This window comes from Cornus florida, unplaced genomic scaffold, assembly GCF_030987335.1.
Source record: "Cornus florida cultivar Cherokee Brave unplaced genomic scaffold, ASM3098733v1 CherokeeBrave_3.0.0_Hap2_Chr06, whole genome shotgun sequence".
NCBI classification, from domain to species: domain Eukaryota; kingdom Viridiplantae; phylum Streptophyta; class Magnoliopsida; order Cornales; family Cornaceae; genus Cornus; species Cornus florida.
Window position 1 is genome coordinate 77,805,866 of NW_026775576.1, and position 67,980 is coordinate 77,873,845.

General features: G+C 36.7%; 4 protein-coding genes across 7 annotated transcripts; 2 read left to right on the plus strand and 2 right to left on the minus strand.

Moving 5' to 3' along the window:
* Positions 1 to 333: 333 nt before the first annotated feature.
* LOC132312203 (uncharacterized) lies at positions 334 to 18,196 on the minus strand. 4 transcript variants are annotated; one of them, XM_059810474.1, is made up of 8 exons: positions 18,068 to 18,196; positions 17,381 to 17,917; positions 16,700 to 17,087; positions 14,835 to 16,171; positions 14,237 to 14,350; positions 13,643 to 13,797; positions 7,425 to 7,497; positions 334 to 920 (listed from the first exon to the last, which is right to left on the minus strand). In XM_059810474.1, exons 2-7 carry the CDS (start codon positions 17,807 to 17,809, stop codon positions 7,449 to 7,451), a joined length of 2,472 nt encoding a protein of 823 aa, XP_059666457.1. In that variant the 5' UTR covers positions 17,810 to 17,917; positions 18,068 to 18,196; the 3' UTR covers positions 334 to 920; positions 7,425 to 7,448. The 4 variants fall into 4 exon arrangements, with proteins under 4 accessions (XP_059666457.1, XP_059666460.1, XP_059666458.1 ...); XM_059810477.1 differs by having other exon boundaries at positions 16,700 to 17,036; positions 18,068 to 18,195; XM_059810476.1 differs by lacking the exon at positions 334 to 920 and adding an exon at positions 945 to 1,067.
* A 16,649-nt stretch (positions 18,197 to 34,845) lies between these two features.
* LOC132314386 (uncharacterized) lies at positions 34,846 to 36,308 on the plus strand. The gene is made up of 3 exons (XM_059813260.1): positions 34,846 to 35,451; positions 35,539 to 35,767; positions 35,854 to 36,308. Exons 1-3 carry the CDS (start codon positions 34,846 to 34,848, stop codon positions 36,306 to 36,308), a joined length of 1,290 nt encoding a protein of 429 aa, XP_059669243.1.
* Positions 36,309 to 38,526: 2,218 nt separating this feature from the next.
* LOC132312205 (eukaryotic translation initiation factor 1A) lies at positions 38,527 to 39,245 on the plus strand. Its single transcript, XM_059810478.1, has one exon. The coding sequence runs from the start codon at positions 38,713 to 38,715 to the stop codon at positions 39,148 to 39,150; it is 438 nt and encodes a 145-aa protein (XP_059666461.1). The 5' UTR covers positions 38,527 to 38,712; the 3' UTR covers positions 39,151 to 39,245.
* Positions 39,246 to 42,540: 3,295 nt separating this feature from the next.
* LOC132312206 (serine/threonine-protein phosphatase PP-X isozyme 2) lies at positions 42,541 to 52,516 on the minus strand. The gene is made up of 8 exons (XM_059810479.1): positions 52,133 to 52,516; positions 49,715 to 49,867; positions 45,290 to 45,352; positions 45,124 to 45,209; positions 44,122 to 44,197; positions 43,779 to 44,047; positions 43,620 to 43,698; positions 42,541 to 43,174 (listed from the first exon to the last, which is right to left on the minus strand). The coding sequence occupies exons 1-8, from the start codon at positions 52,274 to 52,276 to the stop codon at positions 43,124 to 43,126; spliced, it is 921 nt and encodes a 306-aa protein (XP_059666462.1). The 5' UTR covers positions 52,277 to 52,516; the 3' UTR covers positions 42,541 to 43,123.
* Positions 52,517 to 67,980: the final 15,464 nt, after the last annotated feature.

Genomic DNA, 67,980 nt, shown 5'->3' on the forward strand with positions numbered 1-67,980 from the left:
GTGTACAAAATTTTGATGGATTTATCTTCAAATGACAACCAACCACTGAATTGCCATAGTATAATAATAAATGCATATGCTATTATGAAAGTGCGGATAAATTCTATTGCTCACCCTTGAGCAAGAGATGAGGACCCTATCTGTATATATTATATGTAATATCAACGCATGTATTTACATGGAATGGAGTAGATTGATCATGGATGGACGGAGGATTAACAAGCGCAGTGTAATCTTCTGGCATATGATACAAGATTTAATAAAATAAAGTGTGCCATCCCCAAGTTTTTGGTAATTAAAATTTAATGGATAAAAATCATCACTTAAAAGGAATTTGAAAAACTTTAGCAAATAATCTTTTTAATATATATACATATATATATATGAAGTACAACTTATTACATTGATGTTACTGTCTTCTAGTCTAAAATCACCCAACTAACAGTTTCCAACAGCGCTTTCACACACTCCACAGTCATCAATGAAACTTCTACAACTCACTTTTGAGAAACCAAATGGGCGTAAGAAAGAGTACAAAAGTAAAATAGGACTATCTCATCCACTTTTAAATCTGTATGGAGGACCCTTGAGACTTCCATGACCCATAAGACTGCATTTACTGTTCTCTATTCATTCCATGAAGCAGGAGAGCACACAATAACACACAATGATGTACAGATTGAACCTTTTTTTCTTCTTTTAATTTCAACAATATCTGACCAGAAGACATGCCTTCATATTTTACTGGGCGGCACAATAATGCAACAAGCCCTAGGAGCAAAAAAGGGTATGATAAGATTCATTGTGAGCTACTCTACTAGGTAGATGATACAGACACGGCTAAAGCTATATAATGTACACGAAATGAGCATTTGGAAATCCTTTGATCAGCTGTCCAAGGTTCCCCCACAATTAGCAACCTGTTTGCAAACAAATAACCCAGTTATTATCCTTAACATATACTCCGACAAAAGATATAAGAATGTAACGAGTATGTTAAAATATTGTCATAGAACAGTGCATAGGTATCTGCAGATGTGAGACGGAGTAGGTGGTTCCAAGGCAAACTGTTAGTCAAACAGAAAAAGAAGAGAATAATCGTAAATTTGTGAGGGGAAAATTGACTATTTCACCATCCATATAACTTAAATTCTAGTTTCATCCGATCTTTCTTGTGTGATAAATCTGTATTTTTTGGCATTGCAAGCACACACGTGCTAGCTACACTTCCTAACCTGCATGATTTCAAGCCATCACATGCCACCAATAGGTTTTAGGACATAGAAAGGGACTTGATCCCACTTGTGAGCAACTGCAAATCTGTACAACTCATTCACGGATTTAAGGCAAATATGCCACCCTTTCCGACAGAATAGGTACCAGTTTAAATCTTAAATTTGAACAAACTGCTTTTGAATGATAACAACATTTAAAAGGGAAGATGATCAACCATTTGGCTCCTAACATCCTATGAATTATTCTTTTTATATATCTTATTCGTAAAATTACATAAAAATCCTGCAAAGACCATTGTCTAGTTTTAGTCTCATCAACACAAGATCCTGAAAGGAATGGTTTGAGTACAGACCTAACCTTCGACTATATTTTCATAAAGCGGTTGTCCTCGTACTCACGACGGCATTCCCATGCTTAAATGAGTTTAATATATAATAAATCGCAAACAGAAAATTTTCAGAATATTGAGGTAAGGAATTAAGTATGTTATCCAGTTGATGTTAAGGAATTAAGTATGTTATCCAGTTGATGTTTTAAACACAGTATAACACACATCTGAATAAATCTTTTCCTTACACTAACTGAAAATGTAAGTGTTATAATACAAACTGCAACAAAAGCTTTAGTCTTAGAGAATGGAGCCAACAGTGCATATCAAGCTCCAAAACCCCCTCTCAACGCAACCCGGATTTGTACATGGTGAGCCAAACAAGCCAACTCAAACCAAAACAAAGTGCAAACTTGCACACCAAACTGGAAAAAAAAAAAAAATGTATGTATGGAGACTTTTTTAACGAGAAGCTAGGAAGCATGGACACACATAAAAGGGCAAAGAATCTGTCCGACACCGTCACACCTCGAAACGTGTCGGACACGCCAAAAAAACATGTCTGGACTTTTTTTTTATTTAGTATTCATGGACACGTAGTGGACAAGCGTCCGACACGCATGTCCCATTCTTGGGATTTTTTTTTTTTTTTTCCCTTTTTGATAAGGCATTCCTGGGAATTTTTAAGAAAGATCTAGAAAGAAAGCCGGGTTGAAGTGTAAATATGAGGTGTTATTTAATAACACTTATCAAAAAAAGACTTGAGGAATTGTTTAATAACTTTCAGTAATATGATGGTCATTACATAATTACTTATAAGTTGTTTCGTAAAAAAATTTTATATTAAAACAATCATATATTTATGCTTATATTTTGTTCAAATGTTCAAACTCTTGCATGAATCTTTGACTCACTCTTGTTCTCCCACCAACGAAGCTTCACTGCCGGTGGATGGTCTCTCTCTCTCTCTCCTCTTTTCTCTCGATCCTCCTTTCTCTATATCCTCCTCTTTTCTTTCTTTTTCTTCTTCTTTTTCACAAACCCCAGATACTTCTTTTTTTCCTTTCACAACAAAATTCTCTCTCTCTTTTTCCTTTTTCCTCTTGTTACCTTTATTTTTAACTAAACCCTAATTCGTTTTCTAACAAAACCCTAATCCTTTTTTTTTTTTCTCTCTCTTTTAACCCTTTTTCTATCATTCTTTCTTTTTCCCAGCAAAACACAAAAAAAATTCTCATTATTTGGACGATAAAAAATAATATTACTCTTAATTTCTTAAAGTACAGCACTACAACATCATATATATATATGTATAAAATATTTATTATTCGCGTGTCCCTACCGTGTCCGTGTTGTGTCGTATCCGTGTCCCATATCAGTTTCTGTGCTTCTTAGATGAAAATTTATCAAAGTTTTGTTTTAAGCAACGAACAAAGGATTTTTATAAGAGCACAAAAAATATCCAGATTTTATGAAACCTAGTGTTTGCATTACTTTAGAGACTAAAATAAGTTACTGTAGTCATCTTTAAGAAAATCGTGAATTAAACCAAGATTTTGGAAGTCTCGTTTTATGAAACAAACAAAAAGACTCCTTCAAGAAACTACTAGAAACCTTACTTTTTTTGAAAAGTTGTTTTAAAATGATTTTTAAACAAATCAAATTTCAAGAGACTTATAATTCTAAAGAGAAACTTAATTTTGAATGTATTTTAGATGGCTTTCACGAAACATAGAATTTAAGAATTCTATAAATTTTAGTATTTTAAGAGATGTCACAGAGGTGCATTTTAATGGTTTTAAGATACCTAGACTTTTTTTTTTTTTTTGATAAGTAAGAATTTTATAAAAAAGTGCTCAAAGGGGAGCGAAACCCAAAGAAACAAGATGAAAAAACCATAAAGAGCCTCAAGCCTTCAAAGAGGCCATAAAAATAACAATCTCCTCAATAAAACGATAATCTCTCCCTAAGACCCAACAAAAGAGAGTAGAAATAATAGAAAACTTAAGCATAAAAATGGGGTTCTCCTTGCCATCGAAATATCTTCGATTCCTCTCGAGCCAAATGCACCACCAAACACAAAGAGGGATAGCCCTCCAAGCATCCCGGATGAGCACCCCAACAGAGACACCTCTCCAAGCCTCAATCAACCCTCTAGAGGAACAGGGCATAACCCAGGGAACCCCAAATAACCCAATCATCAAATCCCAACAATCTCTGGCCATACTGCAATGCAACAGAAGGTGATCCACTGTCTCCTCATCGCAACGACACAAGTAACAGCGATTGATAACCACCTGCATTCTCCTCCTCAAATTATCCTGGGTTAAAATCCTACCCAAGACAGACGTCCAAGCAAAAAAGGCCACCTTAAGGGGAGCCTTGGAACGCCAAATAGCCTTCCAAGGGAAAGGCACCTGAAAAAGGATCTCACCTCGAAACGACCCTGAGAGTGTGGACTCCAAAGTCAACAATCAGCCTCCTCATGAGAGATCACCTGACGATACAGTAACTCCAAAAAACGAGCGACCTCCTCAATTTCCCAATCCTGAAAATACCTCATAAACTGAACGTCCCAAGTTAGTCTTCCGTTATCAAGGTGATAACAGTCAACCACCAAGGCCTGTCTGTCAGAAACAATCCTGTAAATCCGAGGGAAAGAAAGAGCAAAGGGAAGATCCCCACACCAAAGGTCCTCCCAAAATCTGATCCTCCTACCATCCCTGATCCTAAAGCGAACATGATTACGAAAAACGTCCCATCCCTTTCGAATGCAAGTCCAAACCCCCACACCCCTAGGACCACGCCCCTCAAGAGAACACCACCCACCACTAATTTCCCCAAACTTGCTGGCAATAACTTTCCTCCAAAGCCAAAGTCTCTCAACCCCAAATCTCCAAAACCACTTCCCAAGAAGAGCCCTATTGAAAGGCAACAACCTTCGAATCCCTAATCCTCTACTCTGAAGGAGACGACACACTTGCTCCCATCGAACCAGATGATATTTGAACTCCTCTCCTCTCCCTCCCCAAAGAAAATTCCGCTGCAAACTCTCAATTCTCTCCGCCACCGAAGAAGGAATCTGAAAAAGGGAGATAAAATAGGTGGGAAGGCAAGAGAGAGTGCTCTTGATCAGAGTGACCAGCCCCCCTTTGGAAAGGTACTGCTTCTTCCAACCTGCCAGCCTCTTCTCAAATCTATCCACCACCGGATTCCAACTCCCCACATATCTCGAAAGAGCACCCAGAGGCAAACCTAAATAAGAAATAGGAAACGAGCCAGTGCCACATCCGAGGATCTGAGCAAACATCTCAATATCGGGAACATCCCCGACCGGCACTAAAACACTCTTTCCAACATTCACTTTAAGCCAAGAGACAACTTGGAACCAAATCAAAACACATCTCAAATGTCTCAGTTGGGACGCATCAGCATCACAAAGTATACTACACACCAGTTAAGAGTAAACTACCGAGGGTTCCCAAAACATCCAAATCCTACTGCAACTTGGTCACAACAATATTTTTGCTCGAGTACTTTTAGCTCTTTCTGGCTCTTTTCATGAAATGGTAATGTAAGCATGATCATGGCATAACAACGACGTGTGCATACCACGACGACCCTAAAACTACTAAATAACAACAGAGGTGTAGAGGGTTTCAATAAGAGATGGAGGAGTCTTGCTAGCACTCAAGCATTTAAAATCATCCAAACTGTGCTTAAAAGCAAACCAGGGTGCTATATTTTTGAAGTGTAAAAGTTGTGGATAACAAGAAAAAGTACCGAAAAGAAAATTCTGGGGACTGGTTGCATCTACAAAAGAGAGAGTTCACTTGTGCCTCTGTCACATCCACGAATGTGACACAATGCAACTTGGCTTGTGTTGCCTCTATAGATGAAAGATACCCAATGTTTTAGGTCAAAATTGATGCAACAGACGTGGTTTCGAACTTCAAAAGTGTGCACGATTTCAAGCCTGATTCTCTAGGATTTTTTTATGACGCCTTACATTCGAAGTCTGTTCTAGACAATTCTTAGCCTTCAAACTTAACTGTTTTGAACCTTCTATGGGAAAGTTGATCAAAGTTTCGAGTTGACCATCACATGCGATAATCAAAACCATGATCTAGGATACCTAAGGTGTCCCTATGTTATTTGATTTTAGATTGACCACTGGATCACCCTATATAAGATCAAGCCTCATCTTGAGAACTGGAAGGCTGAATATGTGCACTTGACCATCTCCTTATGAGAGACTATATGGTTATTGAAGTCTGTGTGATGTCTAACAACAGTGGTGTGGTTGGTCAAGTCATAGCACTCCGATCGTGGTCCCAATGAATATTACTCAATGCTACAAAAGGCCATGAGTATTGTTTTACACGTATTGAAGTACGTAAATTACTAAACTACCCCTATATCGAGGGTATAAAATTACCCATAAATCCCTATGTTAAGGAAGGGGCAAAATGGGTTGCCTACACGCGATAAACTGTCTAAAGATGGTTTGGCTATATGCAATATAAATCAACAAAAACAACTTCTGTCAAATCATTGCTGATATAATCAGAAGGAGCTAAAAGCTAAAATTTCATAATTTTAGACCCAATTTCTATGAACATTGACTTTGGGCTAGCTCAGCACCAAATATTAGATATATCTCTTGCTAGAAGTACCCCTTATCCCATTGATAATAAAAAGGCCCAAATAATTTGATTAGGATAGTTGCTCAATTATACCATAGTTTCAACAACAAAAGCATTTGATCCAAGTTGAAATGCTAAAAGTGCAAGAGGAAGGCCAAAAAGAAAAAATTATATCAGTTGAGATCATAAGCAAGGACATGGTAATGTAAAATTTAATAAATATATAACTTTTTTCATAATTTTAAGATACTGCTTTCCATAAGAGAACATCGGTGAAGACAGCGGTTCATACTGGACCAGCTAGTTCCCTAGTGAACCCATTAGTGCACTAATTCGGTTGAGATAGTTGAAATGGAATTCCATACTATGGCAAAAAATAGTAAAGGGGCATCCATTGTGCAGTTTAAATATTTGAGATGGGCTTCCTTACTCTTTGGGGCAACAGTATAGGGACACAGAGATAAAGGAAATTGAAACGTCAACCTCAAGATGAGACCATTAGACACTAACCACTATGCTATCATTGCCATTTTAACATTTAATATTTTTACAAACTGGATGGGTCACAATATTTTTTTATACATGCCAAAGTAATGGAAAACAAAAAAATATCCTTTACGTATCCACCCAGTTTGTCAACCTTTTGGGAAATGATACAAAAAAATATATCCTTGTACACAATAGAAAAACTCCACTTTGATGAACTATACAATAATTGGATTTATACCATCGAAGAAAAAAGTAAGAACATAAGCAACGAATTTATAAACAGAATCGAGGCTCTAGACGGAGTATCCCTTTCTTTCGATATACTTGAAAAAAAAAACTAGATTGTGTAATGATGAAACGAAATCGACAATTTTATTTATAGATCATGTTTTGTTTATACTACTGAAATTATGTCGAATAAATATTCCGTTAAGAATATCCGTGTCTAAAGATAAACAATAATTTTCTTAAAATTGTTTATGATAAGCACGTGTCTTATCACATATGGTAGTATCCCGGTGTTAGTTGTATCTTATATTGGTATGTCTCTACAGTATTATATTATATCATATTCATATCAGTATTTTGTCTACGTGCATTAGATAAAAACCAAATCCCCTAATCCAAATGAGTTGCAATAAACAGCAAAAAGAATTGTCAGTGTATATAATCAAAGAGCGAGCCAGAAACTTGCAGCAACGAGAGCCTGGATAAAATTATTTTACCTTAAAATATACGTCTAATAGCAACTAACTTGAAGTGTCTCGAAATAGCCCTTTTGATTCATCATAAAACCATCTGCAAAGCAATTTCTTTCTCAGATTATATAAAATCCATGATAAGGCAATTCTTCTACACAATAAATAAGAAAACAATGAACATATACTCGTATCATAAAGATTTAATCCCTTAATTTAACTCAAGGGCATATTAGTTTTGCCAAAAAGATGAGGCAATTAATCTAAGCTGGTGTATTGGGTCCTCGTGAATGTCATTACCAAGGGTTCCATCAATATTTTAGCCACGTCTCAAATATGCCTTCCAATAGTTGTTATCTCATCTTTGTATAGGTAGTAACAAACTTAGAATAATGACTTTTGAACACAAAAACTTCCTAAAAAACAATGAATGTAAACTTCTGACTAGAATTGAAAAAAGAAAAAATAACTCAAAATTATTTATTTAATTCATAACTTAATATTTCAAATAAAAGAGACTTATCAAAATAAATAAATAAATAAAAGAGATAACTCAACTCAACAAAGCATTTTGTCATATAAAAGAGATAAAGAAGAAAAAAAACAATTCACAACCAAAACAACAATTTTTTATCAAAAAAACAAATATTATAACACAATTCCTAATGGATGCAATTTAAATCTTTGAAGTGAGTAATCTACGACAGCATTCAAAACACAAGACAACTTGTGCTTCTAAGGCGTACAAATAAGGAGATATATTAGGGTGTATAGATTGTGCGGTATTAGAGTACTATGGTTTAAAGACAATCAGTCGCTATTGATGGTATAAGAGTATACCATGGTTTGAAGAACTCGACAATGCAATATTCTATTTGTGCCCAACATCATTTGCCATGCGCCAAATCAAGATTGGTAGAAAGTTTTTTATTTTATCCAAAAGAAGGGTGGACAAGATACAATAATGTGTCTGCTTAAAGGGTAAGGAAGAAAATTAAGGGAAAAAATAAAAATAACCCAACATACCATTTCCGAAATAAATGTCCAAGGTGGTGTGTCATATTAAGCACTATACTGCATTTCCTGTTTACTGTTTGTTTAACACTATGCCAGACGGGCATGCACATATCTACTGCTCGTCATTTCTCCTCCGGAGTGGAACAGCACAATCATTTGAGAACCACTTTTCAAATATGTTCGAAGACTCGAAGAGAATGTTAAAATGGTCTCCTTTACTATGGCAAGTCATGGTTTCGAATGATTCCCTTATCCCTCTATGGTCACTCATCAACTCAATATTTTCATTTATGTTCATGTTCCACATTACCATCCAGAGCAGTTCTACAAAACTAGTTTCTTGGGAGTTCATCTTCACTCTTCACATTATGGTTACATTACTTTATAGAGTTACTATTACAGAGAATTTAAAACTAATAATACACCACATTATTATACATGAAGCATAATTAAACAGTCCTGCCATGTGTCTGGAGCACTGACAGGATCAAGCTCAAGCTTTTTGACATTCTTGAAACAAGGAGAATTCATTGAAAATCATGAGAAGAAACTAATATTTCCAATAGTCATACTTAAACATGAGGTTACTTTTCCACAGTCAAAATAACATTTTTACATATTTTAGTAGTATGGATCTTGGAAAGAACATCCATATCCACAGTTGAGGCTCTAGTGTTTGTGTACAAAACCATATATTTCTAGAGAAAAAATTACACACTCTGAAATGGTACGATACATAAAAAGTTATGCCAAAATGCCAGGCATTACACCTCTACTCAACTCATTCTCAAATCTCAAGCCCAACAAATGTTTCATCTATAGACCACAGAATTGTCGGATTCTGATAGTGATTCTGACCGATAAAGTGGTCAAAATGAAATTCTCATAAGAACCAGCCAGTTCACTGAGAACTTGCCAAATCAAGAGGGAATCGGCCATTTCGATGAGCAACGCGTCCTATTCGGGTGTGCGCTTTTAGTTCGACCAAAAACCGTGCAAGAACCACCCGTTTACAGGATAATCGGTCAGTTCCTAACAGTATCATCAGGTTCAGGACCAGGATAATGTCGGGCCTTTAAAACACAAATCTGGCCCATTTTTTCCCCTAATTTTAGTCTCAAAACAACTCAATTTGAGCCTCGCTTGCTTTGAAACCTCTAATCTCAAGATCTAAGATAAAGTCACAATTTTTGAACTTCCAAAGTTCGAAATAATCAGTGAGTTCCGTAGCTTTTTTTTTTTTTTCACTTGCATCTAACTTAAAAATGCTGTTTCATGGTAGATCTATAACATTTGTACATTGATGGCGTTTCATAGCTCCGTATCTACACTTTGATTTTCTTTTTTTTTTTTCATTTTTTGGTACATTTTTCCAAAGCAAAAACTTTTCTTGCATGAAAACTTATAAATGATTTTTTTTTTTTCAGATTTTTTTTTTTTTTTTTCCGTGTTTTAACTTTCATTTTGGAAACTGTGATGCATTTATTAAATTGTTATGATTCATAATTTTCATTAAAATTTTTATTTGTATTTCATTTTTTACAATTTTTAAAATTTTCAGAATTATTTGTGGATTTTTTACTTTCTTTTTTTCCGTAAATTATCATACATGTGAATTGTGATAAATATGTAATATGTTGTATCGTGCAATTGAGTGTTACAAAATTTTGATAAAAGATTTGTGATTTATTGCAAAATTCGAAGATGTCATGATCAGGAGTTGGAGAGGTGGTAATGGTAGTGTCAAGCCTTCTGACGAGCGGGACAGTGGTGGGTGGGAGTGAGACTAGGGGTGGCATGAGTGATGATATTGGGTGAAAGTATGGTTCCCCAGTAGATAATGACAGGCATGAAGTGAGATGTAACTTTTGCAGGTAAAGTTGTTAATGGCTGTGTTGCACGTAGTAAAGAGCATTTGGCTTCATACGAAAAGACATATGGCAGGATGTGGGAAAGTGGAGATGCGAGAAATAGATGATGAAACATTTTTTTTTTTTTTTGATAAATAAAGAGAATATTGAGAGCGTTCAATTGGGAAACACATCCCAAAAACAGTACAGAGAAGGTTGTAGGGACCCAAGGAACCCAAAAAATCCATGATTTTATCTAAAGATGTACAATTTCTCCCCATCACCCAACTAAAAATAGAAATAATAATAGTAAATTTCAGCACCCCAATGGAAGATTCCTCCCACTCAAAAGATCTTCCATTCTGCTCCTTCCAAAATGTTTCATTTTTGAAGGGGAGGAATCTTCAATCATCAGTTTAGTCGATTAGGCTAGATGACTGGGAGAAACAAAACAAAATCAAGAGTTGGCCAAAATAAGTTGAATTAGTAGTCATTGCTTCAATCGATTTCTGATTGAAAGGTGCCTTGCAGTGACTGAAATCTGTTTGGAAGAAAATGATATTGAGAAGGCAATTCAAACAGTTCCAAACTTCCATAGCAAGCTCACTCTTGAGTCTTTATGAAGAGGTGTTCAATACTTTATATATCATGCTCCGACAGCACAAGCATTTGCTCGCTAATACTAATCCCTTTCCTTTGATTTTATTACCAAATTAACTCTTTTGTACCGTCATATCAAGCATACTATCTTCAAATTAATAATAATTGATAGGAAAATGAGTCAAGTATTCGCAATTTCTTTCTCAAAACTTGGCTTGTAATGTATGCCAATGTTGTGAGTCGTTTGTCTACAACCTCAAAAGATGACGAAGATGGAGCTCAGTGAAGAACAAGCCCGAAATCTCTCAAGACTCAATCATATGGCTAGGTATGACCTAGCCACCTAGGTATGATCCCTAATAGGCTCAAAATATTTTTTTAATCTTGTTTATCAAAATTAGGTATTTGATAATATGATTTTCAAATTATTAATAATTATTAGGAATATGAGTCATGTGTTCGCAATTTCTTTCTCAAAACTTGCCTTGTAATGTATGCCAATGTTGTGAGTTCTACAACCTCAAAAGATGATGAAGATGGAGCTCAGCAAAGAACAAGCCTGAAATCTCTCAAGACTTAATCATATGGATGGGTATGAGACTGTATGACCTAGCCACCTCGGTATGATCCCTAATAGGCTCAAAATATTTTTAAATCTTGTTTGTCAAAATTAGGTATTTGATAATATGATTTTTAAAGTGAGCATCGAAAAAATGGTCCATCGATCAAAATTTTGCAGTAAAAATATTTTGAAATTCAGAATGCCTCAATCGACATGTTGACAATAGATGCTTCTTTAGTGATGCTCAGTTAATCAAACATGTGAACATGCTTTTATGGAAACTCTTTCAAATCAGAATTCTAAAAAGATTTTACTTACCATGCTACATGGGTATCTCTCTCACGGAACCTTTAAACTCTTTACATAATATTGAGGGAATTTGTATTTTCTGAGAGAGATTTGAGAATCAATTTAGGGCTCTTTATAGATTACCATACTATGTGTGACTGAGAGAATCAAAGCAAGCAGCAGAATTGAAATTATCCATCAGTTGAGTGGTTTGGAAAGAATAAGTTGAACAGACATTACTAGTTGTGGAGATCAGAAGTTAGTGGAGGAGCAAATTGAGTGTGGGGTCAGTCAGTAGATGGATCAAGGGCTGAGGATCTGGGGAGAGCTTGCGTAAGTCTGAGTCAGAAGGGACTAGGTGAGTCTTGATTTAGAATCTGGTAGCGTCTATAACCTCTTTCTCACAGGGAATTTTAAACATGTCTGGACTAGATCCCATGGATTTTCTTTCTAGGAATTTCTATATAAAAAATAGTGAAACTCTGCTTCATTTTATTTATTACTTTATGTGATTGAAACAAAGACATGCAGTAAACAAATTAAGAATTTTAAATAAGGACTAACAGTAATTCAAAAGTTAGTTACAACTTACAAATTCATATCCATAAGACCTATTCACCCCTTCTCCACATCTAATTCTATCACGACCAGCCCCATCCCCTGTAAATATTGCCCGCTTTGCACACTCTCCTTTCTGTGCTCATGGTTTTCAAAACATGTCTACACAGTTAAGGGGTGTCCACACATATAAGTCTCAGCAAAGTCTCTCCCAAGGAGATGTGGGACATCACAGTCACCCCCTCTTGGGACTAAAGTGTCCTCGCTAGCCTAACCCTCATGGGCTTGTGCATGCTTCCCACATTTCCGGCTAGAGATTGGCTCTGATACCATTTGTCACAGCCCACCCCAACCTGTGTAGATAGCACAATCTCCTCTTAGAGCTCACGGTTTTCCTCAAAATGCATCTACACAATTTTAAGGGGTGTCCACATATAAGTCTCAGCAAGTTCTCCCCACCACCAGGCGTTGTGGGACGTCACAAATCCACTGCTCGCACTCTGACATATCAGAGCCTTGGGTAACAGTCATTACAATCTTCCATTAGTAGTAGTAATAATAATAAAAAAAATTCTTAGCAGAACTACCACAAACTTTATTAGACTATAGCTGCAATGATGAAGTTCAAAACAAAATGTTGGTCCCAACCACAAGGGGTGTTGGAGGCTTGGTTCAAAAACAAACATAACATTTGACATTCTTTTGCAGAAAGTTATTAGAACTTTGTGTTCTCACACTTGCAAACCCAAACTTTCACCATTGAAACAAACGACGAACCCCCAAAACTCAAAGCACAAATTCTCCTTTTAAATATTATAATCCTACCAAAGCAATTTGGGAGGGTAAGCCACTTCAAACACCTTAAGTTTTTTACTTATGTTCTCCTCCTTGGTTGCATATATGGAGTGGGAGGAAGAAAATAAATAGCATGCGAAGTTTAACAACTTGTGTATTAAAACATATGCTTATATATTCAGCCAAATCATTACAACATCTGATTTAGAAAGTTCTAGGAATCTATAAAGGCTACTAATGCTTTATATACAGTTTTTAAATTTTTTTTTATGAGTTATATACAAATATTTTCAAAATACTATGTAGAACCGTGAAGGGAAAAAAGGCTAGGACTAATCCAACAATTCCCATCATCGCTATCCATTACCCACAATCCTGACACCCCATTAAGGACGACGTAGCGTTAACTTTTACTAAAAATATAAAAATTTAAGATCACCAAATAAAGCCAAACCATACAAGCACAAACCCAAAACATGCACAAACATTTTTCAATGGCATACACCTTTCGTGGAAAAGCAATTGTAAGTGGAAGTGGAAATACTGGAAATAAATGCAACAAAAAAGAGACGCACTTGCATAAGAAAAGTGGTCGTAAACCATCATTTGGCCCCGTCCTAAATCGAGTTCGCCTCTCATTTTCTTTGACAAACTTGCGTAGTGGAAGAACTTCACATTGGCCTTGAATCAAGTCCGCCATTATGGTGCAAGGATGATTAGACTCGTAGACCTACAGGACAGCAACAAGAAGTTCATATGAACTCTTTTTTTATGTATAACATGAACTTTCAGCTATAATGCAAATAAGGAAGGGGGTCAGAGCAGTTATGGAATCAACAGTGTGCATTCAATTATGTGTGCTTGGGTGAGTAATCTACTTAAATTATAAAAAATTAAAATAAAAAACTTCCCGTGAACCAATTTGGCCAGAGACCCGAGAGGTCTATTTTACGAGCCAGTTCGAATAATATCCTTGAACAAAATTGACCAATTTAATTATACTCCTATCCTAATATTTCTAAAATGTTTGACAATCTGCCTTGAGCAGGACAGAGCTTATAACGCATCCCTTGCCCAAAATTACAATTGCTCTAGTTTTGAAGTGTAATCTTGCAGGCATGCACATAAACAAGGAACATTAAATTACATGATACGTATAACAAATTTACCTCATTGCTTTCCGGGGCACAGGGGCAGCCAACAACTTCTGGCAAATCACCAGGAAAGTAGCACTGATTGACAATAACCCATTTTGATCTAGTTGTGCCATCCTCCCACATGGCCTGCAGCGGAAAGGCAAAAATTTTATATAAAATTACTAACATCACAGACTTCTCAACCAAAAACTGTTTCTCCTCAAGACAAAAAAGTTGAGTAATTCCTGTAAGAAGCTACAGAAATAATCTACAGCTTTTCAGTTTCACCATTAAAATTGGTGAGGAGTCAGATGAGGACAGCTTGACATGTCACAAGGACTAGCGTAGCCAAACAAACCACCTTTAACTCGTCACTTGGGTTCACAAGATTGCATCATAAACCCATGAGATTGGCAAGTCAATGCTAGTTTATGTAGGCTCAAGTAAACTTGAGTGCTCTGATGACTCTTATAAAACAAATCCAAACCAACCTGAAAATGGATGAAATTCAGTTTGGTTGGCAAGCTCGTTGAGAACTTGCCACCCTTAGCCGCAGGTTCTAACTAATTGATCAAGGAGATCTTTAATGTGTGAGCCTGTGAGGTATATTTTCACAAGAACAATTGCTTACCTGAATCTTAGAAGGCAACAATTTGTCATTGTTAGAACGAAAAAGAGCATGATCATGCACTTTATACACAGTGCCATCGATGCAACATGACTGGTAGTATGTCTTCCCATCCATAACTTGAAGGACATCACCAACCCACTCAACAACATGCAAGTCGTCTGATGACCTAGGCTCTCGAGCCCCATTACTGGATCCTGAAGTTTCAATAGAATTAACTTGTCCAACTCCATGCTCATCTTGCTTAATTTCACGATTTGAAGTGCAGTGAAGAGTTTCTCTACTATAAGATCTCTCCAAATCTTTAACCATAATGTTGTTTTCTTGACATTGGTCTGATGAAATTTCAGCACCGTCTGGCCCCCCTGCTTGATAATTATCTCGGAGGTTGTGAGAAGCTGGTGAGTGATCTAGTGTATTGGTAACTGTGTCAGGTGATGTTAATGGAGGTTGTATGTTTGCTTCAGAAACCAATTTCCCTTCTATTGATCTTTCATGTGAGGAGCCAGCGGGAGAAACAAAAGCAGCCTCCGAGGTCTTTATTACATCATTTCGACATGTTCCTGAACAAGGTTTGTCATCAATTTTTTCTCTACTTGATGAAATATCATTCCCTTGCATTTCTCTTGCATTTGGCATATTTGAACCAGTTGTTGAATGCTTATGGTTATTACGAACATTACCACTGGGAGCACTTTGTAAACCAGAATTTCCATTTGCTGTTTTATCTTGCTGATAGATCTTCTCACCTAAAGTTCCCATTTTATTATCTGGAAATGACTGCACAGCAGGTGTGTTAGAAGAAACTTTTGGTGCACTTATATTTCTTGTGACACGGCCATATTTAGGGGGCAAAGGTTTCCCACTGCTTAACGTCAAACAGTTCTGGCAGTGCCACTCTCCTTTAGGGATTCCTTTTTGATTGTGAGACTGAAGACATTTGAGATGAAATCCTTTCTCACAAGCATCGCAAACAAGTACGCTCTCCACCTCATTAATGGTAAGCTTGCACATTTGGCAAGTCACAGCCTTGTTCATGTAATCCCTAGAAGGAGGAGTCCATGTGGGTTGCTTCAGAATCTGTGATAGTAATAAATTATGAACAATTTTGCCAATTTCATTGTGGCTGTTGTAGGGTAAAGGAGCTTGAACAAAGTTCATGCCCTGCAAATGCTGATGTATTGTCGGCAGATTTCCAGATGCATTTTGAGTAATATGCGATTTGGATGTTTTTACTTGAGGGGCCACCAGCGTCAAACTTGAATCAGCAGTTCCCTGAACCTTAACAGAAGCATTTGCTGCCACCTTCACCTGTGTGTGATAATCCCCTGAAGTATTTGCTACAAATATATATATATAAATGTCTATGATCATTATAAAATCAACATAAATAATAAACTATTAAAAGCTAATGTAAAAATGTAGAGAAGATGATCATATAACAAGGCCAAGCTTCCAGAGAGAAAAAAATAAAAAAACCAAAGGACATGATGTTTTTGACTCAAATTAACTGTCCTAACAACCTTTTGAAACTTGCAATGTGGTATTACTGACCAGCCAAACAAGTCTTTTCAAGAAAATAATTATGCATGTAGAGAGTGAATTTTAAATTGAGGTGAGACCTGCTAACATAATGACGATGAGGACGATTTTAATGATGATGAGTTTCAGTACCATCAGATAAGCAAGAAGGGACTCTCAGCTGACAATAGTTTTCCTAGAAGGAGAATACCCTTCACACATGAATTTTCTGTCCTACTCTTTTCCAGATAGCATATCCTTGTCTTCCCCGTGGGACTTTTCCCATAAAAATCACAAAACATATCTTCCAACATTATGGGTGATTAAGAAAGCAAATGAAAGGTTACCTTGAACCGGCGATGTATAAGAACCATTTGATTTTCCATCCAATCTAAAATGTTCTCTGTCAACTCTAGGCAATGTTGACGATGAAGAGGATGAAGAATCCCTTCCTATATGAGTGGAAGGCAATCCACCGGATGCCACGGATGATTTTACTTGGCTGGCAGGCAACTGATATGTTAAAGATGTAGAATTTGCTGCAGGAACATGACCTAAAGGTGAAGCAGGATGGAGAGATCCAGAAGTATTTGATGCATGACTTTGTTTCTCTGATGAGGACATTCGAACAGTATGTGATTTCCCACGGCTTTCAGCCGCTACACTAGATTTCATTTGTAACCGCTGAGATAAATATGCAGCAGAATGTAAAGAAAATTCCTTAGATTTTTCCATCTGAAAGCATGAGTAAAAGACAGTTAAACATCAGTATGAATTTCAATTTGTGTCTCCAGTACTCCACATGAATCTTCCCTACTGGATATATTGCTCTAAATCCAGCCAAACAGTTCTTCAAATAAGTATATATAGCTTACCATAATTGCTAACAGTCTACATATTAATTCAGCTTCTGTGGACTCAATTGCAGAAATGAATTTCACTAACACTTCAATACTCCACATTGTAGAGTGAAAAATGACCAAAGTGAATATTAGTCAAAGAGTAACAAAAGCCAGTTCAAACCTCACCTTTTGCATTGCAATCGAACACTTCTCAGCAATCGACATCTTGGGAGGTAGAAATGCCAGCCTCTGTTCCTTCAACTTGTTGAGACCTAGATCCTCAATTATGCCCCCAAATTCCTCCCTCGGGAAAACATCCTTTGGCGCAAACATTCGACACACCTCCACCAACTTCCCCCTCGCCTCCTCCATCATCTCCTTCTCCGCCGCTGTAGGACTCCTCCCTGCCCTCATATTTCCCATCGCCGCCAACACCAGCACTATCTCCGCCACCTTCTTCATATCCCCAACCAATCCTCCACCAACTCTCGCCTTCTTTGGCAATGGAACATCCGATTCACCATCATTCCCGTTCTCCACCACTCTCTTTTCGCCGACCGCCGCTAAACCCTCAAATCTCGCCTTGCTGGATTCAAATTCCACCATCGAATCCATCTTGGAACAAACCCTAGGCCTTGCTCAGATAATAAATTCCATAAACCCAGTCCTCTCACCGTTTTCTGTGGAATTATACCTAAGAAAACCAGAGTTTCCTTTATAAACCTGCACAGGGGAGAGAGAGAAGAAGCCATGAGTAATAGAGAAACCCTAGAGAGAGAAATAGAGGGGAGGAATAGATAGAGAGAGGAGAGAGAAGGACGAGAGACGTTTAGATTTTTGAAATTACGCATTATTGATCCGTTAAATATATACCTTTTGCGCGGTTAATTGACGAGAGAGAGCTTTGCCTTTGCGTAAGTGAGGCCTTGTGGGAGAGGCGGGGTTGGGCAAACCGAGCAGAAGAATAGATAGAGAAAGAGAGTTTTTAGAGAGAGAAAAATAGGCTCTTTTTTCTCTATTACTGTTATAATAACGAGGGTTGCACTCTCCAGTCGTGCAACAAGTTTACGCACTTTCTCATTTTTACCCTCGTTAATGAATCCTTAATTCCAATAAAGTCTCTTTCTCATTTTTACACTGGTTTGTTTTTTTCTATATGCTTGGTTCCTAATTTATTTATTTTTTCCTTCTCTATTATTGTTTTTGCCATTACTTATTTGCACACATTTTAATTTTGTCTTTTGGGGACCCAATGAAGAAATTTAATATGTGACTTTTATTGTGTCAATATCAACTTATTTTCTTAATTCACCCATAATATATGTTATGGTGTATTCAACAAAAAAAACCAAATTTGATTTATTAAATGTGTTTATAATTTTGGTTTTTAAAGTAATATTATCTCTGTCTAAATTTTGTTTATACTTAAATTAGAGCATTTCGAGATGACTTAATCCAAGTATTAAAAGGAGAAAAAAATGGTTATACAATTTTTTTTTTTTTTTTAAACGAGACACAAGTTTACTTGGTCTTTCTATGGCCATGTATATGAAGGCGACGCCAATGCGAGTTGATTGGGATTCTATCTTAGAGCTAACTAGTTTCACCAATACCCACACGAATGGAATAACAACTTTAAGTTATTTATACATGCATCTACAATCATGTCATTATTTTCTTACTTATTTAATATTGTCGTTTACTATTTTAATTTATATTATTATATTAATATTTCATTATTGATATTATTGTGTGTTCAATTTTATATTATATTGCTGAAATATTTATGTTGTCAAATTCTTACTTATTCATTCACATTTTTTTAATTGATGTATTATTCAATTTAACAAAATAATTAATATTTAATTAGTCATTAATTTAATTGTTCTATTCCTTCCATCATTGTGTATGAATTAATTAAAATATTTTCTTTGTATAATTATATAAATTATGTTAAATTTTCACTACAGTCTAAAAAGATTGTAAGGGTTCAATGATGAATTGTGAGATTTCTCTCTCTTATTATGATCAGGAAACTGTCAGCTGGGAGTGTTCATAACTTCCAACTACTGAATTTCATATTTCACCCCTCGAGGTTATAGGTGCCACAAGAGGCGGACATCACAACTATTCAATTCTGTAGTTACGAAATTGACAAGGCCTATTTAAAATAGAATGAGTCACATGGTCAGGAGCAGTAAATATTTGGTTAAATTCAAAAAAGGAAAATTAGATGGATTTTTAATTTGTTGTAGTTGAGTTAAATTTTCTTAAATTTAGAAAAATAAGAATATATAGCAAAATTTACTAAAACAACCCCAAGCAACAGTCTCTCACACCTAAAGAGAAAAAGAGGTATTAATCCTTCTAGCGTGATTTGTAACAATTAACAAATATTATTTAAAGTAATTGATGTATATTAAATGATCGAAGACAGAATGTTTTATAATTTAAAGGATCTCAATAGTTTTTACAGAGATGTAATGTGATGTATATATATATATAATACATATACAATTTGATATACATAGCGATTAAAACTTTAATTACTAACGAATATACTTAGATTAAAATGAAACTTAAAAAAGGGACTATAACTTTCTAAATAGTTAATTACTTTATATTTTACTATAGGTCCCATTATATTTGGAGTACAGCTTTTTAGCTCGATAAATATGTTTGAAAATGAAAAAGAAGATAATACAACTATAAATGAAAACGAAAAACAAGAAAAAGAAGATAATACAACTGTAAATGGAAAATTAAAAAGATAAGGAAATAGGCTATGAAAAACTAAAAAATAAGGAATGGAGAGAGATGTATTTTATGGAAACAAATAAAAGTAGTAATGATACCTATTTATGTTGAAATTTTAGAATAACCACGTCATATTTTATCTATATCGCTTTTAAGTCGGGCATTAAAGTCGATCGAAGTATTTGGCTGAGTCTACGTGGTTATCCACATGACAATTTAGGTAGATTAGTAAGGCAGAGTCTACTGTCACGTAACAATTTAGTTGCTGTGGAGGGAAAAAAACTCCCTCCAATAAAAAACGCACACGTCACCACTACCCATATCTACAGGCCAAGGACATATAAGGCCCATCATGCTCAAGCCCAAGTTGAGGGTATTTACAGCCCAAGACCATTCCATCAAGGCCGACTCAAGAAGCCATCAGCCCAGCTTGTCGTCAGCCCAGATATGAGTATTTAACATCCGGCCTGTTACCCAAGCCCAGCCGGATCAAAATATATTCAGCCTAAAAATGCACAAATCCTACCATTTGAAGAATTTACCTAGAAGGAAAATTCGGATAGGAAGTTCTGTACAAGGCAAGTTCTATGTATGGAAAATTCAACAATGGAAAGAACTCTTTTAGAAAAGTATGGTTATATAGAAAGAATTGGAGGGCAAGCAACGCGAGTCCTACCATAATTTTGCAATCTTTTGTATATAAATAGAGGCTAAGACCTCCAATAAAGGATCAAGCAATTCCACACTTCTTTACACATTGTTCTTATTTATTTTTATTGTTTTTGAGTGAGTTGTTTTATTTTTCTCAGTCATTATTGGTTGAGCGAAATTTTGCACCTACACTTTGGCGCCGTCTGTGGGAACCGTATAGAAATATACTCCCACTTGTTCTTCAAATTAAATCCTTTAATCGTGTCTGGAATGTCAAACGGAAAGTCAGTAATGAATCAACAGATAGAATTGATGCAAAAGATGCGAGAAGAGTTCTTGCACCAATTTGAGACACTCCGGCAAGCAAACGATACGAGTGTCGCCCAGATAGCTGCGCTTCAGCAGCAGACTCATACGCTGCACACGGCCATGGCCAGGCTAACGCCACAACCACCACCAGGCGATGCTGCGGCACCACCTCCCACCCGGAATTTACCTCCGGTTCACGAGCCTCCAGCCAACGAGACACCACCCAACGGGGCTCGACCTAGTGAGGTTCAGCAAAAGCAAGGGACGAGGTCCGAGGCGGTTGCTTCGGATAATCTCCCGTATCGCACTCAGGACGAACAGGCCGAGTCCAGCCGTAGGCTTACGGTATGGTCCAATGGCGTTCCGGATGGCGCACGTGTACAAGATGCCTTCGACGAAAAGAAGCTCTTGAGAGTCCAGACACCAGCCGAGATGGCTAGAGAGCACAAGAATTCCTTGGTCAAGACCCCCTTTACTGACGAGGTGTACCTTGTGGAGAGGCCGAAGAAGTTCACTATGCCATCCTTCACCCAGTTCGATGGGGCAAGAGACCCCTCTCGGCATCTTGATCATTATGCGCAAAAGATGGCACTGGACGATCATAATGATCCGTGGATGTGTAAGGTTTTTCCTACCAGTTTAACCGGAGCAGCGTTAGAATGGTTCAGGAATAGGCCACACAAGTCTATCCCTGACTATGAGACCTTGTGCACCATGTTCTTAGCCCAGTATTGCGGAAATAAGAAGCAGAAGAAAAGTATCGCCAGCCTTTTCACCATAAGGCAAAGGAAGGGAGAAACTTTGCAAGATTTTTTATCCAGGTTTAACATGGAGGCCTCGGAGATAGCAGATTGCCATCCTGCCACGGCAATCGAAACTTTTAAGTTGGCGATGATCCAGGGAACCAAGTTTCACACATCCTTAGTCAAATATTCCCCCCCGGATATGCAGACTTTGAACGCTAGGGCACAAATCTACATCCGGTTGGAGGAAAACGTAGCCTACCGTGCACAGCACGCTACCCTCATCACGGTGGAAAACAAGTCTCGAGAGAAAGCTGCGAGCACAAGGATGCAGAAGGTCCCTCATACCGCCACACAAGTCACCCAAGCGTCTGAGAAAAGGCGAAGGACAGAGGACAGGCTTACCCCTCTCCGTACTACCTTGGCGCGCCTATTCCAAGAGAATAAGACGAGGTTCGCAACTCCTCAGCCCATGAAGCAACCCTTGGAGCAGAGGGACAAAAGCAAACATTGTGCCTACCATAGAGATTATGGGCATACCACCAATGACTGCAGGTCCCTACAGCGACAAGTAGAAAGCATGATAGCGAGAGGAGAATTGGTGGAGTATCTCGCCACAAAGGAGCACGTAAGACCTCGGGAGGTTAACCCTCGACGGGTAGAGAGCGGTCAGGTAAAGGTTATCCATGCCATACACGGAAGGTCAGAGGATGATGAAGAATCTGAAGAGTTGTACAGATCCAGGCTGCGAGAGGCTCATAAGTTACGCAGGTTGTCTTCGATAAACACAGTTGCACCAGGCAGCATCAACATTGGATTCGGTAACAATGACCTTTCTAGAGTCCAGCGCCCGCATGAGGACCCCTTGGTCATCAGCCTCCTGGTAGCGAATTACATGATCAGAAGAGTGCTGGTAGATCCGGGAAGTAGCGCCAACATCATTACAAAAACAGCTTTTGATCAGTTGGGGATTTCACCATCATCCATCAGGCCAACTTCCGGCCCCCTAATGGGATTTGATGGTACTAAGGTGAATCCGCTTGGAGTGGTCGATCTATCCGTTACTGCAGCAAAGAGAACTCTAAAGGAAAACTTCGTCGTGACAGAGATTCATCCATCTTATAACCTCATTATGGGAAGAGGTTGGATCCATCGTATGAATGGAGTCCCTTCTACACTTCATCAGGTAATGAGGTGTTTATCCCCGGATGGCAGGGAGGTCATCGACCTCTGGGGAGACCAGGTTGCTGCCAAAGAATGTTATATGCTAACGCTACACGAGGCAAAGAAAGCATCGAAATCACCTCAGTCAGAGGCGAATCCCAAAGACGCAATCAAATAGCAGCTACAGTATCCTCTGCCCAAGTATCTCAAGGCAGAGGAAGAAGCCGAAGTTGAGGCACCTACCGAGGAGTCCCTCGAAGCTGTAGAGGTAGTCCTCGGAGACCCTCAGAAGATCACCTACATTGGCTCATCTTGCACAGCCGAAGAGAAGGAAGCATTGATCAGGGTTATTCGGTGCAATTCGGATGTCTTTGCCTGGGATCACTCAGATATGGTGGGGATCAATCCTACAGTCTCATGCCATAGTCTGAGGGTTAACCCAGAATTCAGGCCAGTCAAACAGAGGCACCGACGGTTCGCACCTGAACGCAATCGCATAATAGCCGAGGAAGTGAATAAACTGTTACAAGCAGGATTCATTCGAGAGGTGCAATACCCACAATGGCTCTCGAATGTAGTAGTCGTTCAAAAGAAGAATGGGAAATGGAGGGTGTGCGTAGATTATACCAATCTTAACAAAGCTTGCCCAAAAGATAGCTTTCCTCTGCCCAAGATTGATCAAATGGTGGATGCTACGACGGGTTATGAAAGGCTCACATTCCTCGATGCATACTCTGGCTATAATCAGATTCCCATGAATCCTGAAGATGAGGAGAAAACTGCTTTCATCACAGAAACAGGCACTTACTGCTACAGAGTGATGCCCTTCGGTCTAAAGAATGCCGGAGCCACCTACCAGCGACTTGTCAATAAAATTTTCAGTAATCTGCTGGGCAATACAGTTGAAGCCTATATCGATGATATGGTGGTTAAAAGTATACGGAAAGAGGACCACCCGAAGCACCTCCAGGAGGTCTTTGATACTCTCAAGAGATACAATATGAAGCTGAACCCCACCAAGTGCTCCTTCGCCGTTTCGTTAGGACAGTTCCTTGGGCACGTCGTAAATAAAAGAGGAATAGAAGTAAGCCCAGCTCAGGCAAAGGCACTCATACAGAACCAGGAACCGAAAACTCGCAGGGAAGTGCAAGTTCTAACCGGCCGAATTGCGGCTCTCAGCCGGTTCATATCCTGATTATCTGATAAGTAGAAACCTTTCTTTGATGCTATTCGATCTAAAAACAAAGATATGTGGGGACCTCAGCAGCAGGAAGCTCTCAGTCAATTGAAAAGCTACATGGCAAAACCCCCAATCCTTTCTGCTCCAACGCCCGGAGACACTCTCATCCTGTACCTGGCAGTATCAGCTGTAGCAACAAATGCAGTGTTGATCAAAGAAGAAGACAAGGTTCAGCACCCAATCTTTTACACAAGCAAAACTATGACGGATGCCGAGACACGGTACAGCAAGACAGAAAAGGTAATCCTGGCGTTAATTTATGCCAAGAAGAAACTTCGACATTACTTCGAGTCTCACAGCATAGTGGTACTTACAAATTACCCTATACGGGCTATCCTAGCTAAACCAGACCTGTCTGGTCGAATTACAAAATGGGCTATTGAACTTAGCTCTTTTGACATCACCTATGCACCGAAGGTATCTCACAAGGGGCAGTCGGTAGCGGATTTCCTACTAGAGTACGAAGATCAACCTGAGGAACCGACACTTCCAGAACCATACTGGGAGTTACGAGTTGATGGCTCGTCCAACCGGAAGAGGGCAGGGGCTGGTATTGACATCACAACACCCGAGGGTACCAAGCTGCAGCAGTCAATTCTGCTAGATTTCCCATCTACTAATAACGAGGCCGAGTATGAGGCAATGCTCGCCGGACTTCGGCTAGCTAAACAGCTACAGGTACGATGTTTAAAAGTTTTTAGTGATTTACAGCTTGTGATCAATCAAGTGACAGGGCAATATTCTCCCAAGGAGGAACGTATGAAGTCATACAAAGATGCTGTAGAGAGTGCTATCCGAGAGTTCGATCAAATCGAGTTCCATCAGGTACCACGAGATGAAAATGCCGAAGCAGATCGATTGGCCGCAGCCGCATCGTCTTCAGATGAAGAATTGGTTCGGCTTGTTCCAATCGATGTTCTCGAAGGACCTAGCATTAATCCCCAGCAAGAGGTGATGGTGATCCCGGAAGTACCACGCGAGCCCTGCTGGATTGATCCAATCGAAGCCTACCTCAAGGAAGGGGTTCTCCCGAATCAGAAAGCTGAGGCAAGGAAGCTTAGGCTTACCGCGGCTAAGTATGCCATCATTAATAACCAGTTGTACCGAAGGTCATTCTCCGGTCCCTATCTCAAGTGTGTAACCCCTACTGAGGCTCTCACAATTCTAAAACAAGTTCATGAAGGAGATTGTGGAAACCACTCCGGAGGAAGATCCCTTGCACACAAAATTCTGACCCAAGGTTATTTCTGGCCATACTTGGCTCGGAATGCCGAGGAGTACTCAAGACGATGTGACAAGTGTCAGCGTCATGGTCCAATAAAGCACCAACCTGCCGAGGGTTTGCACGCCATGGCTAATCCATGGCCGTTCGCCCAATGGGGGATTGATATAGTAGGACCATTGCCCAAAACCATGGACAAAAAGGAGCATGTGCTTCTGGCTACGGATTACTTCACCAAGTGGGTGGAAGCTGAAGCCTTCTCTAGCATCACCCACGAAGAAGTAAAGCATTTCATTTGGAGCAACATTATTTGCCGGTTTGGGGTACCAAAAGTCATCATAATGGACAATGGTAAGAACCTCGATAACAGAAGTACAAGGAAATTCTTTAGCGAACATGGAATCTTGCAAAAGTTGGCTGCAGTTAGTCATCCACAAGGCAATGGGCAAGCTGAAATAACTAATCGCACGATATTCGGGTGCTTAAAGAAAAAATTGGAGAAATTGAAGACAAAGTGGTACGAGAATCTCCCTCAAGTGCTTTGGGCCTATCGAACCACTCCAAGACGACCCACGGGAGAAAGCCCATTTGCTATGGCATATGGGTCCGAAGCTGTCATTCCTACCGAGTCCATAATCCCAACCCTTCGGACATCCTTGGTGCTGGAGGGGAACAATGAGCAACAACTCGAACATAGCCTTGATTTGGTGGACGAAAGGAGAGATGCAGCAGCAATTCGACTCGCGGCCTACCAACAACAGGTGTGTAACAGTTATAACAAACGCGTCAGGATCAGGAGTTTTGTGGTAGGCGATTGGGTGTTGAAGCAGGAGACAGCTCATGTAAAGAAACTGGAACCTCATTGGACCGGACCCTACAGAGTTACCGAAGTAGTGGGGAAAGGAGCATATTGTTTGGCCGAAGCTGGCGGACGCCCCATTGCGCGTCCTTGGAACGCAATACACCTGAAAAGGTGTTTCCATTAGTTAAGTTTGTCAATTTTGCTATAAGTTCTTCACAAATAAGGCTGAATATGTCCGCAGTTAGCCAAACTTTTCTTTATTTTGCTTCTCTATTCAATATCACTCTCCTCTGTTTTTGTTTCTTTTTATAAAAATGGGGAGTCATACGAACTCTATGATTACGCAATTTTTATGCGCATGCCAAGTCGCACAAAACAATGATTTTTACAAAACAAAAACAAAAACGAACAAAACACAAACACAAAAACCAACAAGCACACACGACACAAAACACATGAATTATGGCCTGTGCTTAAAATTTTCTATCCCACATCGATAAAACAGTATGTGCTACATTCTGTTATATATGGGAATATTCAAATAGTTAATTACGGTGTAAGGAGGGCCCACTGGTATTTAAAGCCGTCAAGCTCAATACCAGAGGCATTCCTTACACCGACTTTTTTGACAAAATTTAGTCTATGTCCCACATCGGATAGAAATAAAGAATAAATGCGGTTCATATATGCGCGGTCCACAACATTTGGCTGCCAAGAAGGGAGTATCAGTGGAGGCAGGTCTCTAAAGTCGACAAATGGAGAACTTCACAGCCACTATTACTCGCTTTCTTGGCCTCCTATCATTTTTGAGTCTTCAGCCTCATAATAAGTGATTTGAGGAAAAATATGAAATAAACCTCCCCTCAGGCTCAGCGCCGGGGAGTAATTCATTCGCCTCGGACCCTAAGTGTCCGGCTCGGCAAAACCTCCCCTCTGGCTCAGCACCGGGGAGTGATTCATTTAAACCTCCCCTCGGGCTCAGCGCCGGGGAGTAATTCATTCGCCTTGGACCTCAAGTGTCCAGTTCGGCACAACCTCCCCTCAGGCTCAGCGCCGGGGAGTAGTTCTCTCACCTCGGACCCTAAGTGTCCGGCTCGACAAAACCTCCCCTCTGGCTCAGCGCCGGGTCAGCGCCGGGGAATAATTCATTCGCCTCGGACCTCAAGTGTCCGGTTCGACACAACCTCCCCTCAGGCTCAGCGCCGGGGAGTAGTTCTCTCGCCTCGGACCCTAAGTGTCTGGCTCGGCAAAACCTCCCCTCTAGCTCAGCGCCGAGGAGTGATTCATTTAAACCTCCCCTCGGGCTCAGCGCCGGGGAGTAATTCATTCGCCTCGGACCTCAAGTGTCCGGTTCGGGACAACCTCCCCTCAGGCTCAGCGCCGGGGAGTAGTTCTCTCGCCTCGGACCCTAAGTGTCCGGCTCGGCAAAACCTCCCCTCTGGCTCAGCGCCGGGTCAGCGCCGGGAAGTAATTCATTCGCCTCGGACCTCAAGTGTCCGGTTCGACACAACCTCCCCTCAGGCTCAATGCCGGGGAGTAGTTCTCTCGCCTCGGACCCTAAGTGTCCGGCTCGGCAAAACCTCCCCTCTGGCTTAGCGCCGGGAAGTGATTCATTTAAACCTCCCCTCGGGCTCAGCGCCGGAGAATAGGTCATTCGCCTCGGACCCTAAGTGTTCGGCTCGGCGAAAATCTCGCCTCGGACCCTACGTGTTCAGTTCGGCAAAACCCCTTTCCGGCTCCACGCCAGGGAATGTATAATTCGCCTCGGATCCTGAGTATCCGAGGCAGCTTCGGACCCTAAGTGTCCTATTCAGATCAAAACTCTTTCCTCCGGACTCCAAGTGTTTAATACCTTGTGTATGCGGATATGTCATAAGTTCATCATATTCCACCCCACATCAGGAACACATGAGAAGGAAAGAGTATGTATACTGAAGGCAAGTAGAAGGCGAGGAAGGTTCATTTAACAGTTAAATCATTGTCCATACGACTCGTCCTGCGATATCAACTAAACTGTTAAAAGGATCTCCTTCTTCCCACAATCCTTTCATTTTCACGGATAGCATAAATCCGAAGTATAAAGACAATGTTTAGTGTTTAAACACATTACCAGTCAGAGAAATATATCAAGAGCATATAGCAAAAACAAGTCAGGCAAGCCTAAAACGAAAAGTTCTATTCATTATCCCAAAACAGGCTGTTCATAAAAACAAAATACATAGTTCTACTTCCTCTTCGGATCGAAGGGAGTAGATTCAAAAGCATCCACTACATTAGGACTTGAGGTAGCCGCAGGAGCAGGGGAGCTAGGAGTACCCTTCAGGTGTGCCTTCACCATCTCGGCAAAGCGAATTTCAGCTTCCAAAGCCTCCGGCCCTTCATCATATGGGAAGTGCACCCCCACCTGCTTGTCAAAGGCGTCCGGATCCATCGTCTTAGGGCCTGAGCCCTGATTATAGCCAGACCGGAACGCCTTAGCACTAGCCAGGTGCGCCAGACAGGAGTAGCGCCCCTGCATTTGCTTCCCCGCCTTGAAGCAAGTAGTAAGAGCCTCGGTCAGGCGTTGAACCTCGGCCTGAAGAGAATCCACCTTAGCCTCAGAGGCTAACAACTGCCTCTTATACGCATCATTGGCTTCAGAAGCTATCTTCAGATTGGTAGAGGCAGTAGTAGCTCTCTTCTCTGCATTGTCAAGATCCTTTTCCAACTTCTTGATGGAGAGGGATTGAGCTTCAGCAGTGGCGCAGAGGGCCATGGTGTGGTATAGACTCTGTTTAACAGGGAAGCAAATATAAGCATAAATAGAAGCACAAGCAGGCAAGAGTAGCATAATTCTGAAGGTGCAATGCGAACCTCTATGGCCCGGACTGGGGCAGAGGGGAGTAGTTGCTCCAACCCCATTTGGCTGATGGCTTCCTCGTCCTTTGGGAGCCACATTCCTCGAGCCATCGCCAGTGCCGCTGAAGGGTCTGTAACCACAGAATCCCCTGAGTGTAGGACTGACCTGTCAGCCCTGGTGAAGGAAGGAGTCCAAGGAGCTCCAGTCTCAGCAAGAACAAAGGCCCTGACTTCATCTTCAGGTTCAGCCTCCCCAGCTTTTTTCCCTCTGCTTTTAGAGGGGACTTTGCCCTTGCCAGAGGAAGAGGGGTTGAGGCGAGATTTCTTCAATGGTGGTTCCTCAACCTCCACCTCATCCTCAGTTGATCCAATGACGACCAAGGGTTGGGCATCTCCGGCTTTCTTTTTTACAGCCCGCCGTATCTCCTCCTCGGTCATAGGGAAACTGTCAAAGGATGGTAAAGCCAGGTCCATGAGGTCTGCAGCAACGGCACTGGAAGCAATGTCCTTGAGGTTGGAGGAAGTTAGCAGGTCCTCGATAGGCGAGGGGTTACTCCAGACTCGTTCCTCAAGAAAAGAAAGTCTGTTCCTTGCTGCGGAGGCCGGGAATGTAGCTGAAAAAACACCAAGAAATTCATAAATACGGCGAAATATTAAGACTTGGCAAGGAAAACAGCCAGAACACTTGGTATGAAGGGAGGTTAAATATTCTATACCTAATTTCCCGAATTTGCGCGGAATGGGAAGCGCAATTGATTGGGACACGAACCATTTCCCTTTAACTACGACCATCCTTTCTTTCCATTTCTTTTCGGATGAAGGAAGGTTCGTGCATATCCTTTGATGAAGGGGAGAGGTAAAAAAGAAGCGACCAGGCTCGGTCCCATGCTTAGATATATTATAAGTAAGCAGAAGGTCGGCAAGGGTCAAATCCAGAGCCTCTAATTTCCGGCGCACCAACAACGCCGAAAGGATGCGAAAGAAATTGGGATTTACTTGAAGGGGGGCAAGACCTAGCTTATTGAAAGCTAAATGATAGAAGGGATGAAGAGGGAATCGGAGGGCGTTAAGGTGCCCTACAGAAAGAAGCAACTCATCCTCCTCAATTCCCTCGCCGGAGGTGAAATCGGCACCCTCGGGATATTCTGCAATGTCTACTCCTTCAGGAACATCAAATTCTTCCATTACCGAAGCAATAGAGAATTTGATGCGGCGAATAGAGATGATTGCTTTCTTCTCTTCATGGGTAAGAACGTAATCAGAGTCTGAGGTGAATGTTTCGGTTGGAAGAGGGGAAGTACCTGATGGATTCAACGAAGGGCGATCTGTAGAAACCCTAGGAGGGGGAGCCCTAATGCGAATGGGGGAAGATGAAGGTGTGGATTCAGAATCCCCAAGGTCTACACGTTCGGGAGTAGATAAAGTACTCATAATGAAAGATTGAAGAGAAAGATGCGAGACTAACCTGACAAAGCGAAGGAAGCGATGAAATGAAGGATGCAGAAGTGCAGCAAGGGCAAATGTAACTCTTGCAAAATCTTGTGCGACGAAAGTAATAACGAAAGGCCACGAACCGTTTCTGAAGCAAAGTGAAAACCGGTTTCAATTCCCTCTTTAATAGGAGCCGTCACTCAATTAAAAATGGAATTTGGGGCAAAGTGTGGAGGGAAAAAAACTCCCTCCAATAAAAAATGCACACGTCACCACTACCCATATCTACAGGCCAAGGACATATAAGGCCCATCATGCTCAAGCCCAAGTTGAGGGTATTTACAGCCCAAGACCATTCCATCAAGGCCGACTCAAGAAGCCATCAGCCCAGCTTGTCGTCAGCCCAGATATGAGTATTTAACATCCGGCCTGTTACCCAAGCCCAGCCGGATCAAAATATATTCAGCCCAAGAATGCACAAATCCTACCATTTGAAGAATTTACCTAGAAGGAAAATTCGGATAGGAAGTTCTGTACAAGGCAAGTTCTATGTATGGAAAATTCAACAATGGAAAGAACTCTATTAGAAAAGTATGGTTATATAGAAAGAATTGGAGGGCAAGCAACGCGAGTCCTACCATAATTTTGCAATCTTTTGTATATAAATAGAGGCTAAAACCTCCAATAAAGGATCAAGCAATTCCACACTTCTCTACACATTGTTCTTATTTATTTTTATTGTTTTTGAGTGAGTTGTTTTATTTTTCTCAGTCATTATTGGTTGAGCGAAATTTTGCACCTACACTTTGGCGCCGTCTGTGGGAACCGTATAGAAATATACTCCCACTTGTTCTTCAAATTAAATCCTTTAATCGTGTCTGGAATGTCAAACGGAAAGTCAGTAATGAATCAACAGATAGAATTGATGCAAAAGATGCGAGAAGAGTTCTTGCACCAATTTGAGACACTCCGGCAAGCAAACGATACGAGTGTCGCCCAGATAGCTGCGCTTCAGCAGCAGACTCATACGCTGCACACGGCCATGGCCAGGCTAACGCCACAACCACCACCAGGCGATGCTGCGGCACCACCTCCCACCCGGAATTTACCTCCGGTTCACGAGCCTCCAGCCAACGAGACACCACCCAACGGGGCTCGACCTAGTGAGGTTCAGCAAAAGCAAGGGACGAGGTCCGAGGCGGTTGCTTCGGATAATCTCCCGTATCGCACTCAGGACGAACAGGCCGAGTCCAGCCGTAGGCTTACGGTATGGTCCAATGGCGTTCCGGATGGTGCCAAGTATCTGATCTGCACGAACAACTGCTAACCCTGCTACGAACGAGGACTTGAAAAATATAACAACGATGGGTCAAAACCTACAACAAGTCATTTCTACGACAACCCAAACAGATACCTAAAGAAACTACACATCTATAGCTAACTCATGCAATAGCTACATAGTCGATAAATATATAAATATACACATTAAAGACTCTCACTGGACTAAGGCAGACTCAACCGTATAGTGGGTATCTCATACAAATCGCACACAAAAATGGTTATGATTCCTCCTTCTACCAGGGCACTTACATCCTTAAATCCAACTACCCATCTCAACTGGCAATATATGCCTCAATCCTAACCACCGATCACAATACCTCAAACTTGTATAATGGTACACATAATATCATTATAGATATAGTTAGCCATATCCTAACAATGGTGCTAAACAACCATACTCATATCCTGACAATGGGTAGGAACAAATAAATAAATAGTCATATCCTAACAATGGCGTTTCGTGTGTATCTTGACAATGGTATGGCATAAAACCCATATCCTGACAATAGTTCCCAAATAATCCAAATGCACACACACATATATATATGGTGGGTTGCCTCATTTTCCTTGTTCTTCGGCATCGCTGTGTTTTCCTTCTTCTGTGTGTTGCGAGAGTTGCAGAGAGAGCGAAAAAAAGAATTGTGAAGAAAGAGAGTAGTGATGCGATGAATGAATATGAATTTGGACGTTGGGAATATAAGAAGTCCATGTATTTTATGATATATTGAAAGTGCCTGGAATTTTATGGTATTTCATTGTGTGGCGGCGGTAAAGGTATTTAAGGGACTGTTTGGGTCCCTTGAAAATCCATCTTCTCATAAACTTTGAGGTAGGGCTACAACTCGGCAGGTTTGAGGTATAATTTGAGCCCCATGAAGTACGGACACGCACAAAGTGTGTAACGTACCTGCGTCGGACACGCGTGTCGAAGGGCCGGACACGTATCCGACACCTTATAATTGTGTCTTGTTTTTATTATTTTTAAACTGGTAAAAGATATGCCAGCGACACGGGATAAAACACGGCAACGGGATCTTTTAGATTTTTTTTGAAAAAAAAGAAGAAAGAAGATGAGAAGTTGATATATCAATATAATCATTATATCTAAATAGATGTGTATATATTCGTCTCTATATAATAGACAGAAAAAAAAAGTTCGTAAATGAAATAAAGTATAAATTGATACAATACAAATAAATTAACAGATCTATTTGCCAGTATCGTGTTCTTCTATACCAACTTTGTCCGATCTGAAAGTTTGGGTAGAGGAGAATATAAACAAAAATAAAATAAAAGAAGTTGAAGAGATGAAAGAAGAAAGAAGGCAGAAGACAGAGAGATACCCCAAGAAAATGAGATAAAAATAAAATGCATTGATAATATTTGTACTACAATCTGTATTGCAATCTTATCTTATGTGACCACTTGTTTGGTCACCAGGCTAACCTTAAACCTTTTGGGTATAAGATTTGTACTTGAAAGAAATTTGGGCACATGGGCTATATGATAGGCTATTGTATATATATATATATATATATTCTAAAATATGAAATATTAACTAGGTCAAATTTAAATGGTTTATGAATAATTTTTTTATATATAATAAATTTATATTATTATTTTATTGATGTATCCTTGTCGTGTCTGTATTTTATTTTTTAAAATTTAATATAGTGTCCGTGTAGTATCGTATTCGTGTCCCGTATCCATATCGGTATTACCTAGCGTGAGCCCAAATCCACAAAGATAGAATTGGGTTTGAATTTAGTACTTCTTATAATAGATTGAGTTCAAGTTATATTTTAAACCCGCCGGTATTGCAGGCATACGTCAGAGTCTCCTTAATGCTATGTTTGGTTGGAGGGATGGATTGGGGAGGAATGGATAGGAGGAGGGATGGATCAATGTTTTTATGTTTGGTTGGAGGGAAGGGAAGAGAGGGAGGAAGTAAGGAGGGATGCTTTATCCCTCATTGCTATACATTTTCCTATCCGCCCAAATTTGGGGGGAAGAGTGGAGAGAAAAAAGGATAACTACCAATTTTGGTTTAATTTCCATTTTTGTCCTTCCTAAAAATTGTTAAAACCCTACTGCGTTATACAACTATATTGATTATTTTGCCGCTATACTGATTATTTTGCCGGCAAACTTCATTGAAGCTGATAAACTTTGTTGAACATAGATTCGTGAAAAGCACAACTCAGGTACCTTTTCTGTTTTGCTTTTAATTTTGTATATATATATATATATTTTCTGTAACAACCAACCCCAAGCACAAGATTTATTAATTACCCAGTAGAGTTTCATCAATATAGAAACTTCATACAATTATTTCTTTTGCAGATAAAGTATTGTCAATTATTAATTACTCAGTAGAGTTTCATCAATATAGAAACTTTATTAAAATAAATCTCTCCATAAATAAATCATTTTTTACTAAAATTTTTCTCTACACACGTTTTCTGATATTCATCTTGATCATTTTGGTCTGTTCTACATTCTCTTCCTTTTTTTATTTATTTATTTTTTTTTTATAGTTAAAGCTACCTTCTCTTCCTTACTATATAATACCCCCATATTTTACGCCCCAATATCATTATACCAACATCCAAAATGCTTTCTGTAGCAACCATTAATATTGCAACACCCACTGCCGATCGAGCTGCTTGAGGTCGCCCCGCACCCAATTCATTTGATACTCTTATGCTAAAGTTTATTCATGTGTATTAATTTCCTACCATGTTTATTCATTTGTATTAAGGTTAAGAATATGTACATTAATCGATTAGTACACTGATATTGTGTTACAGACATTTTGTTTGTTTTAATTTCCTACCATGCAATATATATATATACCTGATGGACATGCCATTATTATAAATTTAATCTCACAAGCCAGAGGAAATGTATTTGCAACTATATGTGATATATATACACACTTAATACTTTTATTTCACTGCATACATACATTTATATTTGTTGCTTTGTTTGATCGTCTCTGTTGTTTATATTTTATCTTCTATGAGGATTAACTAATTAGAAAAATTTTCTCATGACTAGTTAATGGTTTTATTTGTTTATTAATGATAAAATTATTTTAAATTTTAATTCATTTGTCTTACTAATTATCTATTGATTACATACATTTGCTAGATGGAAATAGAAGGAGATTTATATGAGAGTGGGGATAAGAATGAGACACATGAATTGCAAGACTGTGGAGAAGAAACTTTTGGTGATAATGTTGTAGAATATTTAAATAGCTGGGAATGGAGACGAAAGATACAGGTGGTTCAACTTATTTGTTATATTGTTCGCATCCTTTACATGATGGGAATGACATTCCATTCACACCATGTGAATAGGGCAATAAATGATATTGATGGGGAAAAACTTAGTATGCGTGAACAACTAATGAAAAAACTTGCTTCTAATGAGAATTGTCGAGATATATTACGTATGGGACCATATGCATTTGCTAAATTGTGTAACATACTTCGTTCCACTGGTCGTCTCAAGGACAATAGAAATGTTTTGGTTGAGGAGAAAGTAGCAAAGTTTCTTTATATCTTGTCGCATAATGTGAAGAATCGTGCCATTCAATTCTTCTTTATTCGATCTGGCGAGACCATTAGTCGTCATTTTCATGATGTACTAAAAGCAATAATCAGTTTAGAAGATTTATACCTACAACCACCAAGAGGTTCCGAAGTCCCTCCAGAAATACGCCATAGTAGCAGATTTTATCCCTATTTCAAGGTAAAAAATTAAATTTATATGATTAATATTATCTTTCAAATATTTATGACATATAGAATAATAATAATAACTTTTTAAAAATTTCAGGATTGTGTAGGAGCCATAGATGGGACTCATATTCGTGTGAAAGTATCTAAAAAAGATGCACCAAGATATCGAGGAAGAAAAGACTATCCAACACAAAATGTCCTAGCGGCATGCTCGTTTGACATGAAATTTACATATGTTTTGCCTGTGTGGGAAGGAACGGCATCTGATTCAAGGGTCATAAAAAATGCCCTTTCAGAACGAGAAGAAAAATTAATAATCCCTGAAGGTAACTTATAGTCATTTGTATCAAATTTATGATTTATGATGACATAAGTTAAAAATAGTAACTTATAATGTTTTTATTTCTTCTAGGTAAATATTATTTAGTGGATGGAGGTTATATGTTAACGAGTGGACTAATAACTCCATATAGAGGTGTTCGGTATCATTTGAAAGAATACTCATCACGTGCACCAGAAAATGCTCAAGAATTATTTAATCTTCGACATTCTTCCTTGCGCAATGTAATTGAAAGAGTATTTGGAGTGCTTAAAAAACGATTTCCAATTATTTCAACGGGTGCAGAGGCTCATTATCCAGTTGATACAGTTACAGAGATTGTTTTAGCATGTTGTATCCTACATAATTATCTAATGGGTGTAGATCCTGATGAAAGATTGATTGAAGAAGTTGAACGAGACCTCATGAACATGGATGTACATAATGATGGGGAGAGATACACACTCATTAATGATGACGAAGCTAAGCAAGGATCAATTATAAGGAATGCCATAGCAGCTAACATGTGGGAGGACTACGAACTATGATGTTTCTATTTTTTTTTTATATTTGTTACAGCATTTTCATGTCTTTAATTTATTGAATCATGATGATATTTTATTTCTAATTACTATATCTTGTTATGTTAGATGCCTATTTCACATTAAAATTTGTCGTTTGTGGTTTTATATTTTTACTTTTTTTTTTTTTTAAATATGTGCTGTAGAGAATTTATTTTTATATGATATAAAAAAAATTACAGGTCGTGGAAATGAAGAAATCAAATAACAATGTGAATATGAATGATATTAAGAAAGATGCAATAAAGTGGACTGAAGAAATGGATGGTATATTACTTGATGCATTATTGGAGCAACAAGAAAATGGGAACAGAGTTGATGGAACTTTCACATCTACAGCATATTCAAATGTTGTGAAGATATGCTCTCAAAAACTTGGCTATTCGTTTGATAAAGATCACGTGAAAAATCATATGAAAACAATGAAAAATAATTTTAACACATGTTATGACTTGTTCAAAAATTTAAGTGGGATATCATGGAGTCCAGAAACAAAACTCTTTGAAGCTGAACCAGAAGTATGGAAGGCCCTCATAGAGGTATGCAGTCATTTTATTATTTATTTTAATTATTTTTCTTTTAGTTTATTTAATCATGTATATATATATTTGAATAATGCATGATATATGTTTCTTACTTTTAGGCAAAACCATCAGCTTCAAAATGGAGGCACACCAAAATCAACCATTATGGTAAGTTGTTTGAACTTTTTGCAAAAGATAGAGCTACTGGTCAAGGTGCTATAAGTGCAAAGGAAAAAGTTCGCAAATGGGGAACAGAGAATGGTACCTCAAGTAGTACTCAAAACAACAACCATGAGTCAAATTCACAATGTGGGGGGTCTTCAAAGGGTTCAAAAAGAAAGGATGTAATGGCTGATGTGTTTGAGAGAGAGATTGAAGTTATTGGATCTGGAATTAACAAAGTAGCCGAGGCAATTGAAAAAGGAAACCTTGTTGCTGAGAAGGGACTCGAAATTGCAGCAAAGAGAGTTGCAATAGTTGAGAAAACATAAGCTAATTATCATCCAGATGAAGAATTATTTGCTGAACTAATGAGAATTGGAGTTCCTGATAATAAACAGTTGGATGCATTTATATTCCTTATCAAATACCCTCAGCACAAAAGCGCATTTTTTGCTGTTCCAACTGAGAGGCGTCTTGAATTGCTTAATATGGTGATGGATAGAGGAAATGACTCTTGAAGAGTCAGTAATTTTTTGTTCATGCTGTTTTTTTTTTTTTTTTTTCTTGCACTGCATTTCAATTATTGTTATATACTTTATTTGTTTGTTTTGGTTGAAGATTTGGTTTCTTCATTTACATAAATAAAATAAACTGGTCGCTCTTTTAGGACTCATTAAATTTTATTCAAGATGTTCTTACATTGTTCTCTTTCATTTTTGTGGCATGAAAATATTAGTGAATATAAAGTATAGGAGTGATTTTTCTAATGATAGCAAAAGGTTCAAACATATCTTATGAAATGTTTTACTCTGTCTTAAAAATTAGTAATTGCGCGCTGGGCATTTTCCAGTGATTGAATATTGCGAGAAGTATGAATTGTTGAATTTGCTAATTAGAAAAACCTATTTAACACCATCTGAATTTTGAAGTATATTGTGAGAAGTATGAAATGTTGAATTTGCCAATCAAATAACCCATTAACAGTACAACATCTGAATTTTGAAGTATTCATTTAAAAAAAAAAAAAAAAAATTTGTTTGGTACGTATAAAACATTCATTTTAGACAACTTGTTACTAGAGCTCAATATTATTAAATAATTTTAAATTAATTAATTTTATAACTTTATATAGTAAGGGTATATTAGTAAAAAGTGTATAAAAATTATCATTTCCTTCCTTCCAACCAAACAAAAAAAAACTACCCTTCTATTAATCCTTTCTGTTATCCCTTCCATTCAACCAAACAAAAAATGAAGGAGACACTTTCCCTTTCCCTAGGGATTACTCATCCATCCCTCCCCCTCTTCCTTCCATCCATTTTTCCATCCCTCCAACCAAACGGAGCATAAAGGTCCAACAGTGAAAAAGAAAAAGCACTTCCTTTGGATGACGGACATGCTTTTTCTTCATTTTGATGACGAAACACTAGAAAGTGGATTTTCAAGGGACCCAAACGGTCCCTTAAATACCCTCACCGCCGCCGCACAATGAAATACCATAAAATTCCAGGCACTTTCGATATTTCGTAAAATACAGGGCCTTCTTATATTCCCAACGTCCAAATTCAACAAAACCAGGGTTAGGGTTTTCAGATTCATTCATCGCATCACCGCTCTCTCTCTTTACAAATCTCTTTTTCTCTCTTTGCAACTCTCGCAAGACACAGAAGAAGGAAAACACAGCGATGCCGAAGAACAAGGGTAAGGGAGGCAAGAACCGGAAGAGAGGCAAGAACGAAGCCGACGACGAGAAGCGCGAGCTGGTGTTCAAGGAAGACGGCCAAGAGTACGCTCAGGTCCTCCGCATGCTCGGCAACGGCCGTTGCGAAGCCATGTGCATCGACGGCACCAAACGCCTCTGCCACATCCGTGGCAAGATGCACAAGAAGGTCTGGATCGCCGCCGGGGACATCATCCTCGTCGGCCTCAGGGACTACCAGGACGACAAGGCCGACGTCATCCTCAAGTACATGCCCGATGAGGCCAGGCTCTTGAAGGCCTACGGAGAGCTGCCGGAGAACACTAGGCTCAACGAGGGCATCGCCGGAGGTCTCGACGAGGAGGACGACGGAGCCGGCGATGATTATATCGAGTTCGAGGACGAAGATATTGATAAGATCTGAGTTATCTAATTTGGGTTTGTGTCTGTTAAATAAATTGATTATTCACTTCTTTCTTTTTTGGATTATGGAATATATATAATTGAGAATTTTGCATATCCCATGAATGAACCATTTGACTCTATAAACTTGATGTTGTTAGGAGATATATGTGAATGTTGCACTTGGATAGCGCATATCTTTGGTTTATATATATATATATATATATATTTGGAGAAATTTGAATTGTTTTTCTCAATAGGTTTTGTTAGAGCTGATGGATCTATAGTTGCTTTCTTATTTTCTTCTTGTTTTCTGATACTTGTTATAATATGATGAGTGTAAATAAATGTATATGTATGTATTAAGCTTTCTTGGATGATTGAGATGTGACAATGGGAATTGCATGGACCTCCTTTTCTCTTCAAATTTTATGCTTGATGGTGTCTCTGTTGATTGATATATGACTTTGTACACGTAATCTTTATTACTTGAAAGGATTAGAATGTTTCAATTTGCTTTATGTTATGTTTGGGACCACCAAATCGGCACCTATGGATTAGGGAATGGATTAGAGAGGGTCTTTTTCATGGACCTGAATGAACCATTTGACTCTATAAGCTTGATATCTGAGAATGAATGGATAGCGTTTATCTTTGATATATGATGCTTTATGGATATATATATATATATATACACGGAGTATATATTTATATGTGTGTGGGTATATATATATATTTGGAGAAATTTTATTTATTTTTGTCAATAAGTTTTGTTACAGTTGATGAACTTGCTTTCTGCTTTTCTTTTGGTTTGCAGTTAATTTGTGTGTTAATGAGTATATACATATATGTACATGTGTGTATTAAGATTTCTTGTTTGTACTGGGATGTTACAATGGCAATTGCATGGACCTCCTTTTCTATTCAAATTTTATGCTTTAATTTCATTTTGTTCTTGATGTAGTTCTTTTGGAAGGAAATTGTCTAGGGTTGGGGACTCATTGGGATTTTCAATAAAACAAAAAAAAAATTCTCATGGTAGATAAGAATTTTACTGTTAACATTTGATGAATATTTCTTTAATTTGTTTTTTTTCCCCTCGTAAAAAGATTAAAGTGGTTGTTTATTTTTTTCTTGGCCCAAGGCGCTAGAAGTCATTTGGAGCCTAGGCAGCAGTGCTGCCGCGCCTGGGTGTAAATCATTATTAAAGCATGCTCATATTCCATATGAAAAAGCACTATGTTGTCAAAGGAGCACCTGGGCACGCAACAGGCGCAAGTGTTGCTCTTTTATATGAGCTTGGAGACGCTCTTTTATATGAGCTTGGAGCCTAGGCGTGTCTTTAACAACACTGCTTCTACTTGGCAATATGCATTAGCCGATGCTTTTCCATATTCTTTGTCTGTTTGCATTTCTAGGATGCCTAATGCCTGCATGGAAATGAAGTGAAAATTAAGAAATTGTATTATCTAATTTGGGATTTTATGTTGGCTAAAGGTGATTGCACATTGCTCTAGCCCTGGTAAGGATATAGCTGGGATACCCAGAGTATTTATTTGGTTTGGTCAATGAATTTCCAGTAGTGATGAATTTTTTTTTTTTTTTTTTTTTTTAACCACAGTAGTGATGAATGCTGAACTAGTTTTTGTTTTCCTAAGCCCCTTTACAGAAGGCCCCTTTTCTCCTTTGGCTGTCCTTGTTATCTTGGTAATATGTATACCATTTAAACATGCTTTAAAATGTTTATTATTATTTTTATTAGAGTTGAAAAGCATATTATAAAAAAATGGAGAAAGTTCTATATTATATAATTCTCCACAAGGTAATTGTGTTGAAGTTTTGATTTTGTAAAAAATTATGAACTTCATTTTGTTCTCTTAGTAATTTTTGCATGTACTCGGGAAGCATGATTGTCTGGCTCGTTAGCATATTTAATCTCAAACTTGGTATGTTTTTTAAACCCTGGAAAGATTCGTTAAGGCAATTATGTTGCACCTCTGGGAATGGTTTTGGTCGAGAGGCATGACCGCGGATTGCTTTGAATGACAATAGTGTGTGTTTTCCGACCATTTAATCGAGGTAGAAAACAACTAGAATGTCTGTGTGAGTTCAAGGGAAGAGACATCTTACGGTCCACAAAATCTTGGAACTTGAAAGGGTGTATGTGACTGCAAGAATTTGTTAATTTTGCTTGAGCTCATACTTGAATTGGAATGTGTTAGATTTCATTGTATAGTGACATAACAATGCCAATTTCCAGTTACATTCATTTCGGTGTATAGTTACATGGCAATGCCAATTTATGGTTGCATTCATTTCTCTGTGGTTGATGGTGATTGTCTACCCAACCGCATGAGGTCAAAGAAAAATGCTAATCCTTCTATTCTTCCAATTATGATGTCATTTGACCAATTAGTTATACAGTTACACTTAAATTTGTAAAGTTCGATGACCTATAATTTTGATCTCTGAAGAATGGAATGATTATATTAAGTATATCTAATTGGTCAAATGGCATCTCATGTGATGTAATGATTCATCCATGCCCTAGTAATTTGTTTACGATTCATCCATGCCCCAGTCGGAACCCAGTGTTAAATAGAGATGGCAATCCATTTTCTGGGCAATATTTTGCCATTCAGCTTCCTATTTCATCACATGAGATGCCCCCACATAGGCTTGTCAATGGATCGGATCTATCAAATCCATATCCGATTTGTTAAGTAAACGGGTTATCGGATTTGGATCACTAATGAATTTTCGGACTGAATGTTCCAATCTATATCCTATTTAGCTTAGACTCGAATTGAATCGAATTCGAATTTTGATTAAAATTATATTTACTAACATATATAATTATAAAAAGTATGATATTATTAGTATGTATATTAAGAGATTTATTAACATGTGGATGAGAACATCACACTATTGTATATATAACATTATGATTTTTATTTTTATTTTTGAATTTTTGGGTTACCTCTAATACAATTCTAATAGGAGTATTGATAGATATATGTAGAGATATATATGTTAAATTATTGATAAATAATTTAACATAAATAATTATATATATATATATATATATATAATTATTTATATATATAATTTTAATCGGATCTAATCAGCATAATTTATATCCAATTTGTTAAGCTAACGAATTATCGAATTCAGATCGTAATCGGATTATCGGATTTTTTGTTCAATCCATATCCGACTAATCGGATCGGATTTGGATCAGGATCCGCTCCATTAACAGGTCTACCCTCACATTGACTGGGGAAGAGGTTGTTTGCGACTTACATGTGTAGACCCCTTAACTGTGCAATCGTGTTTTGAAAAAAAATCACAGACATCTCTCAAAACAAGAGCACCGAGAAAAGAGTAGAAAGCATACAATGTGGACGAGTCATGACATCACAATCTTCCTTCATTATAGTGAATCTCTGTTTGTTGGAACTGACATGAAGGCTGATGGGTCCTCGACCACACCACGCATCAGCCTTTCCCAAAGACAAATTTCGTTCAACACAAAGCAAATAAAAGAAGATGAGCATATAAAAACACGTCCTCAAACTGACCATTTGATATGCAAGTATTTCACAGATATTGCCATCAAAGGTCCTCTCTATTCAACATCCTAAATTTCATTTTTTGTGACTCCTACTCCCCCAAGGGAGTGAAGAATATATGAATCCTTGTCTATATCAATAACTCACCGGCACATAACATGCTATTCTTACAAATGACAGATATCAAAACATTGAATAAGTGGGGATGAAAGGAAAAATGCAACCCATCAATCCAAACTGATATAAATAACTCAATAACAACATTCCTGGTGGCCACCCGAGGATCCAATCATTGAGAAGTCTAGCCATCAATCCCTTGCATCTTGCACGACATAATCTTTTCACCATGCCACCATATAATCATCTTGCTCACCAAATTGAGCACAATGGATGTTTAAAGTTAAAAGCTTCATGTATCCAATGTCATAGAAAATAATCTGGTGCCGGTTTTTTGGCAGGAGCCCCTCTTGATTCCTGCATTTCACCACAAATTTTCTAGTTCACCATATAATATATGTCATCAAAAAAGGAAGCTGTAGAAGGCAGAAATGCAACATGACACATCATTCAGTCAGAACTCAGAAGAGAATCATTTGTTATTTGGGTGGATTCTGGAGAGCTTTCTGGAGTACATGGTCAAGGACAGCTCAAATCCTACCTGACGCAGCGGTAGGATCATAAATCATATATCAATAAGTGCTAAAACCTGCCCACACAGGAGTTTCCCTATTCCTGTTCAGAATTTCAACTTGAAACCTAAAATAACTCTTTTCATTCACTAAATGTGGAACCCAAGTGAATAACTCACAATTGTAGATGGCCACCATAAATTTCATGCTGCTATTGCTGTTGTTCAAGATAACCTCCCCAACCCCTCAAATTTCCCTCCGATCAGTTATAAACAGTTCTATGTACAAACCTGTGGTGCTGCTTCAAACACGCGAAACTGCTTATTAAGATTCTCATCAAGCTCAAGAATTGCAGCTACATTACCGCATCTGCAACACATCCGATAATGAATCAAAAAGTTCACTTTAAACAAATGAAAGAGGAAATTAGTCTAAGTTACTAAATTTACCTGTAACAGTAATTTGGAGCCGACCAGACGGTAACTATCTGGTTATTGAACATCCATTTATAACCTTCCATTACCAACTGATGGGCACGACATATATAATCGATGTTATTCGAGTGGTTAAAAGAAGTGACAACACTGCCCCCAAATAGAAACCCAGCACCACGAGGACTCAACCCCCAACCATCAACAATATCTTCTGGATCTGACCATAGGAGGTCACACATGGCACCATCGTGGGGTACTTCTTGCTTTCGATCAATTGTTCGAATCTGGAAAGTAGGTCATGTTAACACCCTAAAAGCTTCAAATAACAAACAAAATTTCTCAGGATTACTTCCCTGACCTGGTCCAATGTGGAAATGGCAGGAGAGAGACCACCATGAACAGAAAATATCTTGTTCTCAATGAGAGCCGATAGACTGTAGTGGATCACATTGAAATTCAAAATCCATAAGTAAACACATAATAATTAATAAGTGAACCTGAATTTAGGATGTCTTGATAGCAAATTGAATGAAGAATGACTTGACAGCCAAGATTAATGATGATGGCCTTTTTTAAATCTATTTTAACAAGATATTGTAAGGTAAAAAGTAATAATTGAACAGATGACGATTTCGTCATGGCTTCTTATAGTTTATCCAAAATAGCAGATGTTACCAGCTTCTTCTAGGAATTATTTAACAAAAAACAGTGAGATTTTCGGTATCCATGGCAATGGTGGCCTAGAAAATTGGTACGCAATTTGCAAGGAAAGCTTCAGCTAGGTTCCGTTTGTATGCTTTCAAATACATCATGGCATGGAAAAAATGAATAACAGGGCAGCTGTTGAGTCTGGTGATTTAATTTTATATTGGAAATAGAGTGATGTGCAAAGGAGACAAAACGTAATATTGGGGTCTGACCCAAATGCAATGTACCACATTGTCAACCTTTAAAAATCTGAATTTAAGATAACTACAGACCTGAAAACTAACTTTATGTGTACTTAATACCAGTATATGAAGTATGCGACAAGGCAAATACTAGAATCTCCACTTTACAGCATTCTCATAAATTCACCAGCATGCATGAGGATCATAAAATCACTCTCACCAATAGACTTCCCAGACACAAATAACAACTCAAGTTTATGATATTAAATACCAAACTGATTTGACATATATGGACAGCAGTCATCAAGAACATTTAGAATATGAAGAATGATTAGGCGGCAAAAATAATGATAAATGAAGTGTCCTAATTTCCTACGGTCACTAGCATATGCAACCAAATTGCCACTCCGGCTTCTACATCTTCCATCAGACAGATGCACTTTGTCATCTCTAAAGGAAATTGGCAATACCTCAAGTAATCGAATATATCAGTGCAATATCTCCAAACGTTTACAGAGCCATACTTACGTAGGCACTCATCATAGAATCCGTATACCTGGAAAGAGAGGACAGCTGACAAGTTTGCAAAAACGTATAAGAACTTAGAAGTAGAGAAATCAATTAACAAGACTTAACCTGCGTGATCTGGCGGCTCTCATGGTTCCCCCTAATGAGTGTTATCCGATCTGGGTATCTTACCTGATTGTAAACAATCTTTTAGTTGAAAACAACCATAACTATAAGGGGGAAAAAGGAGGAAAAAAGATAAACATAACACACACACATATAAAAGCATTTCAATTAGATGAACACATTCATATATGCATAAACAATTAACGCTTGAAATCTTACATGAGTAAAGATAAGATGGACAAGGCACGCTAAAACTAATTACATATATAAAATTACGCATATAAGTTATTTTGACCCTACAATCAACAAAAAGCCCACAATAACTTGGAGTGATTTGCATGATGATGATGGAACTTTGATGTATAAGAGCTATAGTTGATTGATTTCAATCATTTTCATCAATAAAAACTTGGGATATTGTAGCTCAAATAAGTTTTCAAACGTTCTTTTATCATTGTCCTCAAATTCTCGCCTCGGTGGTCCCTGGCTATCACGGGCAGCACGTCAGACATGCCCTGCTACCAAAGCTGCTTGCAATGTAGCACGGCATCTTGCCACAAGAAGCTGGCCAAACATGCCCCAAGCTTGGTGCATGTTGGCGTTTTTGCAAATATCCAGTGGCACCATTGTAAAAAGCTGATTAATTCCACAAGCATGGGAAAACTCTAATTTTACATAAATAAGGAACAGTCAGTCAGGTACGTGCTTGGAGACCTAAGCATTGCACATTCTGCCTCCTCCATTTAGTTGTAGTTTGGGGATAGCGCCAACAGCCTCGAGTCCCTGTTGTATACTTGGTTGATATTAGTAGGTGTCCCCTTCGCTGCCAACACGGCACATGCCACAAATACAAAAGAAAAGTCAAAATAGTCAAAGGCCATGGCATTGAGAAGTTCATCCCCATAGATAAACTCAAACCACTTCGAGGAGTTCTTTCCCATACATAAACCTCGAAATATACAAAGTCAAGGAGCTCTTTCCCATAGATAACCCGAGTCTTCGAGGAATTCTTCCCTAGAGCTAAGCCCCGATGGACGCAAGCTCGATAATTTCTACTACATAGATAAACCTCACGCAGGAGAGACCTGAGGAACTCTTTCCACAGATAAGCCACAGAGTCAAGGAGATCTTTCCCATAGATAAACCTTGAACCAATCGAACACTTGAGAACCTCTTCCCCCCAAGATAAGCCTAGTCACTTGAAATGCTCAAGGACCTCTTTCCCGCAAATAAGCTTCAAGTCACCTAAAAGATCAAGGACCTCCTTCCCACAATGAGCCTTGTGCCACCTAAGACACTCAAGGCACAAGGAAGCCATGAGCCACTCAATCCAATGAGCTCTAATGAAACGAGTCAAGTTCACAAGCCATAACAAGCATAATAGCCAAAATCTGTTCACGAACACGTTTGTGAAACTAACTAGTTGAGACAAAATTGTTCAGTCTCAGCTCGTTTAAACACACTTAAAAAGGAGTTTGAACTTGGCTCATTTGCTTCCGCATTGAGCTTTAATCTAGTTAGGCGCAAACTGTTCAGTGTTCACAAACAGCTCCTTCAATTGCAGCAGTATACAGAAAACCCAACAACAATTTTCAGTATTGAACACTGATTAGTTTATTAAACAGAACCATATATTCTTGCAACGCCGCCCTCAAAAACCAAAGTAACATCCTTTTACATCATGTTTATTACAATATATGAAAACATATGTCACAAACCTGCATCATCTAATGCATATTATTTGATGAACCTCCTCATATTTTAGGCCTTTGATCAAGGTAGACTTCAACTTATTAAGGGTACCTTTCAAGGCATTTTCACACGGAATGAGCATGGACAAAAACTACAGCAAGCACAATTCACAATCCATTCTCTCAGTCTCTCTTCCATTTTTTCTCCGGTGGCTGTGAAGAAGAGGCTTGGAAGTTGCTCTCTCCTCTTCTATTTTTTTACATCATATTTTATTTTTTCGAAAAAAAAAAAAAAAGATCAGCATTATGTATTTGCCACCACATATTTGAAAATTTATTGTTAAGTACCATTATATATTTAAAGGTTCTATTTATTGACGAGTTCAGCGGCAAATTCATGGTTGTAGTTGACAACTATAAAGTGATCATTAAATGAACTCGCTTTCTTCATGGGTTCATAATCATTAACTCCCATGATATGTAATTCACTAACTGATGCTTAAAGTGGTGAAACACTAGGATGTTATATTTTACTGGGGGTGACGATTGACCCAATTTAATTAATACATGGTATACCACAGTTCTCTTATGTAGCAGAATTGGTTCATTCGGGTTGTACAACTTTGAAAGACCAAAACAAAAACAAAAAAAAAAAACTGAACCTATCAAAGTATTCTATATAGATTTCTTCAATTAAGGAGGCTTCAATGTTAGAGCAAAATCAAGAACAAAAAAAAAAGGAAGAAAGAGTATAACTAATGGAATTTTTTTTATTTTTTATTTTTTTTATGTTTTATTGAGTAAATCAATAATGATGCCAAACAGTATTTCACTGAGGCACAATTGAAATTTGTCAGGACCAGCCCCACGTTGTGCAGATATTGTTTGCTTTGCATCTTCTCGACACTCACGTTTTTCAAAACACGTCTACATAGGTAAGGGGCATCCCTCCATATAAGTGTCAACAACTTTTTTCCCAGGCGATGTGGGACATCACAATTAACCGCTCTTGGGATTCAGCATCCTCACTGACGTGAGCCTCATGGGATTCTCCAAGTTCCCTCATATTCCTGCTAGGGATTGGCTCTGATATTATCTATCAAGATCTGCCCCACGTTGTGGAGATATTGTCCACCGTACACGCTCTTGGCACTCACCTTGTTCAAAACGTGTCTGCACGGGTAGGAAGCATCACCTCATATAAGTGCCAACAACTTCTCCCTAGGCAATGTGGGACATCACAAAAGATCTCCCTAAAATTTTTTGTTTGTCTAATTAGGTGAAGTGCTCTAACTAGCCTTAGTCCATGACAGTAAGAATTGTGTGTAATTCTAGGTGCTAGCAAGGGTTTAATTGTAACTCAAAATATTTCTGTATTTTGATCTAGACAAGATTAAAAAAATAATAAAGAAAAAGAAAAGAAAGAAAAATGAAAAATGAACAGGAACAAATCACCAAGGATTATATTGTAACTACACAAATGGTTCTTCCTCTTGATTCATATTTATTAAGATTCGGGTGGGGGACTTCTATACCTTGCATGAGACATATCTTTATGCTTACAAAATAGAATAAGAAAGGGGATGACATGTCAAATACTTGTACTTCGACTTATAATCCTAGAACTTTTAATTTTTTTGATTAATGAATTTGATTTCAAGATCACAGATCAGCTCAGCAGGTTCAGAAAGAATACTAGAGGTCAAGAAACAGCAGGGTTTAGGGAACAAAATAGGTGGTCAAGCTTAATGGTCTCCATGCAAGATAGTAACATTTTGGGTTCAACTTTGATCTTGTTAATAACAAAGGCTAGGAATTAAGAAAGTTAGTGGGCATATTTGCCTCACTCATGATTATGGGCAGTCAGAAAGATCTTTAGATAATTGTTATATAGTTTTGATCAAGTAACAGCAGCGTTTAGGGAACAAAATAGGTAGTCAAGCTGAATGGTCTCCGTGCAAGATAGTAACATTTTGGGTTCAACTTTGATCTTATTAATAACAAAGGCTAGGAATCAAAAAAGTTAGTGGGCATATTTGCCTCACTCATGATTATAGGCAGTCAGAAAGATCTTTAGATAATTGTTATATAGTTTTGATACAGCAAAACAAACACTACCCAATGAAGAGTATTTTTATACAGAAAAGAGACATAAGAAAGTGCCTTGCAGATATAAAGATGACCTAGCTACAAGATTGCCTTAAATGCAACGCATCTTTGGGGATTTTCATGAGCTATTCAATTGGCTCTTCATCAAATTCGATCCTATAAATTTACAAAAGAATAATCAAATATACATATGAATAGAACCGGATAATTATGATGCTCAGAGATATTTGTTTTCCAAACTCCTTTTCCTTTAGATGGCTTGACTGGTTTGGTAACTTGACCAGGTTAATGATCCCCCAGGTCTTCTAACAGAGCATAGCACACACTTCACATCAGCACGGATACCAAAGCTATTGTAAATCAAATGAACTACTAGGGGAAAGTGTTCATCTTGCACATGTACATTAAGAAAATAAAGTACTGCTGGAAATGTCTAGAAATTTCTTTTTAAAGAGATGTAAAAGATGAAACTTATGAAGTAAATGGTCAGAATTTCACTTTTTTCAAGATTTAAAAGTCAAAAAACCTTCGGAGCACATATGCAGATCTCTCATTAGACGAGGCCTACTCATCACACCCAAACAAAAAGATACTCATTTTCTGTGAGAAAAACAATATATAGCAATACCTTCAGAGCTAGTAGAAGCAGAAATGTCTCGACAGAGTAAAATCCTCTGTCAACAAAATCTCCAAGAAACAAGTAGTTAGTCTTTGGACAATCACCTCCTACTTTGAAAAGCTCTTTCATGTCATAAAACTGCCCATGGATATCACCACATATCTACACAAAAAAACAAAAAAGGAGCGAAATAACATAAATAAATCACAACTGTTACCAATATCAATATTCAAAACCAACAACAACATTATATAGTTAGAAGTAATACCAGAGACATAAAAGATCTTCAGATATTGATGAAAAGCAACTAATAGGCAAGAAGTTCAAATTAATGACAATACAACACAAATAACACCAAAGAGATACCCTGCCAGTGCTTATTTCAAAGAAAAAGAAACTTAAAATCAAAGGAAATAATGTGTTTTGATCGTTAAGGATAGAACATCCTGTTTCTCCCGACTGATATGAAAGGTCAAAATGTATCAATCAGATCTCCATAATTCATCTATCAATCCAGTCAAACTGTGACATGTGGTCTCTACATTTTCCTGAAAATATGAAGGGATTTGTTGACAAATTTTTGGAAAGTTTCATTACATTTTTTTATTTTTTGATAAGTATGGAAGTTTCATTACATTGCTGAGGGGCTTTTTGTATGCACCAATAAATGTAACAATACTAAATTAAACTGACACCTCAGTCTAGTTGAGTATGCTATCACATAACCCAAACTTGAATATGCAATCATATATGTCTATCTTGATGCCTCATAGAATATATGTTGTAAACTTAATTCAATACCGCCACCATTTCCAACGGAACTTTAGACATTGATTTGAAATCCAACAAAATGTTTTATAACCCAAACTCAAAAACCAAAAAGGTTCATTAACAAATCAGAGAGACTAAGCAAACCAACCACATATCATACTGTCTCATTTGCCACATAAGCCTAGGACAGTTGTGGACTTCACTTTACAAGCAATCCATGCAGCATCATGCTTCTACAAAGAAGGGATATTTGTATGGGTACATATCATACACCAATACTTCTTTGATATGCCTACCCGCAAGCCTGATATTTCTTAAATGCACATGTATATTGAAATATAAATTTTAATTTTAAACACATCCCCAATGTTTCGCAGATATTCGTGGAAATGTGTTTGACATGCCTTGGAAATTAACATGTAATCCTTATAACATAAATTTAGAGTATTACTATAAGACAAAATGAAATGAGGGTCACTTGGATAATTCAAAAGGACAATATGACATTTATGACAAGGGAACATGATGTTGATTCAACTCACAAATATTTGATGCAATACAATGCTAGTTTATTCACATGAATGTAATATGTTGAGCTAGAAACTTAGCGTGTGTATTAAATACACAAAACGATTGATTCTCATGACTTTGATTTATATATTTTTTGCTGTATCCCTCCCTAGCCAGTAGCCGCAACCGATTTTCTTCAAAATTTGTTGACTGTTGTATTAACATGTTTGTATAATTTTATATCCATGCCTATGCTTTCACTGGAGCAACCTAATTCTGTAGAACTTAATTCAGTGACACTTGGACAAACCACTACAAAACTTGATGCCTGCTCATTCAAATGAAATAAAGTGGGGTTCTTTAATCCTAATATAGGTTCATGTTTAAACATGATAAATACTTTGAAGCAACCTGTTTCCAAAAAACTTCCCAACCTTGTAATAGGCTATTCTTTAAACCTGGCAAAGTTTTCAAACTCCATTAGGTGTATCTTGCATATGCAAAAGGAATGTTTATCACTTCAGAGATAGAGTCGAAATGCATACATTGTGAGAAGCCATTATAAAGTTATAAATTCTGAAAGATGTTACTTGTTGGTAAAACGTTTTCGAAATTCCCCTATATTCTCCACTTACTTTTAAAGTGCGGAACTGGATAGAAAGATCAAGGCAGTGAACCATCACAATGATTTTTAATGCTATAACTCCTAAATATTCAAATTCAACTAGAAGCCATCACTATAAGAAAACAGAAAATTGATGCATAGAGTATAGTTTTCAATTGTTCAACAAAAAATTTTAGTTCATTCTTTCTAATCAGTCCCTATAAAGTTCACTTATTAATACCTAAAACATTCAAAACCAAAAAAATTGCCACTTTATTCTCCTTGTTCAGAACAGTCCAAGAAGATGTCAATCGCATGGAGAAACACAGTCTGTATTCATAATTACCAATCCATATAATTAAAACTCATATAAGGCCATGTTCAAATTGATAGATTTTCATAAAACTCATTATCAATACTTAACCCTAGATCAATCCCACAACAACCCAGAATCAAAACAAACCAAAACCTATAAAATTAAACCATCAATAACCAAACTGTATTTATACATAATATAAGCTCACAATAGAAATCTGACTTACAGTGACTGGTGCGTCGACCCTTTGAACGTTGCTCTCTTCAACGAGGATTTCCATGGCTTTGAGGCAAAGAGCCTTGACCTCGGACTCCTTCAAAGGCTCGCACTTCTTCAGCTGCTCTATTTGCCTGTCTAGGTCCGACATCATCTGAGTCTCTCTACTTTCTCTCTCTAACCTACTCTCTTCCTCGGACCGAAAAACAGAGAGAACAGCCGATTTGGACACTGACTCTCACTCTGCATCTAAAAACTGCCTCTCCTCTCCACTTAAATTATACTGTATAGCATACATACATATATATATATATATATAATATTGTTTAGTGGTTCACTTCTTCTTGTGGCCTCTCTCTCTCTCTCTCGCTGTCTTGGGGTTTTCGCAATTCGCGCTTCTGCTGCTTTATTTTTGTTGTATTTCTCTCTTTCCTTTTTCTTGAGTAACTATTTTAATAGTAATCTCGGGTTAAAAAACATATAATAATAAAAATTAATAGTAATCCCCATGAAATTTGTTATACTGCAATTTATATAAGTTATAACTTATAACTGCTTGTTTTTGGTGGTTCCTTTTTTTTTTTTTCCAGGTAAGAAAGAAATTACTGACTTCAATAATTTAAATTTCAACCCAGATTTACTTTTGTGAAATTGTTTTATTTAATTAAAAGTTACATACAAATTCCACGACTGCAATAGTATTTTCTATGTTCTACTGATGAAATTACGTGAAATTAGGTGAAAAGGATAGATACAGAATCTCAGTGTAGTTTTTCAGGGAGGAAAATACATACATACAAACATAAATACATACACACACATATATATATATATATGATAAATCTCAAGAGATAAAACATGGTTTACCTAGTTTTTTTTTTTTTCTTTTTTTTTTCTCGCCTTTTCTTTTTTATTTTTGTTTGAGGAGGAGAACAAACAATATGTCATTTTATCTATTGACTGTCAAGATCTTCTCTATCTGTCCGATGATCTTGTTGATGGCATGTTTTCTTGCTAGGGTAAAAAAAAATAAAAGAAAATAAAATCTTAGGTGTTTTGTCAACCTATTGCTTGATCAATATATATACTACTATATAAATGTCCATAGCTTTCTAATTTAAATACATTTTTAATAATTAATTAAAGACATATTTAAACTTCTGTTTGTTTATTGTTATTTTTTTAAGGGAGCTGATATTCATGGTCCACTATTATCCTCTGCCACTTCACTCTCTCTTCTGTTTAAAATAAAATTTCAAAGGAATTTTTAAATTATAAAATAATTGGTTCTTACACCTTTAATACCATAATTGCCCTTCCTTAAGAATTCTTGAATTTCAAATCATTCATCTTCTTTCAATTTGTTTAGCTTTCACGCATCATTTTAGTTTAGATTGTGTACTCCGTAATATATATATATATATATATATATAAGATTCTGAAGGCCTAATGCATTTAAAGGATTGTTTAAAATCACCTATATTGTTAACAAACAATAAGAAGAGGTTGTCAATCGTATTTCAGGAGTATCATGGTATGCGGTCATACTAACTCCACTGCGATGCAACGGAATGAAAGTCTCTAATTCGGTGTCAATTAAAAAATTGGATAAAACTTGTCCATTTATTAGTGAGTAGATTATCTTATTAACTGTTAAAATGGTTCAATTACAAATGCACAAATAATATGTAATTATAAAAATTTAGAAAGTGATAAATAAGGAAATCAGAGATGTCATATAATTTATTACAAAAAAAATTATTGTCCTTATTTATCACTTTCTTAATTTTATAATTACGAATTATTTGTGCATGTGTGATGAGACCACATCAGCAGCAAGTAAAAATGACTTACTCACAAGTGAGTAGACAAATCTTGTCTTTAAAGAAATCGATTATCTGTGAATTTTTTTGACCTCATGTATAAGGCCAAAAATGTATAAATATGTAATTTTTTACAATAAAGATGAAATTTAAGTGAATTTTAGTGACTAATGTTGAATTGTTCAAGATTATTTATATAAGTATTGATTTATTTATAAATTGTAAGTTGTTGTCTTTGTTACAAAAAAAAAAAAAACACACACACACACACACAAAATAATTATAGTTTTTACTGGGGATTATTACAAATATAGTTTTTACTAGGGATTATTACAAATAAATGGTACTAGTGACTCATATTTACCATTTAATGGAGTCAAACTCTCATAGTTTCGAAAAAATGAAGTTAACCAAAATGCGTGTATATAGAAAAACACTGTTTACCCTGACTAAGGTACCACTTTGTATACATTAGGTACCACTTTTATTTTGGGCATAGAGATACCACTTTTATTAACATAAGTATCACTTTTTGTGCACACAAATATCACTTTTTGTATATCATGTATCACATTTTTTTGCAACACAAAAAATGATATCTAATGACAAAAAGTGGTACATGCATGCACAAAAAGTGGTATCTCAGCGAGGCTAAAAAGTGTTTTTCCATATCTTTATTTTTTTTTGAGACTATGAGTGTAATACTCCTAGTTTTCAAAAGGATAAAATGGGAATTTAATTTTGATTATCTAAGTGACTTATGTACTTATTTGACTAGTTGTGTTTATTGTATTTGTTTAAATTAATTGATTGATTAATTGTCTGTTTAAATTAATAATTAATATTGTTTAAGTGTGTTTTATTTTATTATTCATTTGACTTGAAATTGTATGTGTGTTCTGTGGGGTTTTTAGTCATAATTATTTATTTATTTTCCTTAATTATGTTTAAGGGTAATTAATTAATTAGTTAGTTAATTTTGTTCCAGATAAATGTATAATGAACGTAACTGTTGTGGTCACTTGTTTATTACTATGTTGGGTGATAATTAGGTTTAGGGTGTTATGATTAAGTAATTAAGTAGCCGAATTGTAGTTAGGCTGGAATTAGGGTTAGGATTACTGGATTTGGGATTAGGGTTTCAGAGGAGTCTCTATATATATAACGATATATGTTGCAAGGGTTTTTGGGAGAAAACCCTATTCACGTAGGGGTAATTTAAGAGGAAAAACAGAGATACATAGAGAGGGTTATATACACTTCAATGTATATATTCTTGTGTAGTCTGCAAGGGTTAAAATAAAACATTATTCACGTAGTATTAATCTATGAAGCTAAGGAGGAAGAACAGAGGAATGGAACAATGGTCAGAGGTGGGAGCAGTATAAGAGAATTCTAAAACTTAGAGACGATGCTGCTATAAGGTTTCAAAACGAAATCTAAAGGCAAGTTTCATTCTCTCCTTTCTGTAAACTTGTGTTCTGTGCATTCTATATAGTCTCCAGGGTTAATTCAATTTTTAAACTGATGGTTGATGCATGTGTAACAGACTGTAACTTGTTGTGTTTAAAGAACTGGAATCGGTTTCCTGCATATTGTGTTTGTTTATGAATTGAGATTTTTTGTAAATTAATTCATAGTGGAAGGTGAAGAGTTTCTAGGACTCTAGGAACTTAGACGGAACCCTAGGAATGTAATTAAACTTTAAAACGAATATTTATGCATAATGAACCAAGCTGAAATCTGTTTTTACGTTTTGTGTTTCTAAAATTTTTCTTTGTTTCAACTGTTGCGACTAAGATTTAAGCTTCTGTAAATCAAATCCTAAGAGGATGTGAGGAGGTTCTAGGACTGTGTGGATGTAAATTGAACTCTAGGAAGTTTAAAAATCTAAAAACAAAGGGGACAGAAGGTTGAACTTCGCCGAAAGCACAGAAGATCACCGGACGAAGCAGAGACAAAGCAGAGGGGGCTCTCAGGGGGAGAGCCAGCTCCCTAAGTGTGGGAGCCGGCTCCCATGAAGAGAGAGCCAGCTCTCCATGGGGGGAGCCGGCTCTGGAAGTGTTAGAGCCGGCTCCCATGGTGGGGGAGCCGGCTCCCTTGAACAATTACCCCTTCGGGGGTATTTTCGGCATTTTTCTACCTTTGGGGCCTTAAACGAAGTTTCTAGAAATTAAAGGGGGTTCTAAATAATTAAAATTTACCTATTAGAACCTTTAAACAGTGGGTTTATATTGGGGTTTGATTCTAAGGGGCATCATGAACATAAACGATAGTAATGTGTATGCTGTCCAGAAGGAAGGAAGGGAGACTAACAGGCGAGTTGTTTTAGCAAAATTCAATAAACTGTTATAACGGATATTTCTGGGACTTTATATCAACAATGTCTAAGATATATTTAAGTTCCAAGAGGGTTGGTTAGGTTGTGGTTGTGGACATCGTGTAATTTAAATACATGGCTGTGTGCTGACAGGAGTGAAAGAGATTTTATTTGCTAGTTTGTTTTAACCAGTTTACATGAGTAGGTATAAAGTACCATTGGGGTTTTACACAATGTGCAGTGAGACTTCTCAGTGTCATATGATATCAGGCACAGGTTTTAGGATGCAGGATTAAAAAGGGACGTCATATGTTATAAACGTTAACTTTCATGCCGTCAGGATTGAGGAGGTTTTCATTACTAGTCTCGGTTGTAATAATTTGAATGAACTAGTATGAGAGGATGGTTTGGGTTTTCTAGTATAATATTGCTCAGTTTATAATTCTGATAATCATTATATCATGCTATGAATGGTAATTGCTGAACTGTTATAAATTCTTGTTCTGTCAATTATATGGAGATGAATGGATTAAATTGTTTATTGTTTTAACAATTTCATAAGGAGTTTTCATTATAAATATAGTCATATACTGGATGCATAATAGGATCTTGTCTATAATTGATTTCTATTATGTTTGGTTTTGGATGGATTGGATGTTTGAGTGATTTTGCATTGTACATGAATCATATGCATTATATGTATCGGTATGGGACGGTGACATATAAGGGATGGATTAGATTAAAAAGTTAAGTCCTACCCCTTCATACATACGGAATGGATTAACTAAAATAGTTAACTCCTACATGGATACATGTCCTGTCAACTAAAATAGTTGAACGACATAATGGATGCTTGTTTTATCTTTCTGCATTAGGAAGGAATTTATATATATATTTATGGTACTGTGATACGAGCTTGAGTCACCTGATTATGGTTAGGGTGCGTATATTCCAAAGGTTGAGTAGCTAGATATAGCTAATGTTCCCTGGTAGGTCTAGGTACTTGGCCGCTGAAAAGCGTGTTTTATATGTCACCTTCTACCCAAGCTGAACTATGTTATAGGCTAGTGAGCATCCTATAGTGTGTGTGTGTGTATATATATATATATATATATATATATATATATATATATATATATATAGACTATTGTAGATATTGCCGAGCTATCTAGGATGTATCTGCGTATCGGGTTTATGTAAGAATTGTAATAGATTGGAACTTGCATGTGGGCCTGACCCACTCCTATTTTTCAGGTATTTGCCAGTACAAGGCTTAGAATTTGTTCGTGTTGATGCAGATACAGGCACTCACTCTTCCGGTTACATAGGGTTTCTTTTCTATTTTGATTTTGGATTTTAATTCTGTAAATTTATTTAAAGATTTGGAGTTAGGGGTCCACTAGGTGGATTCCCGAGTTGTACGGATTTAAATTGTATTAATTGATTATTTAATGTTTGAGGATTTTCATATTTCTTTCTGTTTATTATTATTTTAAATCTTAATTCAGTTTTTTTTCCTGCTTATTTACATATTGATTGTCTGATATCCCTCGGATCTGTGCTCGGACTTGATCACCCGTGGCTCTAGAATCGAGGGGTATTACAATGAGACTTTGACTCCATCAAATAGTAAATACGGATCATTAGCACCATTCATATGTAATAAACCCCATTTACTAAATCAATGAATACTAATAGATTTTATAATGTAATAAATAAACATTTTATACCATTTACATATAGCATGTGAGAAAAGAAAATAAAAAAGTAACTTAAAAATATATATAATACAAATCAAAGCAAATAATGCGAAAAAAGTGATCTAAGAACCCTAGCTCTATTAACAAAGCTTTCCAAAAGAAAGTCACTAAGTTTGGAATTTCTTTAATGCAAATCAAGTTACTAGCAGGTTGGAGTGCTTTACTTGGGTTGCATTTTAGACGAATCCAAATCAAGGCGAAAAAATGATCATCAATCATAAGAAATCCATATAAAAAAGAAATAACCAAATCGGAAATAAAAACTACTAGACAAGTTTCATCAAGGAAACTTGTAAATAACCTAGATATTCTTTTAAATTATTCTAAAATCCAATTCTAGAGTGTAAATATCTTAGATATTCTCTCAAACTATTTTAGAACCCAACTCTAAAATTCTTAGATCGATCGGATAGCCAACACTTGTATACATCTCGTTTTATTTATTGTAAGGCACTTGGTTTATAAATAGGAGTGGGAGCAGATTTGCTCCACACCAAACCACTTCTAATTGGTGTTTCTAGATACTGATGCCACTCACTTTATCATTCATTTCAATACTATTGTGTTGGTGTGACAATTTTGGTGAGAAGTTACTGAATATCTTCCATGATTTTCTTACTCACGAATCTAATAAAATTATTGGTAATCTCCTGCTCTCCAGCTTTTAAATAATGACTTTGTATTTATGGGATATTAATGCGTCCACACGGGCAACAATTAAGTAAAAAAAATTTATGATACCCTTACAAAGTTTCTAAGCAACTTCGAGAAATTTTTATGTTTTTTGTTTTCTACTTTCTGCATCTTTCTTTTTTTTCTTTTTATTTTTTATTTTTTATTTTTATTATGCTTGCTTTAAGTTTCATTGTTTGCTTTTCTTTGCTCCAAGTACTTAATTGACAAGAGTAACAAGTGAGAAAATAAAAAATAAAAGTAAAGACAATGATCAAAAGAGTACAAATTTCTTTTTTAATTCCAAACAAGACCGTTACATCCCCGGCAACGGCGCAAAAAACGTGGTGTATTCTTAGGTGTGTGCAATAAAAGAGTGTGAAAGGCGGCCACCACATTTAAAAATTTATAAAAAAAACCGCCTAACACTTATACAATGTAGTTTGAAGTGAGAAGGGATTGTCCCAAGAGATTTGAAGGTTGTTTGAAATTAACTTTGGATTAGTAGGTCGAATGAACAAAAGAGTGGGTTGGTTGGTTTAATTAATTTACAATTGAATTGAAAGCATGCAACACAAATTAACTAAAGTAATTAGGGTGTAGAGAATGAGAGAGAGGTCTTAGGGCATAGAGTTCACCATTAAGCTCCATCTCTTAAACAACTAGCCTTTGTCAATTTAGGGGGATTCAATGTTGCAAAACAAATGTGTGCTACCAATTGAAACAACAAGCATGGATGACAATAGCAAGTGTGAATTTTCTACTTAAGTTAGTGTGTAGTACAAATCATCAAATTAAGGCATTAACCATTCAATAAACCAATAATTGATGCACAAATAAATCTAGAGAAATGTACTACTTGCAATCATAAGCATGGATCATCAAACAACAAGCATGAATAGTTTACCTATCTAGGAATTTAAAGGCAAGTAAACTATCATTACACTAAGACAAGGAAATTAAACTAATTAAATTAATGATGTAGAACAATCCATCAAGTATAAGTATAATCCATCAAATAGATCACAAGAGTAGCCAATAAACACCATGCATTGACCATCACTAAATTCACAATTCCAACACACATAGACATGCATCAAATTTGTAGAATCTAATGTAGAGACATAATCATCCATTTCACCACACATAGACATATAAAGAAAATGAAAGATTAATTGGAAGAATTGATCCATACAAACCATGTAAAACTTAAGATATACATGATCATAAGGTCAATACATCATTTACAACATGAATCCCCTAAAAATAACAAAATACTAGAGTTTAGAGGGCAAGCCTAGGGGCTATCTCTAGCCCTAAGAGAATGATCTAGCCACTCATGAATATGGTCTTGCAATCCTTAAGGGCTATCTTCAATGAAATCTCCATCTTCTTTCTTTTGCTTTGCTCAATGTAATACCCCTAATTTTAAAATGATAGTCTCGGCATTTTAATTTTTAATTTTGTTATCTTTTTATTTGTTTAATTGCTAATTTTGGTTGTTTAATTATTTATTTGCGTTATTGATTGATTTTTAAATTAGAATTGATTTAATTATTTTATGTGCATTATTTAACTTATTTACATTGGTTATTTATTGTGTGTTAAATGTATTATTTTTTTATTTGTAATTCACTTTTGTAATAAGGTTAAATTCGTATAGGTATTATAATGTTAAAATTAGGTTTTTAAAGTTAAGTTACGTTTATGCAGCCTAGTATATTATAACCTAGGCTATTCTATGGGCCGACTAGGATTTGATATTAGGGCTCTGGCTCTAATTAAACTGGGATTAGGGTTATTGTTTTGAAGCTTATAAATACTTGATGATATGTCGACTTAAGATTTTAGAATACAGAACCCATTTTCCCGTAGTGAAAAACACAGAGAGAAACAGAGAGCGAACTTGGGTGATTAACAAAGTATTTCAAGGAGGAAGGAACGTGGTTGCTTCTGGGTTGAACCAAAGCACCGGAGGTCTAGAACTGCAGTCTAGGACATTGACGGAATAGTCAGAGACGGTGGAATAGAGTTTCAAAACTAAAACTCAAGGCAAGTCTCTGTTCTACTCTTTCCCTTTGATCTGTGTTCTGTGCATGCCTAAGTAGACTCCAGGGATTGAATAAAGGTTAAAATAGATTAAACAAATGTTATAACACATCAATTATGCATGCTTAAACAGTATTTAATTTCGAACTGAAAACTTGTTGTCGTTGTTTTAAAAACTGATGTTTAATTCAAGTCTTGGTTATATATTATTGTCTTATGATCAATCTGAAACTGGGATATGTGATACCCCCTGGATTTCCGAATGCGGGTTGGCCAGGCCTACGCCCGAATACCCGAGTATATCAAAAACAAATCGGCAATAAACGAACACAGAGTACAAAAGAATAAAGAAGAATAAATAAAATGCTGACAAGAAACTAAAATGATAATCTAATAATAAATCTCAGAATATATTTCTATTAATTAATAAACTCTTCTGATACAACTGATCCTCCAAAATACAACTCGGGAATCCATACTGTGTGGACCCCTAGAAAATCCCAACTATACAAATGACAGCAATAACTGTCTAAATCAGGAAACTGAATCATAAAGGAACTCCTATGTAGCATCGAAAGAATGAAGTAGACTGATCCCCGCTCAGCACGAACAACAACTACTCCAGATGAACACCTGAAAAATAATGGTGGGTCAGGCCCACAAACAAGTTTTACTCTACTACAGTCCAAGCAGAGATCCGATACACGTATACATCCTAGTCAATCCAACAGTAACTAATAGTCCGTATATATATATACACACACTAAAGGAACCTCACTAGACTATAGGGTTGTCTCAACTTGAATAGTAGGCAACATGCAAAACGCACATATAGTGGGCATGAGTACCTAGACCTACCAGGGTACACAACTACACTATATCTAGCTACACATCCCTGGCGATATACGCACCCTAACCACTGATCCTGAGACTCAAGCTCGTATCATGGCACCATACTTATATATATAAAATTTAGTAACCATCCTATTCAGTATAAATTAATCTTCCATAAGTAATTCAACTTGTTCAGCTGACCTGACTTGAATATAAGTAGGACTTAACATTTTAGTTAATCCATTCCCTTATATAATAAATTAATCCTCCATAAGTTATTCAACTTGTTTAGCTGACCTGACTTGAATATAAGTAGGACTTAACATTTTGGTTAATCCATTTCCTTATATAAAATAGGTAGGACTTAACCGATAAGTTAATCCGTCCTTAGAATGCCAACGTCCCATACCGGTGCATTGAACCACACAATCCAAAAATTAATGTAACAATTAAAGAAATACATCAAATAATCCAGAAATAACTATGATAATATGATATCAAGTTATCACAAAATAGGAATGACTTATTATTTATTTAAGCTTCCTCTATCATATGTCCTACATAAACTGATTCTTATACATATGATGATATTTTATTATACTGTCAAATAAGCATTCTCCATATCTAATTCATCATACACATTTAATCTCAATTGCTAAAACATGTTAAAAGATTAAATTCATTCGTTTGTTTAAAACATTCAAATAGCAATTATCATTATGACTGAGTTTATTTAAATTTATTTAAACCCAAACCTAGTTCCTATTTAATGTTCAGGAATCCTAGGTATGTTTCTACGTTCCATCATTCCACAGATATGAAAAATACATAATTTAAACATGTAAAAATTCACACCGAAAATCAAATCAAAATCATGCATTTATCAATTCATAACACAAGAACAGATATGAACAAAATTCGTAAAATATATGTTCTAATCCAATTAAACATGCATAATTATTTAATTTTATGTGTTTAATAAATCCTGTAATTTCCTAGGTATGTACAGAAACACGAATCAAAGGGAAAGAGATAGAAGAGGAACTTGCTTTAAACTTTTGGATCGAAAGTTAAACTTCTTCTTCTCTCTACAGGGTTTTTCTCCTCCTTCCTTCCTTTTCTTCCTTCCCTCTCTAACTCTCTTTCTTTCTTTCTCTCTTGAATATATCCACGTGAATATTTCTAACTCCATTTTACAACATATAGCTACATATTTATAGGCTAAATAAAATAACCCTAACCCTTTTCCCAATCCAAGTCAACTTTAAAAAAATAAAAATAAAAATATTAAAAAGGTAAGTAAAATTTGTTACGTATATAATTTATGTATATCTTTATTAAATAAATAAATTATATCCATCCCATTATTTATTAATGGATTACCCAATAATACTTAAGTTACCATAATATTATAAAGTAACTTAAAACATAACACGTATCAAATCTACTTATATTTTTATTATTTAAATATAAAACATATACATCAGATTAAATATTACTACCCAAATTACTATAAAAGTAATTAATAAATTACTTTCCCTTTTATATATATTAAAAATGTAAGTAAAATATGTTACGTATATAATTTATGTATATGTTTATTAAATAAATAAATTATACACATTCCATTATTTATTAATGGATTATTCAATAATACTTAAGTTACCATAGTATTATAAAGTAATTTAAAACATAACACGTATCAAATCTGCGTATATTTTTATTATTTAAATATAAAACATATCCATCAGATTAAATATTACTACCTGAGTTACCATAAAAGTAATTAATAAATTACTTTCCTTTTTATATATATTAAAAAGGTAAGTAAAATATGTTACGTATATAATTTATGTTTATGTTTATTAAATAAATAAATTATACACATTCCATTATTTATTAATGGATTATCCAATAATACTTAAGTTACCATAATATTATAAAATAACTTAAAACATAACACGTATCAAATCTACGTATATTTTTATTATTTAAATTTAAAACATATACATCAGATTAAATATTACTACCCAAGTTACCATAAAAATAATTAATAAATTACTTTCCTTTTTATATATGTATATAATATATATCTATATATATACATACACAACTATCCATGTGTAATAATCCATACACATCCAACCTCCTATCCAAGTAATCCATGGGACCCAATTGGTTGACTCATTACTACTAACCATAATCATAAAAGAAAAATAAAATAAAATACTAATAGAAAAGAAAACATTTAATTTACAATTAATCAAAACACCATTTAAGCACATAATCTAATTAAATAATTAACACATAGACAAATACAAATAATACATAAATACATAATCAAATAATCAAGTAATACCTAATTCAATTAAACACATAAGCAATTAGTCAAATAATCAATTAAATAATTAAAAATACAATTAAAACAAATAAATAAATACCGAGACTATCATTTTAAAATTAGGGGTATTACATTCTTCCCCCCTAACAAAAGTAATTCCGTCCTCGGAATTCGCCCTTACTTTCTTCCATTATGCTTGGAAACTGTGAGCGAAAAACATCATCATATTCCCAAGTAGACGTAACCTCACTATAAGGGCTCCACTTAACTCCAATACACCAAGTGGTATACAAGGTTCCTATATTTTAAAAAACACAATAATTATATAATGCGTAGGTTGTATTAAATAACAACGTAATCCTCCCATGTTGACAAGGGAATGATCTACATACCTCTAAGTGCCATAAAATATACGCACAAACTCCTATGCACCCAGCGCTAATAATTTGGTAACACTAATTCAGAGACGACTACCTCAATTGCGAAACACAATCCTCTAAAAGTCAATGTAATAAGTAAAATTAACCTTTCTCCAAAAATCGTATTTCTTCCTACATGGAAAACAGAACGAGCAAACTACTCCCTGATAGAAAAACTCTAGTATACGAGTTCAACTATTTACAACATCCCACTGTTGCCTCCCAACCGCGCGCAGTTCAATACAAAGGGAAGTATCTCTTTCCGGCATATTTTTAAATGAAGTCGAGATCTGATTGTACAACCCTTACTTCCATTTCCAACCAACAAATGAGAGGTATGCATTGTGAAAGATACAAAACTTCCAAAGTTGTCACACTAACCTCCTTGTGCCAACAATATCACAGACAAAATTCTGACAAGTGAAGTAAATGCTTCCAACTGTCCATGAAAATCTAGGATATACGCCTCAAATATATCATGTGTGGTCTAATTTAATCTCTTGATTAATTCCTTCATCTATAGATATAAAGTAGAGCTGCTGCTCCAAAATCTTCATAAAGCTCATTAGAAATAACATTTTGCATCTACTAATATGGACATCCATATGCTATAACACCACTATCACTGAACTATAGAACTACTATGAAGTTCTAAAATCAGCATCACTCAAATTTATGTCCTCAAACGATCTTTCTCAATCCACCACTCGGATTCCACATGAAAAATTAAAATTCTAAATCAATGTCGATCCTTCCCACTGACCGTCACTCCTGTTTAGTTCAACTTCCATATTTATTATAGGAAGTGGTTAAAGATTCCTATGATATCCGATGATCAACTTTCCACTTTTGTAGCAGGTTTTACACTTAGGGCAATCATATACACGTCCCTATCCGTACCTGTTCACCAAAACTGATATTTAATGTCGTGATGTACCTTCTAACCATTTGGGTGTACCAAGAAAAATTATAAATTTCCATCTCAGTCGCCCGACCGTCATATCATTATTTATAGAAACTACTAACTATCCTCCAGTACCTTAAACTCTTTCTCTAGGGTCAGCTCCAATATTTAAAATTGACCTCCTGAACTACCTTGGTAATAACAAGTGTTATTATTACACCTGCTGTACATTCAACTGATAGCTCATCAACGAACCGAAAGATTTAAATATCTTATCAGTTGTTAAGAGCATCCACTTCCATAATTGCTTCCACCAGACGGAACTTGATATAAAGTGTGAATTACCACTTCTATCTATCTAAATCGTCTCATAATCCATTCTATTCATATGAACTAAAGTCCTACCAGTTCGAAATAGACAAGAACTAAGCTGACCTAACTTATCAGTCAACCAATATCCCATCTAGAATCATGACCCTTGTGCGAAGTCAGCAATCCTTCAACTAAATCCGTGGAAAATGCTCTCTCATTTCCACTTCAATATAGGGAATAGTTGTAAATAATCTAGTGATCTCTGATGGTCCATCTCGACTATCTAATAAAAATTACAATGGGAGACAAAATCACTATGTCCCCCCTTCTGCCTGTCCTCCAAACGTCTGCTTCATACCGTGAAGCATCATATTTCCACTAGGATAAATAAAGAACTAAGAGTTGTGAAACTTAGTTCTTGCATCCTCCATCCAATTTGTCTGTAGAAAGTACCGTTAATCCGGCACCACCAGCTTTCGTCTGTACCCATTGTTTAAATTGGAGTATCTTCAAAAGCGAATTTTGCAACTAAATCTATCCACCACTGAACTGTGATAAACTTACCGATATTGAAAGTCAATTGGTAATTCCATTTATCAATAGTCAACTATGACTTTAACTCAACAAAAGTCAACAAATTACGACATTTCCATACATACCATGCACCTCATCTTTATATAAGTGTTTGGTCTCACCATCTTGTCTTTGACACACTCTGCTTCTTTTAGACAAGTTAATGACAATCCAACTTCTTTGTCTAACTTCAAAGAATATGAAATCTTTCCATCCTCTACATAAGTCATCAATTTCCTTGCAAAAGCTAATTGTTACCAATTATGACTAAAAAAAATAATTCCATATTATTTATGGAAATGAAGAGACTTAGTTTCCTCCTCCATGTGCAACACCGGCAAATTCCTCCTAATAACACACCTTCTTGAATAAATTCTTGATTAAGAATTTACTGATGAATATTTATTCAGTCTCCTATCCTCACTCGGTGTCATTCCAATAAGTACTTAATCCAGTACTAAATCCTCCTTCCGACTTGGTAACAATTTTTGAAATTTTCAAGAAGATGTTCAGCAAATCCAGCACCTCTGATATATCATCATGGCGTTACAGTGATCTTTATTTACCACTACCTCACGCATACCGAAACATTAACAACCACCAATATCATGGCGTTGTAATATGATACGAATCCATACCTAACGTAAAGTATATCAAACTAATCGTTCTAAATTATTTGACTCGTAGTGATGGTTTAATTATCCCATCCCAAAACACACCATAATGACACATGTCCAGGTCCAATAGATTAGCTAGATTTATGTATATCTACCAAATCCTACGACCGTATGCTCACAAATCTAGCGTAAATAGCGCTATTAGTCCATATTATTAAAACAACAGTTAGCTGATCGCACACTTGTGTCCCCAACTAAACCACATACCAAATCCCGAGTAATTAACAAAAAAAAAAAAAAAAAAAACACGTATGATAAACACAATAAAACAAGATATACTCCTACTTAGGATATCGTTTTTTCTAAAAAAGAAAGTCTCATTTGAAATCAACCTTACTAAATTTTTTCAAAATTTCCTTTTATAGTTTCATAAATAATCATCCAATCTCGAAACATATCCTTTAAAACATAGCTTAAAAACACAAATATATGCCTAAGCAAATACCAAGGGCTTAACCCTCATCCTTTTTATATGCGGAATGTAAACTGTCTAACTTGGCTTTTTAAAGCGAATTAGAACGTCACAACATAATACCAATGCCATCTTGCTTGTGATTTAAAAATTATGTATTTCATTCTGATAAGAACACAACCGATCCCCAAACTCCTGAACAATACTTTTTATATACCTCTTTTAGAGATGATAAGAAAGCTTAATTATTTGTAGATTGATCAACCCCAATTCTACTAATAACATTCGCTATACTATTAGTAATTCAGATTACCTTGCGCGATAATCCATCTTCAAGATTTAGTACCCTCTCTATTGGATGCACATAAATCTCCTCCATTAGGATCCTCTTCGGTTCCTACTCCTCGTTTGCCTCCTTTTTGAGATTAACTGAAGTCGTGTTGACCCCGATATGCGGTGACCTATCACGTACAACTAAATCCTTCCTTGGCTTATACTTTTAAAGTAACGCCAAATGAACCTAAACCATCGATCCCTAACTCTGCCTTCTGGCAACGAAATCGATAACGTACTCCTTTACTCCTTTGGGTCTTTATCGCTTTCGCCTTGAACCCATCATTTTCCTAGTGCCAACCATTCTATGACTACAGAATATAATTAACATCAGCTCCTCCTAACAAACCGTAAATAGAGTACAACGAATCCTAATACGGGCTCTAAGTTTTAAGAGACGCAGCGCGGAAGTCACATAACGAAAGACAC

Bases quoted from the DNA above. Each gene is read 5' to 3' on its own strand.
- LOC132312203 (XM_059810474.1), bottom strand. From the start codon at position 17,809: ATGGATTCGATGGTGGAATTTGAATCCAGCAAGGCGAGATTTGAGGGT. The intron at 16,172-16,699 runs GTAACCTTTCAT...ATATATTTGTAG, and splicing joins TTATACATCGCCGGTTCAAG to CAAATACTTCAGGGGATTAT. The intron at 13,798-14,236 runs GTAAATTTGTTA...GCTGTCCTGTAG, and splicing joins GTGCCCCGGAAAGCAATGAG to GTCTACGAGTCTAATCATCC.
- LOC132314386 (XM_059813260.1), top strand. From the start codon at position 34,846: ATGGAAATAGAAGGAGATTTATATGAGAGTGGGGATAAGAATGAGACA. The intron at 35,452-35,538 runs GTAAAAAATTAA...TAAAAATTTCAG, and splicing joins GATTTTATCCCTATTTCAAG to GATTGTGTAGGAGCCATAGA. The intron at 35,768-35,853 runs GTAACTTATAGT...TATTTCTTCTAG, and splicing joins AAAATTAATAATCCCTGAAG to GTAAATATTATTTAGTGGAT.
- LOC132312205 (XM_059810478.1), top strand. From the start codon at position 38,713: ATGCCGAAGAACAAGGGTAAGGGAGGCAAGAACCGGAAGAGAGGCAAG.
- LOC132312206 (XM_059810479.1), bottom strand. From the start codon at position 52,276: ATGATGTCGGACCTAGACAGGCAAATAGAGCAGCTGAAGAAGTGCGAG. The intron at 49,868-52,132 runs GTAAGTCAGATT...TTTTTTGTGTAG, and splicing joins GGGTCGACGCACCAGTCACT to ATATGTGGTGATATCCATGG. The intron at 43,699-43,778 runs GTAAATTTAGTA...GATGTGTTGCAG, and splicing joins GCTCCAAATTACTGTTACAG to ATGCGGTAATGTAGCTGCAA.